The sequence below is a fragment of the Hemitrygon akajei genome, chromosome 10, assembly GCF_048418815.1.
Source record: "Hemitrygon akajei chromosome 10, sHemAka1.3, whole genome shotgun sequence".
Lineage (NCBI taxonomy): Eukaryota > Metazoa > Chordata > Chondrichthyes > Myliobatiformes > Dasyatidae > Hemitrygon > Hemitrygon akajei.
Genome location: NC_133133.1, coordinates 169658887 through 169723059, shown reverse-complemented (window position 1 = coordinate 169723059; position 64173 = coordinate 169658887). Strand labels below are relative to the sequence as shown.

Sequence of the window (64173 nt, the reverse complement as noted above, 5' to 3'; positions counted from 1 at the left end):
TCAAAGGGTAGAGACCAGTCTAAAGTTGGTCCACTGGGCCACCGGTCCTCCAGCTTCAGGGGTTCAGCTCAGGGCTAACAACCCTGAATGGTAAATCAAAATTGTTACGGAAACAGTAATGAAGAATCCTTCTACATCTGAGTGTGGCAGTATTGCTGAGTCCGGTAGCACTCACATCGACAGTGATGAAATGCTTCAAGAGGTTGGTCATGACTAGACTGAACTCCTGCCTCAGCAAGGACCTGGATCCACGCAATTTGCCTATCGTCACAATAGGTCAACAACAGACGCAATCTCAATGGCTACTCATATGGCTTTAGACCACCTGGACAATACAAACACCTATGTCAGGATGCTGTTCATTGACTATAGCTCAGTATTTAATACCATCATTCCCACAATCCTGATTGAGATGTTGCAGAACCTGGGCCTCAGTACCTCCCTCTGCAATTGGATCCTCGACTTCCTAACTGGAAGACCACAATCTGTGCGGATCGGTGATAATATCTCCTCCGCGCTGACGATCAACGCTGGCGCACCTCAGGGGTGTGTGCCTAGCCCACTGCTCTACTCCCTATATACACATGACTGTGTGACTAGGCATAGCTCAAATACCATCTATAAATTTGCTGATGATACAACCATTGTTGGTAGAATCTCAGGTGGTGACAAGAGGGCGTACAGGAGTGAGATATGCCAACTAGTGAAGTGTTGTTGCAGCAACAACCTGGCACTCAACATCAGTAAGATGAAACAACTGATTGTGGACATCAGGAAGGGTAAAACGAAGGAACACATACCAATCCTCATAGAGGGATCAGAAGTGGAGAGAGTAAGCAGCTTCAAGTTCCTGGGAGTCAAGTTCTCTGAGGATCTAATCTGGTCCAAACATATCAATGCAGTTATAACAAAGGCAAGGCAGTAGCTATTTTTATTAGGAGTTTGAAGAGATTTGGCATGTCAACAAATACACTCAAAAACTTCTGTAGATGTACTGTGGAGAGCATTCTGACAGGCTGCATCACTGTCTGGTATGGGGGGGGGGCTACTACACAGGACTGAAAGAAGCTGCAGAGGGTTGTAAATTTAGTCAGCTCCATCTTGGGTACTAGCCTACAAAGTACTGGGGACATCTTAAAGGAGGGGTGTCTCAGAAAGGCAGCATCCATTATTAAGGACTTCCAGCACCCAGGGCATGCCCTTTTCTCACTGTTACCATCAGGTAGGGGGTACAGAAGCCTGAAGACACACACTCAGTGATTCAGGAACAGCTTCTTCCCCTCTGCCATACAATTCCTAAATGGACATTGAACCCATGAACACTACCTCACTTTGTAACATGTGTTATTTGTTTTTGCACAATTTTTAATCTTTTCAATATACATATACTGTAACTGATTAACTTATTTGGTTATTTATTTATTTTTGTTTCTCCTATGTTATGTATTGCATTGAACTACTGCTAAGTTAACAAATTTCATGACACATGCCAGTGATAGTAAATCTGATTCTGATAAGGTTGGGATGAAAATGACACAGTCTCCTCCAGAGGGCGTCAGAGATCTGAATTAACAGTAACAAACTTTCATCTTTCCCAATCAGATTCATATGGTGAAATTAACAGCCAGCAATGAGAGGAAATAAATCAGTTGCCAAATCAGCAATGCAAAGAGAACTAACTGATGTTTTGGTTGCAACCCTGCATTAGGACTGAGTCTTCACGCTCCCAAGGGTAATAATCAGAACTGGAGAGTTAAATTGTAAAAAATATCTTAACAACATCTGTGAGAAGTTTAGACCAATTCCATTCAAACTTACAAGCTTTGAAGCACTTCTTGCAGTCCAAAGCCTATAGCAGGTATAATGTACCTGAATGGGGGGCTCTAACCTAGCACTGGGTTCAATCAACCCTAAACTGATCTGGGATCCAAAAGTTAATTTCCTCACGTTGTGCAAGAATGAATTCCACCAACCTGATTCCACGTGGGATGCCAGTAGATTTGGTATCTAATGATTCAACTCAGCTTTTATGAAAGTGCAGACCTGGGGAAGGGTCTCGGCCTGAAACGTCGACTGTTTATTCTTTTCCACTGATGCTGCCTGACTCTGTGTGTGTGTGTTGCTTTGGATTTCCAGCATTTGCACACTTCCAGGTTTGTGCTGGACTTTCATACTGGGTTAGGGGCTGGCCTCTCCAGTCTGTGCTGCCCTCCAATGGTCAATTGGTGGAATGGCAAGCTAGATTGCTTTCATTTGTGGACTGCCAGAAACCTCTTTCTGTGACTGTATGTGCGCACGCTATCTTGAATGTGCACTGTACATTTTGCACCTTGGCCCCAGAGGAACGCTGTTTCATTCAACTGTATTCATATATGGTTGAATGATAATTGAACTTGTCTTGCTTTTATTTTGAAGGATAAAAGCTGATTATTCAGTTTGGAACAAAAGACATTAAAGAACAAATCCAGGTCATAGGTTAACAGAAAATACATGGGCAATAATTTTAAAGAGTAACTTCTAAAGAAAACTTAAAGTCACAGTATAAAAATTCAGCATTATTCAGCTTGATTTCTGACTGACAGTCTCAAGCAAAATTGCGTACTATCCTGCCATTTTTGTACTAATTCCTTCTTCATCTAATAATTTAATTAACTTCAAACTTCAAATTATCAGTTAACATACAGGGTGTCTCCTATTCTTAGAACCGCATTCCCCAGACATTGCAGCGTTTCGAACTTCTAAATCCATCATCATCATTATGTGCCATGTCGTAGGGCACAAGTGATCATTGATGACTGTACACAAGCAAGAGTAAGTCTACAGATGCTGGATATTCAAAGCAACACACAGAAAATACTGAAGGAACTCAATGGGCCAGGCAGCATCTACGGAGAAAAGTACAGTTGACATTTCAGGCTGAAATCCTGGTTCTTGGCAGAATTTCTACAGAAGTGGTTTGCCATTGCCTTCTTCTGGGCAGTGTCTTTACAAGATGGGTGACCCCAGCCATTACCAATACTCTTCAGAGATTGTATGCTGGTGACAGTGGTCACATAACCAGGACTTGTGATCGGCACCAGTTGCTCATACGACCATCCACCACCTGCTCTCATGGCTTCACATGACCCTGATTAGGGGTGGGGGCTAAACAGGTGTCACACCTTGCCCAGGTGTTGGCCAGAAATATGCAAGTAGTGGATCTGATGAATCAGGGACAGGGGAGGCAGACAAACCAGTTGTCTTTGTTTCCCCTCATTTTGTAGACTCTGAACTGACTCTTGCCCTAGGACAATCTAATCAGAGTAATTGAATGTGGACACAAGGAACTTCAGGCTAAAACTGAGACCATTCTCAGAGGAGTAGCTACTTATTATGTGAAATGCCAGACCCACCAGAGAAGCAATCTGTGATCTTGTTAGGCTCTGTCTGGGCTGCCTCATTTAACTGGCTTGGACCAGTCAGAGTGTAAAGGCACAAATACAAATACACAAGGCTGGGGTGGGCAGAACCATGGAACAATGTACAGTGACCAGTAGGAAGGTGACCCAGGTAGATCAGGTGACCTTCACCCAATGGGATGGAGATCCACTAGTTCAATTGATGAGGAACAGTATAAGACTCAGGAGCCCCAATACGCAGGGGAAATAACCCTCCAGCAACCAGAGACCAACCATCGCGGATAAGGAGGACCCCACGGACACGTGGAGATCGGGACCATGAGGAACGCCCGGCCAGCATTCCCGGGTAATACCTTTTCTCTTCATTGAATGTTCATGGAGGGTCAGGGATTCTAGTTGGGTGCACACGGGTAGATGGCTTCTGAACCCATTTGCTTTTTAATTGAAACAATAGAAGCCACTTGTCGGTAAATACAGATTCTCTGCGCCTCACTGAGCGTTGTTACAAGGGTGATTCTTATAACACAAGGGCGACCTGCCGGCTAGAAGAGGGAAGGAGCATCTTACACTACACTGGTAGAGGGATACCTCCACCCCACCATCCATCATCCTAGATTAAGTGCCTCAAAAATCTGCGGAAATGTTTAAAATATCTAAATATAATCTCATATACTCTCAACCAAGGCTAACAGCCAAATCAAATCCATTGCAATAATGGATTTTAATGGAGGGGAATAATTCACAGAAGATCCTGATCAAATTAAATCCTTCAAATGATAACTCACTGATCCTGATTCGTAATGTCTATAAACAGACTGCTGTATCTCAGAAATAATTCATTAGCTGCGAATCACATGGAATCAGGGAGGATTTTATACAATGTTTCAATGTGACTTATCCATTCCTGCAACGAAAATATAATCCTCCAACCTGATGGTATGAATATCGATTTCTCCTTCCGTTGAACAAAATTTCTTCACCATCCCCCCCCCCAACTTCCTCTCTTCCCCACTCTGACTTTTCACCTCTCCTCACCTGCCGATTACCTCCACCTGGGTCCCCTCCTCCTTCCCTTTCTCCTATGGTCCACTCTTCTCTCCTATCAGATTCCTTCCTCTCCAGCTTTTGACCTTTCCCACCCACCTGGCTTCACCTATCACCTTCCAGCTAGCCTTCTTCCCCGTCCCCACCTTTTTATTCTGGGGGTTTTCCTTTTCTTTTCCCGTCCTGAAGAAGGCTCTTAGCAGCTGTTGACTCTTTTCCATAGATGCTGCCTGACTTGCTGATTTCCTCTACCATTTTCCACGTGTTACAAAAATATAATTTCCTTAAAAGGGCACAGCGAGTGCAGAATAAGCCAATGATGATTCCTATCTTTACACTGTGGCCTGCTCTTTGGGTGATTTATTCTGCATCAAATTTCTCTACAAAACCACTCCTGATGCTGTGGGTGGCATGTATCCTGAAGCTGATAGCATCTCTTGTGAGTGCTTTTTTAATTCATTGCACAACATCCTGTCTGATCCTGTGTCACCATCACCCTAAAATAACAAGTTATAAATATCCAAAGTGAAAAACAGCAAGACTCCTGGAACATATGTTATCCTGATGAATATCAAACACAGGATGTAAGAATTCAGACAAATTATTAACCTCATTCTGGTCTATTCCCTTTCCAATGAACATCAGAAATTGCAAAGTCTATGGTTCAATTTAATATCAAAAAGTATATACGGTATACAACCTGAATTTCTTACTCTTTGCAGACATCCACAAAACAGAAAGAACCCAAAGAATGAAAGATAGAAACATCAAACAACATAAATTATACAACCTTGAGATTCATCTCCTTACAGGCAGTCACAAAATAAGGAACCTGAAAGAACCCAATTAAAATAAAGACCAGCACCTAATGTGTAGAGAAAGAGGGAAAAGAACACAAATCATGCAAACAGTAAAAGCCAACAGCGGCATTCTGAACCAAACTGAGTCTGTAGACCCGAATCCTGGAGCAGCTGGAGCAGGCCTATAACCTCAGTCTCAGTTCATTATATTGTGGGGCAAATCTTCACGAAGGTTGCAGGCACAAACTGCATAGCAGCAGGAGCAGTCTCACAGTCTTGGTGCCAAGGAGACAGGAGTGAACATCACGGAAAAGCGAGTGGAATCGGCCCAGCCCTTGCCTCCATACAAACCAGAATGATCTCCACGATATTTCTACAGGCATTTGCAAGAGTCTTGTTGACGTACCAAATCTCACTATTACCAGAGGGAAATGGTTCAAGGATCTTCATGGCTTCCTTGCGAAAGGGCAACATGCCACATGCTGTGGGAATTCATGACCCGAGATATCTCAGAATGGAGAGAGAGCAACCAGTTTGCACTAATGGAGACACAAGGGACCACACATTCAAACAACACACACACACAAAGTGCTGGTGGAACACAGCAGGCCAGGCAGCATCTATAGGGAGAAGCGCTGTCGACGTTTCGTCAGGACTAACCGAAAGGAAAGATACACATTAAAACTCGCAGCTTTTCGCAGGGAGTGAACCACTCTCATATTGACTGTACCTCATGCCTCACTTGTGCATCCGGCGTTGATGCACCATCAATAACTCACGCCGAGACTTAGGAAGCGAGATATCGGCTTTTATTGACTGAAGAACAACACTACATCCTGGGGAAAATGAGGGAGAGCAGCAGGCCACAGTCGCCTTTATACAGGGGTCTGTGGGAGGAGCCACTGGGGCAGTCAGCAGGGTCTTGGGAGGAGCCACAGGAGCAGTCAGACAGGTATATCTAGTTCACCACAGGCGTGAACCACAGTAGGCACCTCAGAATCTACCCTGAGCTCAAAATACCAATGTGGTTACAAAGAAGGCATGACAATGGCTATATTTCATTAGGAGTTTGAGGAGATTTAGTATGTCACCAAAAACACCTGAAAATTTCAGAGCATTCCATCTGGCATGGGGGGCGCTATTGCGCAGAATCGGAAAAATCTACACGGAGTTGTAAAATTAGTCAGCTCCATCATGGGTATGTGCCTCCGTCGTATCCAGGACACCTTCAAGGAGCGTGCCTCAAAAGGTGAACATCAGACAATAAAATGAAATTGAAATGAAATGAAAACGCATCATCCATTACTAAGGATCCCCACCACCCAGGTCATGCCCTCTTCTCACTGTTACCACCAGGAAGGAGGTACAGGAGCCTGAAGACACACACTCAATGATTCAGGAACAGCTTCTTCCCCTCTGTCACCTGACTACTGAAAGGACATTGAACCCATGAACACTACCTCACTATTTCTATTTTTGCACTACTTATTTCATTTAACTATTAGATATTTTTACCGTAATTCATTTTTATTATGATGTATTGCAATGCCCTGCTGCCGCAAGGACAACAAATTTCACAACATATGCCGGTGATATTAAACCCGAATCTGATTCGGATCCGGCGTGCAAACGAACTGAGACTGAAGGAATTGCCTGCGTTGCCCTGCCCAGCCTGGGGAGGGCGCCCTGTCGGTTCTCCCAGGAGCGCCGGCTGGAGTGGCGGAAGTTGCCAGTGCTGGTTCCGGGGACGGAGGGAGATGAAATCAACGCTGTTGAGTGGAGGCTGGACCTAATCCCGCACATCACAACCCGTTCGACCACTGACGGTGAGGGGGAAATGGTAATGTTTCCGCGGAGTGGCACACGCAGAGGTATCGTGAGTAGGGTACCGATGGGTCATCCTGATCTCAGTCGTTAACACGTACCCTTGCCCTCTGCTCCCTGGCCGATTGCATCCCCGCTCTTGCTCGCTGTATTTCCTGTAATGTGTTGTATCCCTTTCTGGTTTCAGGCACTGCGCGCAGGCACAACAATCGTCCGGTGGTTTCATGCGAAGAATTAGTCAACATGATGGCAAACATTGTTATTCTGATTGCGATATTGTCCATATCGCTATTATTTTGGGTTGTGTCCATGACAGCAAGTACTTATTATGGTCAGTGGATTGTTCACCTTGTGCGTCAGTGTGTTTAGTCACATAAATCCTGGAGTTTGATAACACTGCCGTACCCGGTTTAGAAGTGCTTTCTTATTATCAGTATTTTGTACAATATAGACAACAATAAAACGCCTTTTCGTTCTAAAATGCATTTAATAAATGCAATCGTTAATGACCGAATGTGATTAAACCTGACTATGCGTGAAGGTTGTTATAGTTTATACACTGAAACAGTTGCCTTTTCCTTTCACAGATAATCTCCGACCAGTATCGCCCTGGAGATGGATGTTTTCTGTGATAGTTCCGCTAATTATTACTTCGCATGCAGTGAAGAGGAAAAGTCTTGATCGTAGCGGAGCTATTGGAGGTGAAGTTTCACAGAATGTTTGCTGAAATATTAATAATCTAAAATGGTACATTGTCGCTGTTTCTTGACAATATGATACTGATTTTGAATCCATAATGCGGTCTATGGCATTAGGATATTACATTTAGTTCCAAGCTATAATTTTATATTGAGCTACAGCACTAGCAGATCCTTCCCATCCACGGAGCCCGCGCCGGCCGATTACGCCCATGTGACCCTTACGTCTTTGGACGGTGGAAGAAGCCGTGGGTCACGGGGAGACGCTGCGAACTCTACAGACAGCAACACACACAGAAAGCTGCAGGCCAGGCTGCTTTTATGGAAAGAGTACAGTCGACGTGTCGGGCCGAGACCCTTCAGCAGGACTGCTGGCGACTGCACTCTTTTCCATGGCTGCTGCCTTGACTTTTGTGAGTGTTGCTGTGGATTTCCAGCATCTGCTGACTTTCTCGTTTTTTTTATATAGACTGCTGAGGAATTGAACCCGTGTCGACGCCGCTTTAATAGTGTTACTCTCACCGCTGCGCCACCGTCATCCTATTTACCGTTATGTTAACAGCAACGATCCTATCAACAAAACTGGAGAGGTACACGAAATAAGTGGAGGCAGAGGAAAAAAGTCACAGGAAACATTTCAATATACTTCCTGGTTCAAATACTTTACTTAGTTTTCTCACACCGTATATAGAAACAATTCGTGGGGCTATCGGGGGAATTCAAGGGATCTGTAGAACCAACAAAGTAGCAGTCTTAAAAACTCGGTGGAATGTTTGGTATAACATGCCATGCTAGTCAATTCTTCAAAATTGAAAGTAAATTGTGTTATCAGAATACATATATGTCACCATATACAACCCAGAGATTCATTTTCCTGCAGGCATACCAGCAAATCTATAGAATAGTAACTATAACAGCATCAATAAAAGACACCTACGCTGTCCGCCAGAGAAAGCAGGATCTCCCATTTTAATTACACGTCCCATTCCCATTCTGACATGTCTATCCATGGCCTCCTCTACTGTCAAGATGAAGCCACACTCAGGTTGGAGGAACAACACCTTATATACCGGCTGGGTAGCCTCCAACCTGATGACATGAACATTGACTTCTCTAACTTCTGTTAATGCCCCTCCTCCCCTTCTTACCCCATCGCTAATATATTTTACCCCCTTTTTTTCCACTCTCTCTGCCCCTCTCACAATCACTCTTTGCCTGCTCTCCATCTCCCTCTGTTGCTCCCCTCCTGCTTTCTTTCTCCCTAGGCCTCCTGTCCCATGATCCTTTCCCTTCTCCAGCTCTGTATCCCTTTTGCCAATCACCTTTCCAGCTCTCAGCTTCACCCCACCCCCTCCGGTCTTCTATCATTTTGGATTTCCCCCTCCCCCTCCTACTTTCAAATCTCTTACTGTCTCTCCTTTCAGTTAGTCCTGACGAAGGGTCTCGGCCCGAAACGTCGACAGTGCTTCTCCTTATAGATGCTGCCTGGCTTGCTGCGTTCCACCAGCATTTTGTGTGTGTTGCTTGAATTTCCAGCATCTGCAGATTTCCTCATGTTTGCTCAATAAAAGATCATCTAGAGTGCAAAAGACAATAAACTGCAAATACAAATATAAATGAGAACATTTAAGGACTCATTGTCTTACTAAATGAGATCATTGGTTGTGAGAACATCTCAATGGATGAGGAAGTGGGTGTAGTTATCCATTAACCTCTATGCAACCAATAGTTCTGATATTTGCTAAGTCTACTAACATGCATCAAGAAAATCTTGAATATTGTTTTCTCTTTGACAGTAAACCATACATTTATTGTATTGAGTGTAGAAAAAAATCCAACATTGAACACTGAGGTATTTTTCAATCTAATACAAGTATGGGTGGATGTAGACCATATGAACTCGTCTGGCCTGCTCTGCCTTTCAATAGTATTTGACTTTAGCCACAGCTCCTCTTTCTTGTACGCTCCCAAAAATGTTGACTTCTTTATAGAACAAAAGTGGATTTTATTCTTGAATGTACTCAGTGATTCAGGCTCGAAAATGTCCTTGGGCAGAGGCGGACTAAGAATTATTATGGCCCTGAGGAAAGAAATTGCACCTCATTTGTATCTTAAAAGGGTGACATATTTCTATTTAATTGCACTATTTTGTATTTTTTTACCTATTTCTCACTCACTCTCTCTCACACGCACGCACACACACACACACTCTGCTGGAGAAGCTTAACAGGTCGGGCAGCATCCATGGAAATGAATAAACAGTCCTGATGATCTAGAGTCCATCAGCAACACTGTCCAGGGTTCAGGGTGGTGCAGCAAGTAAAGCTGCTGCCTCCCAGGTTCAGTAACACCAGGTTTAACCTTGACTCCTGATGCTGTCTGTGTGGAGTGATTCACTTTGGTAGGTCAAATATGATGGCAGAATATAGCATTAATGGTAAGACTCCTGGCAGTGTGGAGGATCAGAGGGATCTCGGTGTCTGAGTCCATAGGACACTGAAAGCAGCTGTGCAGGTTGACTCTGTGGTTAAGAAGGCATACGGTGTATTGGCCTTCATCAATCGTGGAATTGAGTTTAGGAGCCGAGAGGTAATGTTGCAGCTATATAGGACCCTGGTCAGACACCACTTGAAGTACTGTGCTCAGTTCTGGTCGCCTCACCACAGGAAGGATGTGGAAGCCATAGAAAGGGTGCAGAGGAGATTCACAAGGATCTGGCCTGGATTGGGGAGCATGCCTTATGAGAATAGGTTGAGTGAACTCGGCCTTTTCTCCTTGGAGTGACGGAGGATGAGAGGTGACCTGATAGAGGTGTACAAGATGATGAGAGGCATTGATCGTGTGGATAGTCAAAGGCTTTTTCCCAGGGCTGAAATAGTTGCCACAAGAGGGCACAGGTTTAAGGTGCTGGGGAGTAGGTACAGAGGAGATGTCGGGTGAGTTTTTTACACAGAGAGTGGTGAGTGTGTGGAATGGGCTGCCGGCGATGGTGGTAGAGGCGGATATGATAGGGTCTTTTAAGAGGCTTTTAGATAGGTACATAGAGCTTAGTAAAATAGAGGGCTGTAGGTAAGCCTAGTAATTTCTAAGGTAGAGACATGTTCGGCACAACTTTGTGGGCCGGAGGGCCTGTATTGTGCTGTAGGTTTTCTATGAGTCTTTGTTTTCCCTGGAAACACATGGGTTGTTCTTGGATACTACCCATAGAGTCATAGCCAAAACAAAAAAAAACATATGAAACTCACTGAATCTGGAGCATAAACAACCTGCTGATGAAACACAGCTGGACAGGTCGCATCTGTGGAGGGAAATGGATGGCTGATGTTTTGGGCTGAGACCCTTCATCTTGATCGAAGGATAGAGGGGAGATGGTCAGTCTAAAGAGATGAAGGGGAGCAAGAACTGGCAGGCGATAGATGGATCTAGGTGAGTAATAGGAATGGTAGAAGTAGTGGCAGACACTGGGAGGTGATAGGTGCAGATGATAAAGGGCTGTAGAAGGTGTAATGTGTTTGGAAAGAAAGGGCATGGAATCAAATAAGGGAGGTTAGGTGGGCATATGGGAACAGTGGGGGCCATCCTGCCCATCTATACTAAACCCACTTGCCTGTATTAAATTCTATATCCCTCTGCCTTACTCATTCAAATATCTGCCCTGTTGCTGCTTAAATATTGCTACCATTCCTGCTCCACTACCTCCTCTTGCAGCTCATTCAAGATACCAACTGTTCTTCGTCTGAAATGTTTACTCCTGAGACCTCCATTAAACTCCTTCCTCTCATCATACCCTCTGGTTTGAAACACACCTATGGTGGAAAACAGACACTGGACATACATACAGTGGCTGCCTTATTAGGTACCTCCTGGATCTGATAAAGTGGCCACTGAGTGTATGTTCACGATCTTCTGCTGCTGTAGCCCAGCTGCTTCAAGGTTCGACATTTTGTGCATTTAGGGATGCTCTTCTGCACACCGATGTAACGCGTGGTTATCTCAGTTACTGTCAGCTTGAACCAGTCTGGCCATTCTCTTCTGACTGCTCTCATTAACAAAGTAGTTTCACCCACAGAACTGCCACTCACTGGATGTTTTTTGCTCTTCACACTATTCTCTGTAAACTCTGTAGAGACTGTTGTGCGTGAAAATCCCAGGCAATCTACAATTTCTGAGAGACTGAAACTACTCCGTCTGGCTCCAAAAATCATTAGGTAAATTTTATTATCAGACGACATGTATGTCTGTATGTCAACACATACATAAAAGCTTGTCTACATGCCTTTACACATTGAGATGTTGGCACACGATTGGCTGATAATATTTGCATTAACAAGCAGGTGTACCTAATAAAGTGGCCACGAGTGTATTTATGTCTTCACAGTTTTGTATGCCTCTTTCATGTCACCTCTAAGCTCTCGTTGCTCCAGAGAAACCTATTCAATCTAACCTCATAACACAGGCCCACTGATATAAGCAACATCCTTGTGAATCTCTCAGACCTTCTCTAGCATCCACACGTCTTTCCTATTGTGTGGAGACTAGAAATGCACACAAGACATCCAGTGCTCCATAAAACTGAAAATAATGTCCTAACTCTTACTCAATGCCCTAGCTGTTGAAGGTAAACATGCTATATGCTCTCTTCACCACCATTTACCACTATTGCTGCTTTCAGTGTTCTATGTATTTGTACCCCTTTTTCGAATTTCCTTGCACATCCCAAAGCTGGGCAGGTTGGGAGGTTAATTGGCCCCTGTAAATTGTCCAAGTGTGTAGTGAGTGTGAGAAATAGGGGAGTTGATTGGAATGTTTAGAAAATAAAAAAGGCTTTGTGTAGGATTAATATTAAATAGGTGGTTCTTGCTGACAGGGTGGGCTGTATGACTATGGTTATTATGGCTTTAGTGTATCATTCTGTAATCTTTCCATCTGATTAGTAAATTTGATCATTCGTTATGTGCCATGTCGTATGATGTAGATGATCATGATCTTTCCATGACCATGATTGTTCTTCGCAAATTTTTCTATAGAAGTGGTTTATCATTGGCTTCTAGGCAGAGTCTTTAGAAGATAGGTGATCCCAGCCATTAACAATACTCTCCAGAGACTGTCTGCCTGGCGTCAGTGCTGGCATACTGACATGGGAGGCAGGGTTTGAGGGTCGGCACAACATTGTGGGCCGAAGGGCCTGTAATGTGCTGTACTATTCTATGTTCTATAATCAGGACTTGTGATATGCACCAGATGCTCATACAACCATCAACCACCTGCTTCCATGTCTTCATGTGACCCTGATTGGGGACTAAACAAGTGCTACACCGTGCACAAGGGTGACTTGCAGGCTAGTGGAGAGAAGGAGCGCCTGACACCTCCTTTGGTAAGGGCGTATCTCCACCTCACCGTCCTATTAGCAAATTGACTTCTGCTGTTTGACATGATGCTTACTTTAAAAGTTAATGGCTTTGAAGCAGTTTAAGATATCCTGAAATTGTAAAAGTTCCAACATTAATAGATCCATCTGTCTATCAATGTCCTATTTTTCTTACAGTGTCTCCCATGATCTCATTAGCGCCTGAGGAAATGAATGCTCAGTTTCTGTTGCCTCATCTGAGAAACTGAAGACCGAGGCAATTGTGTAAAATGGAACAAAATGTCCTTTCATTTTGTATGCTGAATTGTTTTTGCTCAGTATTTTATAGACTTGCCCTATTTCATTAATGCTACTTCTTTTCAATAACTTGAGTATATTGGAAAAGTAGTTCCTGATAGTTCATTCTTTCAAGTTCAAGTCGAGTTTATTGTCATTTAACTATTTACATGTATGTCTCCAAATGAGAACGTTTCTCCAGGGTGTAAAACACAGTAGTGCACATCACACACAATAACTTAGGAAAGTAATAATTAAATCTGCAAATGTATAATGCATAGATAATATAAAGTGCATAAATTAAATACTGTCGGGTACAGTACAAATTATCTGGTGACACTTTTGATATTAATCTTAAATATGACTTCAAAAAATTCAGTAATCTGTGATCATTTTTCTTTGCTATTTCCCCAGAGCAATGATTTCAGCACATTTTCTTTAAACTTTCAAAATAAATGTATCTGAGGGTCTCATGGTGCAAATTCTGTCCAAGTCCTTTCAATACTAGGGAACTGACAATGCATCTCTATTCTTGCAGTGTACATCTGTGAAAATCAAATGTTCTGGAGGCACAGGCAGTGAGGTAAAAGGATACAGAGAGGTGTCACATATCTGTTTGGATGTTTCATATGACTGTATTTGACAGTGGTGTATTGTGTGTCATTTAGGGAGAAAGAAAATTGAAATTGACATCTTCAGTAGAGCAGTTTGTTTGCAGTGATGGTGCATCAATGGATCCTAACAAGATTCCTGTTTTCCATGGTTATTTTTTTAGCTATAACCTTTCTTGGTAATTATGGACCTGTCAAGCTTCATCACTGAGATTTACTGCAGCATTTCCTTGATGAACATAAACTTCTCTGCATGGGAATAATACTGTTTCTTTAAACATTTTGTTGCAGCTTTGATTGTCGGAATCATCCTTACAGTTGCCAACTTCAGTTTCTTTTCTGCGCTGCTAACGTTTTTCGTTAGCTCATCTAAACTCACAAAATGGAAGGCTGAGGCAAAGAAGCGTTTGGATGCAGAATATAAGGAAGGTAACGCATCTAAATCGTAATCTGTTATGTTCAAAATGTGACGATGAAACGATTGTAAATAAAGCAAAAACCTTTCAAACCTGAGATACTGTCTGTAAAACTTTGAGTTAAGAAAATAAAGAGTTCATAGCCAGTAATATTAACAACCACCCAGAGAATGCCAGCATGATTGACTGCATACTTCCAATATCTTCCATATCAAATTGCCAGCATCTGCAGAACTTCTCTGTCTATGTTGGGAATAAATTATCTTGAACTCTTCTTAAACATACACATTTCACTTTCTTCCATAATTACAGCTGTACAAAGCTATTTGTAGAAATTGCTAGACCAGTGTTTTTAAATCAGTGAAATGATAAAAAAAAAATACAGCTCTGGCAAATAACAGAAAGTGAAATGTGTGATCATTTTTACCTGTTTACCTTTCATCAGTGGGAAAAGTCGGCAGTCCCCTCATTAGCCATTTCAGAACACACCAAGCTGTAGTGGAACTAGGACATTTACCTCAATGACTGTCAAAGATGATTGCACCAACTACATTCTTAGATTAAATCTTCATTCACAACTTGCTTAATTTTTTTTATAAAGATGAGAAAATCTACAGATGTTGGAAATCTAAAGCAACACACACAGAATGCTGGAGGAACTCAGCAGGTCAGGCAGCATCTATGGAAAGGAGTAAACAGTGGACGTTTTGGGCTGAGACCCTTCTTCAGGACTGAGAGAGAAGTGGGGAGATGCCTGAATAAAAAGGTGGGGGGAGGAGAAAGAATCTAGTTGGAAGGCGATAGGTGAAGCCAGGTGGGTGGGAAAAGTCAAGGGCTGGAGAGAATGTGTGTGAGAAAGAGAAGGAGAAACTATATCAATGAAGATTCAGGAGAGATCTTCTCAAAGCTCTTAGCACATAGAATAGTATTGCACAGGAACAGGCCTTCTGGCCCACAATGTTATGCAAACTAATTAAATTGGTAATCAAATGCCCAACTAAACTTAACCCTTCTGCTCACAAAATGTCCATACCCTTCCATCTCTTGCACATTTATGTGCCTGCCTATGAGACTTTTGAATGCCCTTATCGTGGGGCATTCAAATGCCTCTACCACCACACCACACATCTCCTTTGAACTTGCACCATCTCACCTTAAATGCATTAAGACCATACGACATCGGAGCAGAATCAGGCCATTCAAGTCCACTCAGCGATTTCATTATGGCCAATCTGGATCCCATTCAGCCCCAAAAAAACTGCCCTCTCACCATATCCCTTGATGCCCCAACCAAACAGGAATCTAACGCTTTCTGGTATTAGACATTTGAAACTTGGGGAAAAGATACTGGCTGTCTACTCAATCTATACTTCTCTCATATCTTATAATCTTCCATCAGGTCTCCCCTCTGCCTTAGCCGCTCCAGAGAAAACAGCACAAGTTTGTCCAACTTCTCAGAGCACATGCCCTCTAATCCAGGCGACATCCTGGTCAATCACTTCTGCACCCTCTCCAAAATCTCAACATCCTTCCCGTAAAGGGGCGACCAGAACCAAACGCAATACAGGTGTCCCCCACTTTACGAATGTTCGCTTTATGCCACTTCGCTTTTACAAAAGACCTACATTAGTAACCTGTTTTCGCATTACAAAGAGGATTTTCACTTTTACGAACATTTTTCCCATATAAATTAATGATGCTTCACTTTACGCCATTTTGGCTTACGAAAGGTTTCATAGGAACTCTCTACCTTTGTAAAGGCGGGGGGGGGGTGGGGGGGGAAGATACCTATACTCCAGATGAGTTTTATGAAGCTGCAGCATAACTTCTCAGCTCTTGAACTCAGTTCCTCGACTATTAAAGGCAAGTGCACCATGTGCCTTTTTTAGCACCCTATCTAACTTGTTAGCCATTTTCCGAGAGCTACAAACTTGGACCTCAAGATCCTTTTGCTCATCAATACTGTTAGGGTCTTGCCATTCTCAGTGTACTGCCTCTTTACGTTTGATCACTTAAGGGAAACACTTTTCATTTGGCCAGGTGAAACCCTACCTGCCATTTCTCTGCCCACATATGCAATTAATCTCTATCTTGCTGTATCCTTTGCCAGTCTGCTATTGCTGTCCACAACACGTATAACTAAATTGCTTGTATATCTTGCATAACTGATTTTGTGCATTTTGTTTACAGGTGGCCAGAGGAATTGGCTACAAGTATTCTGCAATGGAAGTATTCCTACAGAAATTGCCTTGCTTTATATGATTGAAAATGGGCCAGGAGAAATTGCAATTAATTTTACAAAGCAATACACTGCCTCTTGGATGTGTCTGTCCCTCCTGGGTGCTCTGGCTTGCAGCTCAGGGGATACATGGGCATCAGAGATAGGAAGTGTTGCAAGTAAGAAGCAACCAAGGCTGATAACCACCTGGGAAAAGGTACCCATTGGTAAGAATATACAATTGCTTTCCATAATGGTCGGGTCAAGATTGTTCCTGAGTAAATAAACCAAATATTTGAAAGAGTATAAATTTGTGAAAGCAGAAAGAAATAAAAAATGATCCCTAGTGCCCTACCTGAACTGTAATTTTTGCAGAAATACAGACTCTACAATATTAGGCCTTTATCACAATATTTTGACATGAGCGATCAGTGCCTCATTTAGGCAATTCTTTCTAACTAACCCAGTCACTTTTGACCTCTGTCTCATGTACATGGGGCCCCTCCTCAGTTTTCCTCCTGCATACAGAAGCACCTTCTCCTCCTGTACGTGCATGTGTACTTTATCACTCAAGTATGCAGTCACACCCATCGTGCCTTCTCTTGAGCATAACCTTATCATGTAATCTGTTGTCAATCCACCCCCTTCCCAGCTAACCACTGGTAATCGCAACCTTCACAACCTCACCCACAGAGAACATGCAAGCACACCTTTCCAAACAGCACCCACCAGTGGATGCAAACTTATTCAGAGAATGCCTGTTCCCATCAATGCACGTCCCTTTTCAGGCCCCCCAGCCCTGTGAGTGAGCCACTTCTGGAACCCACCTCCAAACAGCACCCACCAGTGGATGCAAACTTATTCAGAGAATGCCTGTTCCCATCAATGCACGTCCCTTTTCAGGCCCCCCAGCCCTGTGAGTGAGCCACTTCTGGAACCCACCTCCAAACAGCACCCACCAGTGGATGCAAACTTATTCAGAGAATGCCTGTTCCCATCAATGCACGTCCCTTTTCAGGCCCCCCAGCCCTGTGAGTGAGCCACTTCTGGAACCCACCTCCAAACAGCACCCACCAGTGGGTGCAAACTTATTCAGAGAATGCCTGTTCCCATCAATGCACGTCCCTTCTCAGGCCCCCCAGCCCTGTGAGTGAGCCACTTCTGGAACCCACCTCCAAGTGCCCATTCTTTCCCATGGCCGGGGAGGTTCTGCTGCTTCTGAGAACGTATGTTTGAATGGCTCCCTGCCCCTTGCCAGGCCCACCACCTTCCCACGTACTAGTTCCTTGTCGTGACCCACATCCACATGTGTGAGCTCTAGCACCCCCAGACCTGCAATATGCACCCCTTCCCTTAGTCTGCCAAATGCCACCCGACCCATTCCTTCCCCTCTGGCTAGACCTGCCTGCCCACCCATGTAGCCCTTCTGAGACAGCATGCCTGCCTCTGTCACTTGCCAGTCTTCTGCCCCCATATATACCTATCTCTCCTTATAACACACACAAAATGCTGGAGGAACTCAGCAGGTCAGGCACCATTTATGGAAAAAAGTAAACAGTTGATATTTCAGGCTGAGGTCCTTCATCAGAGTCCAGGACTCACCCTACACCTGTGGTATTCCTTCCTGGAACTAACGTGAGTGCCAGACTCCTACCTGTCTGTCCCCAGATCACATGCCATCCCAGGACAACCGCCAACATGTTCTCAGCCTTTTCTTAACCAAACCTGCCTCTATTTACACACCCTTAATGAGTGACAGCCCATCCCTTCCCAGCGACCTGCCCACACACCACCAGCACAAGAACCCACTTGCCCGTCCCCTTTCGAGATCGCAGCTTCTGATGTCCTTGCCCGCTCCCTTCTCCGACCCCTTGTCTGCATGCCGCTCATCCAATACCCCCATCTATGTTTACACCAGTTACAAGGCCCCATTTCTTACTCTCCTACTTTCATATTGCACCCTCACTCTGACTTGCTAAATTTTACCAGTGTTTTTGGTTTTATTTCATATAGTTGTGTAAGATTGCTTTCAAAATTAAAGCTCAAAATGCTGGAGGAATTCAACAATCTATGTACACAACAAACGGTTTCCTGACAGCCCTCCGTTAAAAGCCACCAGTTAAGAGGAAGGAAATGGAGCAGCAGTATAAAAGGCAAAGAGATTAAAAATTAAAGTATTAACAATGTGGGATTTCAATTATCCCATCTATGGCGATGGGGCAGCAGAATCTTAATATATATGTGAATTTTTAAAAAAATCATACACTGTGTTCAGTTTCATTCAAAATTAACACACACAAAATGTCAGAGGAACTCAGCAGACCAAGCAGCATCCGTGGAAATTAATAGACAACCAATATTTCAGGTCAAGAATCCTGAGAAAGGGTCTCGGCCAGAAATGGCGATTATCTATTTTTTTCTATCGATGCTGCTGAGTTCCTCCCCCAGCATTTTGTGTGGATTTTATGTGCTCTGGATTTCCAGCGTCTGCAGACTTTCTCATGTTTCTATTGAATATTATATCGGATACGAGTTCATTTTTGTATGTTAGTGATAACAAAATTTCAAAAAACACATCCCAATTTTAATATATTTACACCATTTTCTCTAAATATAAGCCTCTTTTGATATCCAATTATTTTGCTTAATGTGCCTTACAAAATAGTTTTTTAAGACGAATCAATTATACCAGTGGTCCCCAACCACCAGGCCGCAAAGCATGTGCTACCGGGCCGCGAGGAAACGATATGAGTCAGCTGCACCTTTCCTCATTCCCTGTCATGCCCACTGTTGAACTTGAACTCACGCAAGGTCATCAGTCACCTAAACGCAGTGATACCCTCGCGCCAGGGATCACTGGTTGGCCTTCAGTGGCTGGCAAGAAGTGCCGTTGCTACTGTCTGGAGCGCGGACAGATGGGCACTGCCTCTGAACCTGTTTACCACACCGAATGTTCGTGGGGAACCCGGTGCTAAAATATTTGCAGACGACCTAATTGGGGCTCAGGGCTTCGTAAGTAGCAGAGCAGCTACCTCGCTGCGATCTACTGAAAGTCATCACTCGAGCCAAACTTTTGTCAGCTGATAGATCCTACAGGGGTGGGAGGGGGGTGGGCGCGCACCTTGTCGCACTCCTTGCTTGGTCAGTCGCTTTCTCCAGACTGTGACTGCTGCGGTTCCAGCACGGGGGACCTCCAGCCCTGACCTTGTCCTCTCACCCCACCCACGACCAGCCGCACCTGGCCAAGGTGTCTGGTGGCGGGCAGGTGGGAAGCTGGAGTTCGGGCCTGGAGGCTGTCTAATGAGGCAATGAAGCCCTCAAAACTGCTTCGGTACTTTGAGTCCAAGCACCCTGCACTTAAAGATAAACCCGTTGAGTTTTTTGACCGGAAAAAATGTGAGCAAGCAGGACAGAAGCTAGTGCTGATAGCCACGTAAACTAAATTGTGGAATAGACTGGACATAAGGAACCTCCTTTGAGTATCGCTGTACTCTGGTTGGTGACCCCTGAATTATACAGCCTTATTTCACAAGCACAAGAAGTCCTTCATGAATTTGAAACAGTCAAGAATTGCGGATTTGTAAAAATTTCAGTAAAGAACATTCAGTGTGTTGTATAAAAACACAAAATGCTGGCAGAACTCAGCAGGCCAGACAGCATCTATGAGAGGAGGTAGTGACGACGTTTCAGGCTGAAACCCTTCATCAGTGTGTTGTATCATGGACAGATATGATAGTTTATCAACTGAAGTGATTTTTCCCCCTCAACTTGAATTTTACTATTTACTTCCTTTAATAATTGCCCAACTTTTATTTGTTTTATAAAATATACCTCCTTCATTGCTTTGAAAATAAACTATAAGTTTTATAGTTGTAATTAGGTAGGCTTCTAGTTGAAATTATCTGTAAGATTACGATCTAAAGAATGGAGACAAAGCTGAAATCTGGAATAATAACTCCTTGAGCCTGTTCATCCACTCAGTAAGTTAATACTTGCTGCTTATCATATGATCAAGTAGCAATAATCTGGAACAGAATGACCCAACATTTCTGACTCAGCGACTCTGGAATAGAGAAAATCCAGTTGCCGCAGCATACCCAACCAAGTTAATTTCAGTTATTTCACAATGTTTATCCGTAGGTAAAATTGCTAATGTTAATGTCCAAGGAAAGGAAATGAAAAATTCTTAGTTTCTTAAAATACTTAATAAAATGCGTTACTCTCTTTCAGGTACTAATGGAGGAGTAACTCTTGTGGGTCTTGTTGCAAGTTTGCTTGGTGGAACTGTTGTTGGATTGGCCTATCTGCTGACTCAGTTGATATTTGTGGACGATTTGGATAGCTCACCACCCCAGTGGCCAGTTGTCTTATATGGAGCTGCGGCAGGTTTCTTCGGTTCCATTTTGGATTCCTGTCTAGGTGCCACAATGCAGTATTCAGGTTTGTGCTTGAATTCTGAAATAATTAAACATCATTTTATTTGTTTCCCCCCCATCATGGGTGGGAAAATGGAGAAATCATTCTTGTGTGCAATGTGCCTACTGCCCGTTACGCTGCTGATGTTTAGGACAATAATGAAGGTCCTCCATCTCTGGCGATGTTCCTTCATCTTGTCGGTAGCTTCTTTTCAGTTTTCACTACTGTCAGTCACGCAAATCCCAGGTGGAGACTCAGGAATGCCATTGCACTCAGATGCAGAAGGATTCTTCATGGCTGTTTCCATAACAGTTTTGTTTAACCAGTCAGGGTTGTTTGCCCTGAGCTGAACCCCTGAATCTGGGGGTCCAGTGAACCTCTCATGTGCAAAGGCAGACTAACAAGAGTTTAGAGTTGATCAATAAATGATGCTATTGATAAAGTGGAAGCTCAATTCTTTAGTGACTACACTATTCACTATTTGGGAGAAATTTACACCAATTAACTTGTCTTTTACCATTACATGCACATTAATAAACTGTAGCTGTGGGAAAAGGAGTCATTCTATTGAGACTGATGAAACTTTCTAACCAGTGCTGTGAATTCATAGCACACCTACATCAATACATTAATCTTCTTCTTGGGCCCTTAGCTCCGAGTGGAGCATAGGCCATCGATAGCCTTCCATCTCCATTGTCCGAAGTAGATGGTATAGTTGGGATTTATCAATGTTTCTGTAATTCATTGCATCCACTGTACCTGGGATTGGCCTCTACAGCTTCACCAGAGCCCTGTTGGCTGGCCTTGTCCATTTCCACCTCTCACAACAGGGATGTGGGATTGGACTTTGAGAGGGTTAAATGCAATCAGATCTGCCACAAGTTAATACCTAAATTTTCAAATTGTTGAAATTTAAAGTATATATTTTGATACTTTGATAGATGTAAAGGTTAAATACTAAATAGAAACATAGCTTATTTGTAATCATCATAGCTTGTCGCACCAGACAGCTTATTTGTAATAGTCACTGATTACAAAACTAGAGCAGAAGTGTTTGCTTTGTACATGATTGCATTACAACCTATTAACGATTACTGTACAATTCTTGTCAACTTGCAGGTTTTGATGAAGATAATGGAATGGTTGTTCATCACATCACTCCAAATGGAAGGCATATATCAGGAAAGCCTATCCTGGATAACAATGCAGTGAACCTCTTCTCTGCCATCATTATTGCTTTGTTATTGCCAGGAATAACCTGGCCTTTCTGGCCAAGGCAACTAACAATTTAGAAAGATAGACTTTGAGCATCTATTCATATATAACAGTACAGGCAAGCCGAAATAGAAGAGAAGATTCAAATGAACTTGCACTGATAGATTTCCAAGTGTTCAACTTTGTTGAATTAAATTCTTGGGACCTTAATTTGAAGGTTTAGTTATTGCAGGTTTGGACAAATGACTTGGGATTTCTCTATTCAAAAATTTTATATGCATCACATCTCAGTGAATTATGATCATTACCTCCCTATCTATGACCTTATAGAGGTTTAAAATAGGGTTAGATGGTTAGTCTATTTGCAGGATATGAAGGTCTGAAAACTGGAGGGCGGAGGTTGAGGATGAGAGGAGAGAACTTTAATGGAGATCTGTGCAGCAAGTTCTTCGCACAGAAGGCATGCAGTTATAAAACAAGTTGCCAATTGAGATGGCAGAACAGATACATTTCCAATGTTCAGAAGGTATTTGGAATGGTACTGGGATATGAAAAGAGTAGAGGGATATGGGTAAATGAGATTTGTTGAGACGGATGTCATGATTGGCATAGATAAGTGAGACCAAAGGGTCCATTTCTTTGCTGTACAGTCTATAACTTATTGGATTCTGTTTTCATTATTCTTGATGGATCATTCTAGAAGATGTGCAGATGGGTTAGCAGGTTCTTTGACCACATGGGTGTAATTGGACAGCATCAGCTTGTTGGCTGGAAGGGCCCGTTACCCTCTAAATAAATAAGATCACTGAATTTCCACAAATTCACTAAGGTCCTTTGGTAAAAGCATTGACATGTATTAACATGAGTGGCCTCCTGTTTCTAACTCAATTAAGGAAGCTTTAAATATGCTTTGGTAAAGGCAGTGGGAGAGAGGTGCCTTATTGAGATTATCTTTCCAATTTAGTGATCTTTGTCACTTGAAGGAGCACCGAAATCCCACATACCCAACTTGTACATATCATAAATTGCCACTGCTCCTTTGATTTTGGAACCAAGCTGTTGTCTGAAGCCAGAGAGACATGGACATTTTTTTTGTGTTTTACACCTGTCATCAAAAGTTCAGCTCTCTCCTACTCAAAGTAATTAAGACCATCCTAGTTAGGAAACCTGTATATGGACCTGTTTCCTGGGAAGCTGCAGGCGGGAGTTCCCTTCACACACACAGGGCCTAGAGGAAGGCACATTGGTGATCAACGCTCCTGGTGACTGGCCTTATGGGTACATGGATCTTCAGTGTGCATGTCAATGGAGAATGAGGAATGAGTATGTATTGTGTAACAGATGTATATTAATCCTTCAGAAAATGCATTTGTTAAAGCAAAATTATTTGCATTTTGTAACAATTTAATTTTATATTATTTTGTTTTGACAGAATATTTTGGTCAATGTAGCCCATTCTGTTAATTTCCTTACATTGATTCTGAAAGTAATTAAATTGCATATCCCAATGCAAATATATCTACCGTAATCTTTTTACAACGATTCTGTTCAACCAGCCTTGCCATTAACTTATTTCTGATTCTAATACTCTGTCACTAAAACAAATGCCATCTGAACATCATTACTTTGTACTGTGTCATCTGGTGCATGAATATAGTGCTTAATCAAGGATTTTCATAGATAGAGAGTCCTTACTACTGAGTCAATTTACATAAATTGCATGTTTTGGTGACAATATTTAAATATTAATTTATTTTAAGCATAACTTTGTAGGTTCCACCCATATCCCAAATGTGTGATTTGAGGTCATTTGTTCCTTGAGTTTTTGGCTTCCAAAAGAACACATGTGAAATGAACAGAGTAATGAGATGGATAGCAATACTCTGAAAATGGGCATAGATTTGAATGGTGAATGGCTTCATGTCACGAGAAAATATGACTATGATGGATACACAAATTGTGTAACCGATATAAATTAAATATTTTATTTGTAAAACAAGTCCACGATTCTGTGAAAATATCAGCGGCCACAAAGTATTGTTTAATGTTTTTGTACAAATTGACTTTGTATGAATCACAAATGATGCTTGTGAAACTTGCAGTGTGTTTAAGTGCTAACATCACCGCTGGTGAATTAATCCTAAATGTTATTTAAAATAGAAATTAGTATCAGATTTATTATTAGTGGCATATGTCATGAACTTTGTTATTTTGTAGCAGTACAGTACAATACATAAAATATTACTGTTAAAAAATAAATAAGTCATCATCATCATTATTACGTGCCGTGTAGTATGACATAGGCAGACAGGGCCTTTTGACCATGATTATTCTTGGCAAATTTTTCTACAGAAGTGGTTTGCTATTGCCACTTCTGGGCAGTGTCTTTGCAAGATGGCTGACCCCAACCATTATCAATATAATCAAAGACTGTCGGCTTGACATCAGTGGTCACATAACCAGGACTGGCAATGTGCCCCAGCTGTTGATACAAGCATTCATCCACCTTTGGTGACATAATAAAATCTCAATACCTGAATAAAGTAGAGCCACAATCATGCCTTCTTTGTGCTTGCATCATTGCACTGGGTCTAAGATATACCCTCCGAACTGTTGACACTCAGGAATTTGAAGCTGCTCACTCCTTCACCTGCTGACCCCTCAATGAGGACTGGTGTGTGTTCCCACAACATCCCCTTTTTGACCTCCACAATCAATTACTTACTCTTGCTGATGTTGAGTACAAGGTTGTCATTATGACACCAATCACACTCCTGTATGCCTCCTTGTCGCCATCTGAGATTCTGCCAACAACAGCGGTGTCACCTGTAAATTCACAGATGGTGTTTGAGCTGTGTCTAGCCACACAGTCATGAGAGTTGAGAGAGTAGAGCAGTGGGCTAAGCATATATCCTTGAGGTGTGCCTGTGTTGACCGTCAATAACAGTGAATGTTTTTACCAATCTGCATTCACTGTGATCTCCAATAAGTAAGTTGAGGATCCAGTTGCAGAGACCCAGGATTTGAAACTTGTTGATTTGTACTGAGGGGATATGGCACCATATACTACACTGAGATTCTTTTCTTTTGCAGGCATTCATATAAAACAAAGAAATACAATAGAACTAATGAAAACCCACACACAAAAACCAATGTGCAAATAGAAACATATATTTAACAATAAATAAATAATACTGAGAACATGAATTGTAGAACCCTTGAAAAATGAACCAATAGATTGTGGGATCAGCTCATTGTTGAGGTGAGTGAAGTTATCCACACTGGTTCAGGAGCCTGGTGGATAAAAAGTAAAAACTGTCCCAGAATAGCTGTTGTGTTATTTTCTAGGTGCTCCAAAGCCAAATGGAGAGCCAGTAAAATTTTGCATCCACTGTAGAACTGTTGTGATGGGCAAGTTGCAGTGGGTTCAGCAGCAGTGAGTTCTTGCCACGACTAACCACTCCAAGCACTCAGCACTCATCGCACCAGATGTGATTGCGATCAGGGCAATAGCACTGAGGCTGCTCGCCTGGCTTTGTGGCACTTTACTGCCCTTCAGAAGCAGGTAGGATCCTCCAAGTGCAAGCTGTGAGGTTAAAGATGTCTTTGAACACTCCAACCAGTTTGGAGATTTTCAGTACCCTGCCAGCCCCTTGGAAGGGTTCACCCTCTTCAAGGATATTTTGACATCTATCTCTGAGACAGAGATCACACGTTGCCAGATGCAATGGGGGCTCATTCAGGCATAATGTTATTCTCCCACTCAAAATGTGCATGACAGGCATTGAAAAGCCTCTTTGCCAATTAGACTTAGTTTTTGCTGTTTAGGAGGCGATGGCGTGAAAACCCTGCCACTGTTATCACACATCTGCTGAGTTTCTAATTCCATACAGAATTGCCGTTTTACTCAAACGGTGGCCTTCATAGGTGGTACTTGAACTTGTAGGGATCTGAACTGCCAGTCTTGGATGTCCCATATCTAGCCCTCAGCACACTACAGATTTCCTGGTCCGTCCACGGCTTCTGGTTTGGGAAAACTCAGTATGTTCTCAAGGCACACACTCATCCACGCAGCTCTTGAAGTCGGTGATGGCCATGGTGTGTTCAAAGTAAATCTATTATCAAAGTACCTATATACAACCCTGAGATTCATTTTCTTGTGGGCATACTCAATAAATCCATAATAGAAAAAGAACCACAATAAAATCAATGAAAGACCACATTAATATGGGCATTCAACAAGTGTGCAAAGGACAACAAACTGGACAAATACAAAAGGAAAGAAATAGCAATAATAAATAATAGAGAACATGTTATGAAGAGTCCCTGAAAGTGAGTCCATAGAATGTGGGAACAGTTCAATGGTGGGGCAAGTGAAGTTGAATGAAGTTACACACACAAAATGCTGGAGGAACTCAGCAGGCCAGGCAGCATCAATGGAAATAAGTACAGTTGACGTTTCTGGCCAAAACCCTTCAGCAGGACTCTGAGTGAAGTTATCCTTTTTTGTTCAGGGTCATTGAGATCTGAAGATGTATCCCTGAATATGGCTCAGTCCATCATTTTGTAAGGGCTCCTCTGCCTCCCCTGACCATACCTATGAGGTCCTCATCGCTGGTGCTGCAGTCCTCTGTTTCTGTCAAATGCCAGAAGTACACTCTGAATCATCAAGATCCTAAAACTTAACTAATCAGCCTAGCAAATAAGAACTAAAATGGCTGGACCACACGTGGAACATGGCCTGTAGTTTAAGTAACATTCACATTTGACTTAGCAGGAACTGCACTTGTGATTGCCTACCACCTTATTTCCATATCCCACTCCGATCGCTGGCCTCCTGCATTATTAGAATGAAACCCAATACAAGCTCAAATTTTGTCTGGGTGTGTTACAGCCTGCAGGGCTCCATATCAAATTATCCAATTTTAGTGAATTCTTTCTTTCTGTTTGTTTCAGAAATTACTGTTTTTGCCTGCCACCTCTCCCTTTTCCTTTCATTAGTTTTGTTTGGCCTTCTGGGCATGTTGCAGTTAAGAGGCTGTACAATATTGCACAGATTTTAAGACCATTTCACAATACACAACATTTTACAACAGATTACATAAAGGAAGCTTAACTGTCCCTTAACAGATTATTTTACCCTATCAGAAAAAACTTACTTTGTTCCACCCCCTGCCCCATTTTCTCTGCTACCTCAATTAATTTATTTCCTCAAGACACACACACACACACACACACACACACACACACACACACACACACACACACACACACACACACACACACACACACACACACACACACACACACACACACACACACACACACACACACACACACACACCCCCCCCCAAATGCTATTTATTCCCCTCCATAGATGCTGCCTGACTTGTTGAGTTCATCCAGCATTTTGTGTATGTTACTGAAGATTTCAAGCATCTGCAGAATATTTTGTACTTATACAGTAATTTGTTTTCTCTTTATCGATATATGGTCTCCGCTGAAATATAAACACTTCTTCCTCCCCACCCCCTTCTTTATTTCCATTCCCCATTGTGGCTCCCCTCTTCTCATCATCTAACCATCAACCCCCCCCCCATTCTTTCCTTTCTCCCTCTATCCTATTAGATTCCTTCTTTTTCAACCTATCATCTTCCAGCTTCTTACTTCATCCTCCCCTTCCCCACCTACCTTCTCCCTCACCAGCTATCATCTGCCATCTTCTTATTCTGGTTTCTTCCTCCTTCCTTTCCAGACCTGATAAAGGGTCTCAGCCTGAAACTGACTGGGAGGAAACCAGAGCACCTGGAGGAAACCCACATGGTCACGGGAAGAACGTGCAAAGTCCGTACAGGCTGCAGTGGGAATTGAACCTGGGTCAGTGGTACTGTAAAGTGATGCGCTAACCACTACACTACCATGACACTCCATATATTGTATTCCCCTCAATAGATGCTGTCCTGCTTGCTGAATTCCTCTAGCATTTTATGTGTTGCTCAAGTCTCCAGCATTTGCAGAATCTCTTAGGTTTATAGTTGAGATATTTGCATCATTGTTAGGAATGGGTGATTACCAGAAGACTGGAGGACAGCGAACTGTGCAACTAAACTGCAAAGTCCCCTGTTCTATTACACTCCCAAGTTTATTGTGAAACTGCTACCTTGATTTTACTTTCCAAAATGCAAAACCTTCCGTTTATCTGAATTAATTTCCATTAACAATTCCTCAGTTAACTTACCTAGCTGATCAAAATCCCACTCTAATTTTTCATAACCTTCTTCACTGTCTTGGACACCATCTATTTTAATGCCACCTACAAACTTACTGATCGTGCCTTGTTGTTCCACATTGTCCCATCCATGAAAAGATATGATGGGCCCAACAACAACCCCTGGGCACACCGCTAGACTCAAGCTTCCAGTCCAAGAAACAGCCAAACACCATCTTCCCACAATCAAGCCAATGGTGTACCCAGCCCTTCGTCAAATTATGCTGTTAATTCTGCTGTAGGGTTATTGACAGAAAACCTCTGCACAGATGCTGCTCAACCTGATATGGAGGGGCCACTGCACAGGAGCAGAAAAAGCTGCATAAAATTGTGAAAGTCATCAAGTTGCGTATGTTACTAAAGTTGTAACCTTGGCCAGCTCCATCATGGGCACTAGCCTCCCCAGTATTGAGACACCTTCAAAAGGTGAAGCCTCAAAAAGGACCTCCATCATTAAGGACCCCATCACCAAGGACACGCCCTCTTCTCATTGCTACCATCAAGGAGGAGGTACAGAAGCTCAAAGGCACATTCGGTGATTCAGGAACAGCTTCTTCCCCTCTGCCATCAGATTTCTGAATGGACACTGAGCCCGTGAACACTACCCTCAGTATTTCCCCTCTCTTTTTGCGCTACTTACTTAATTTTTATATATGCCTTTTGTAATACAGGTATGCGTTGCTTAAAGTCCACAATATGTTCTGTGAAATTGGACGTTATGTGATTTGGACATTGCGTGACCACCATATTATACACTTAGCAAACCTATATGGAGTACTGTAGTGCACCTGTATTGACTAAATAGCCAAGAACTTACACTAGAACTGTATACTGTACACTATAGTACATACATATAATTTTTAATTTCATTTTAAACTTTTTCCATTTTTTAAACTTTTATGTAAACACTTTCTTAGCCTATATCACACACAATTTATCAGAGAGGATCAGGATCATCTACATCACTGTTCTGAACTTCCTCATATGTTCCACTTCTTCAGGCTTCTTCAGGAATATGTCCAGTGTTGTTTGCCTAGTTTGCTTTTTTTCTTCATAAATTTCTCTATATGCAGCACACACTGCATTAGCATTCCTCTCTATCAGTGAAAAGCGTTCAGTGTTTTGGTCCATCTCTTCAGCAAGCTGTTAAGGCCTGCAAAAAATTTGGCTAACCCCTTAACAATGAACCTCTTCTGCACCTGTTCTTCTTCTCCTTCTGCAGCTTCCTTTTCCCTTGCTTCTTCCTCAGCTATTTGCTCTTGCTCTAGCTCCAGAAACGCTTCATTTGTTAGTTCCACAGGAACCACTTCTAGGAGTTCTTCAATGTCCTCATCATCTATGTCCAAGTTCAGGTTGTTGTTTGTCATGTTGACAACAGCTTTACTAATCTTTGCAATCGCCTTATCCTTTTCAAATCCCTTAAAGTCATGCACATACTGCTTCAATATTTTCTTCCATATGCCATTCATGCATTCTTTGGTTACTTCATCCCAGGCCCAAGCAAGGTCCTTTATGCAGTGGTAGATGTTGTATTCTTTCCAAAACTGCTTCAGTATCTTGCTAATGTCATCTGCTGCAGCAATAGCCCGAGTAAAAGTCTCCTCAGCTAGTAGGCCTTAAATGCAGAAATAACCCCTTGGTCCATTGGCTGTATTAAAAAGATGGTATTTGGTGGGAGGAACACCACTTTGATGTTGGGGTGGAAGTCACCAACAAAAGGGGTTTGTCCTGGAGTATTATCGACAATTAGAAAAATATTGAAAGGTATGCCTTCTTCTAAGCAGTTTTTCTCCACTTCACTGCCGTAACAGTTTAGAAGGGCATCCTGAAACAGCATTTGTGTCATCCAGGACTTTTTATTGCTCCTATAGTACACAGGTAGTGTGTGTTTATTGATGTTCTTGAAAACCCTGGGGTTTTCACTATGCCAGATAACAAATGACTTTAACTTGTAGCTAGCAACATTGCCTCCTAACAACACTGTCACTCTGTTCTTAAAAGCCTTAAAGCCTGGCATTGACTTGATCTCCTTATGGATGAAGGTCCTTTCAAGGCATTCACTTCCAGAATAAGTAGATTTTGTCCATATTAAAAATTTACCGGGGCAAATAACCTCCCTCTACAATTAGCTTATCTAGGCTTTCAACAAATTCTTCTGCTGTCTTCGCATCGGCACTCGCAGACTCACCACAAACTTTCACATCATGCAGCGAAAAAAGTTGCTTGAAGTGCTTGAACCACCCAGAGCTCGCACTGAACTTGGTATCGTAGTCTGGTCCTGCTTTTTCTTTAAGCATTTCGTACAAGCTCTGTGCCTTAGCAGTGATCGTCAATGTGCTGAGAAAGATTCTCTTTTGTTTGGTCCTCAATCCATGTCATTAGCAATTTCTCCATACCCAATATAGGCCCCTCTCGCATTTTCGTGAGCCTTGTAGTTTTCAGTGAAGCCGATCCTTTAACAGCTTAGAGAATTTTTTCTTTGTTTTTCAGGATCGTCGCGATTGTCGATTGCAACATGCCTAAATCCCGAGCAATAGGATTCACTGGCTTTCCACTTTCATATTGTTTAATAACCTTTTGTTTCACTTCCAAATCAATATTTTTCCTTTGCCTCTTGCTGCTGCTATCGCTGGGAGTGGTTTTGCTGCGTTTGGAAGCCATGATGCACTTTACGGTAATATTTTCGAAAGAAAATTAAACAGAAAGATAACGCTACTACAATCAAGAGACACGCAATACACAAGATTGGTTACGGGCGCACACCTGTATATTATATTATTATGTATTGCACTGCACTGCTGCCGCAAAGACAACATATTTCATGACAACACGGGGAAATCTGCAGATGCTGGAAATTCAAGCAACACACACAAAACGCTGGTGGAACGCAGCAGGCCAGGCAGCATCTATAGGAAGAAGCACTGTCGACGTTCCGGGCCGAGACCCTTCGTCAGGTCTAACATATTTCACGACATGTGCCGGTGATATTAAGCCTAATTCTGATTCTGTGTTTCCAGTTTTCTAGTTTTACTTCCACCACCTCCGCCTTCCCCACACACGCCTTACTGTACAGATGCACGCTGTGAGTTAACGACGTCCATCGTGTCAGGGCTGCAGAAATGAAGAGGCAGAAGTCATCTGAACCGGCGACGCATGCGTACTCAGCGACAGAGGTGGTCACCATGGAAACGGGAGGCGGGCGGGGGAGGGGGAAGGCGCAGGGGTCGACGCCCCATTGGCAGTTAGCTTTTTCCCGCGCGCCGTTCGGACTGTTTGTTGTCTTTTGAAGAGAGCACGGCAGTGGCCAATGGGACGCGGCGGAGCCTGTGACGAAAGGAGCGCAAAAGGGGACGGCCGCATAATTGGCAGCTGCAGTGGCCAATGGGACGCGGCGGAGCCTGTGACGAAGGGAGCGCAAAGGAAACGGCCGCAGAATTGGCGGTGGTACCGGTGAGAGCGGAGTGAAGGGTTTGCTTAGGTAAGTGAGAATACCGTGAATGTGAAGCAGCTTAAATACTGCTGGTGTGCGGGTAATTGTAATTTCACAAAAAAAGGGCTCTACTTTGGTTCTGATGTTTGGAAGGTGATATGTTGTTCTGCGACTTGCTGCTCTCGCTGTAAAGGTTCTTGGTGCAGACATTACTCTATTTTATTTAAAAATCTTGCAAGAGAATAAATCTCAAGGTACCATATGGTGACATATACGTTATGCATTTACTTTGACTTCCGCTGCTAAAACAGGTGCAAAGTAAAAGCCCTACAATCCTCTCGTACACCTGCAGCCAATTCCAGAGTTTATGCATTCTACCTTCATTTACATAGCAACTAAAATAGTTTTCCCTGCTCTGTGGTGTGTCAAGTGTTAATGATTTATGTATAAGTGAGATGCTTGTATAATCATTTACAATACTATTGATAATTTAATTTGAAATTAACTGATTTACTCTAAAACCTGAAGATGGATCCAGTGCACAAAAAAACTAAGGGATGACTGGAAAGAGTAGAGCCAATTTGGTGATTTTTTTTGTTGACTGGAACTAAAACAGAATACTGGAAACACTCAAGGTCAGGCAGCTTTGCTTTGTTAGACTTAACATTTCAGGTCATAGGTCCTTTATCAGATCTGAACTGTCATTTTATTTTGCTTTCGAAAGATATTGCTTGACACACTGTGTTTCCAGCAGTTGTCTGTTAATTCTGTTTTGGATGTTCGTTGTTGACCGTTTTCCATCAAGGACGTGGATAGGGCAGTGTGGAGACTGCTGCCTCGATAGTCAAGTTCAATCCTAACCACTGGTGTTGTGACGATACGTGATCTCATGAATGCGTGGGCTTCCTCTGGGTGTGGTTTCTGCTTACATTCTGAAGACATGGGTTGTTAGATAAATTAGGGCCAATGTAAATTACCCTTGGTGCGTAAGAGTGTAGTAGAATCTGGGGAGAGTTGATTAAAACCTTAAACTCAAAAGATTTTAAGCCTTACCTGATATAGATATCTATGGGCACCGTATCCACCTACTCTCCGGGTACTAGCTTTCTTCCCTGTCTAGTCACTGCAGGGAAAGCTGCCTCTAAGTACCCACTGCTTGAGTGGAGGGTCGCCCCTCCCTACAAAGTCAATATTTCCAGCTAACAGAAGTATTTTCAACACAGTTTATATTATTTTTATTGATATGTGTAAATTTAGACATAGTTCTTAACAGATTTAACACTCAGTATTTCTGCTTTATAAAAGATTTGAGTTCCATAGGATTTACAAACCGGTATAATTATCACCAATTAAAAGAACATACCAATGAGTTGCAGTTGAGTGAGTCATCTGTTGCAGACACTGAAGGTTGAGGAATGAATTCTGGTCTTTCTGTCATTCCCCTTGTCATTCTGAATAGTCCCCAATGTTTTCTACTGTTTAGACTGTTTTGCTACTAGATTACATCATCTGCATGTGATGTTTTCCAGATACTTTTTCTGGGACCAAGTAATGCTCATATAGTCTAAAAGCTTCTAGGGTCAATGGAACTGTAATTGTTCCCTGGTTTAATGTAGGCCAATTAACATAGGCCCATTGTCTTGTGTTTGGCTAAGGCAGACAAGAAACCCACTTTGGAAACTTACTGGAATTAATTCTTAAAATATTTATTTAGAAAGGCAATGATGAATTGGGGATAATTGTGTCGACTTGCTAAGGAACTGCTGTGCTTAACTAACTTTGTTGTTCCCAGCTGATGACAAATTCAATGGGGACAGATATGCTAGCTATAGTCTATATTAAATTTGTCAAGGTTCCATATAGCAGACTGTTCTATTTTTTGTAAAATTGAACACATCATTAACAGTTAAACGCTCAGCAATCTCTCAGAGAGGACAGAGATGAAGGAGGTGGTGGGCTGACTCCTCAACCTCAGGAGGGAGGACAATCTCGTGTGGGCCGAAGTACTTCACACTGGATGACTGTGAGCCCTTTGGTCTCTCTGTTTAAGGTGCCATTTGGCCTCCCTAATTGTCTGCTGCCGCATTCCTCGATCTGGCAGGTAGTGAATGAACGAAGAGCCCATAATGATGGCAAGGGAGACACCACAGAAGAGAACACCAGCTTTGTGTTCCACGTCCACCACGGGGTCTGCAGTTGTCGAACAAGTTGACCTTGCTCAAGTGCCAGACACGGAGGCCGGGCTCCTGGACTAGTGAAGTGGCCTTCCTTGTGGAGGGAGTGTCCCAGGGATGGGAAGTGAGTGGGATCCAAGGGAAAATAATGGAGAGGCGCTGTGTGAGGGGAAGGAAACTAAAGAAGCTAAAATGTGGTTCTTTTTCTTTAGCTGGTGTAGAGAGATTGTTTTGTATTGTTACATACCCCGTGGGTATCTTGTGACTGTCTTATGACCATGATGTAATTGAGTATCTGGTGAGCATGATGTAATGGTTTTGTGATGGTGGGGTGATGTAATTTTCCGCCAGTGAGAGGTCATGTGATGTAATTTTCCCGGCAGTGAGAGGTCAGTTCATGATGGCCTGTTTCAACAGGTATAAAAAGGGAAAGCCTTGCTGTGTCGCAGGGCAGTTCGTGGTTTAATTCATCAGTGACTCCATTAGGCTGCGTATTCGTCTCATGACGCAGTTTTGTTTTAAAGTGGAGTTTTACTTTCTGCCTTAAGTCTCAAAAGTTATTGCCGGCAGTTTCGCAACACTGCCAGTTTTAGTCCAGTTAGAGAGGGAAGAATTTATCGAAGTACGGAAAACCCGAAGGATCAAGTAAAGTTGGTGTTGTCAGTGGTAATACAGGATCGACCTTATTGAATCCTCGGTCAGAAGGTAGTAACCTGCATCTGAGATAGCCCCTGCATTGTGAAAGCAGAAAGGGTTGACGCAATGTTTCGTCAAGGAGAAGGTCAGTGCCTTTAAGCGGTTTTTATTTCCTTCGTCATAAATCCTTTGGGCAAGGCATATTTTGGCTGGGATCAGCAGTAATGTCACGTCGTCGAGGAATTCATTACTTCAGGAAAGTCTCTCCTAATTGACTGTGTAAATCATTTGGACTTTCGCGTATATTGCTTTAAGAACTGTGTTCGCATATATCGCTTTAAGAACTGTTGGAGTTGCCTTATAGCAGTTAACTTCCGGTTCAGTTAGTCGTTTGTTTACTTTTCATTTTTATTGAGCAGTGTTTAATAAATGTTTTATTTGTTTATTAAAAAACCTGTCTCAATTCTATATTCATTGTTGCCGTATCATAACAGTATCATTGTTTTTTATATTTATTGATATCTTCAAAGTTGTATTTGTAGATGCTTGTATCTAACAGTCAACCTTGAACAGATTTTTCTTTTTTTTTCTCCTTTTCCTCAGATTTTTGAGATGAATACAAACAAGGCCTTGACTAAACATAGTGACCCAAACCAGCAGCCACCAACTCCAAGTCTAACAAAGAGAAAACAAGCACAAGAAAAGTAAGTACTTGGGAAAAGAAGATAACTTGAATCGCCATGCTTGGTGTTGTTTTGGTGTACTTAAATTGTTTTTCATGTCTAGGAAACTTTTCAGAAGCCCAACGGACAGCATGTTGTCACCATGCTCACAGAGATTGATGAAACCAAAGCATGTCAATCCTACAGAGTAAGTTTTATTATCTGCAGTTTTAATGCACCACCATTGTAAATCAGTCACTTAGTTACCTTTCCACATGTTAACTCAATACAATAAAAATGTTTTTCTAATAAACCTGCTTTCATCACGCCCCCTAAAATGGAGCTCGAGCATAATACTTGAAGGAACTGGTGGGGGTAGTGCTTCTTTTTTTTTATATATATATATAAAAATAAATAAATAAATAAATAAATTTTCTTCAATACAGCAATGTCACTTTGGTACAGATTTTCAGACAGTACATGACACATTTCCAACTCTCAGTATTTGATATACATGACTTTGTATTTTGTGTTGGATCTTGGAATTAAATTAGCAATGCATAATTAGCACTTCCATAAATGATATAAGAGGAATTTCAAATCTGTTTGCAAGTTCATACTTTTTTAAGAACAGGGAAAATGTAGCTTCGTTGCTAATGCTTGGGCTCTCCCTGAAGTTTTAAAATTTCTTCTACCCACACCATGGTGCCTGCTCCAAAGGAGAATTTCTTTTTATTAAACAAATAGCTGCAAGTGTAAATGACTTTCTGGAAAAGCAAAACACTACCGATACAAAGAAATGCTAGAATTAATGTTAGTTTTGGAAAGAAATAGCATTGGTGTCTAGTTCTGTAACCTTTCAGAGCTGTGGAAATATTAAAGTTCTTAATGGATGCTGCTAGCATTTTTAAGTATTTCTAAAATTCCACCTCGAGGATTTGCTGGGTCTCTTGTAGCCTTCTGTTACCAGAAATGGGACACTCCGTGCAGGCAATATTTATTTGTCGAGGTATCCTGTTTCTATATTATCTGTTAATGGTATCGGTTGATGAAACTGAGCTACAATTTGCACTGTTCCCTAAACGCATCCTCTCTCTTGCATGTTAGTCTTGGGTTCTCACTACTCAGTTTTATACATCTGTTTTAGTACTTTGTTCAGTCATATGTCCAGGCTCTGATCGTGTAACATCTGTGGTGTTACTCAGGCCCATACCCACCATTATCAATCTTTACTTTTTGCATGAAGATCTCAGACCTCTTCCAAAATGATCTGAATTGTGGAACAGGATGCTGTGGTGCTTATCCATATTCTTATTGTTTACTAATTTGAATGAATTGCCCGTCTAACCAGAGCTTGGGTTTCTAATGATACTGAATTTCTTGTCAGAAATATGAGAAAATCTGCAGGCGATGGAAATCCAAAGCAACTTTCAAAAAATGCTGGAGGAACTCAGGCCAGGCAGCATCTATAGAAAAGAGTAAACAGTCAGCAGGTCCTGATGAAGGGTCTCAGACTGAAATGTTGACTGATTATTCTTTTCCATAGATGCCTGAGTTTGGTGTGTTGGCCTTCATCAACCATGGGATTGAGTTCAAGAGCCGTGAGCTAATGTTACAGCTATATAAGACCTTGGTTAGACCCCACTTGGACTACTGTGTTCAGTTCTGGTCACCTCATTACAGGAAGGATGTGGATACTACAGAGAGAGTGCAGAGGAGATTTACAAGGATATTGCCTGGATCGGAGAGTGTGCCTTATGAGATAGGTTGAGTGAACATAGCCTTTTCTCTGCAGAGGATGAGAGGTGACCTGATAGAGGTGTATAAGATGATGAGAGGCATTGCTCGTGTGGGTAGCCAGAGGCTTTTCCCCAGGGTTGAAATGGCTAACACAAGGGGACATAATTTAAAGGTGCTTGGAAATAGGTACGGGGGGGTGGGGGGGGGATATCAGAGGTAAGTTTTTCCACACAGAGTGGTGGGTGCATGGAATGCACTGCCAGCAAAGGTAATAGAGGCCTATACAGTAGGGTCTTTTAAGAGACTCTTGGATAAGTATGTGGAGCTTCGAAAAATAAAGGGCTATGTGGTAGGGTAATTCTAGGCAGTTTGTAGAGTAGGTTACTGATCAGCATACATTGTGGGCCAGAGGGCCTGTAGTGTGCTGTAGATTTCTATGTTCTCCAGAATTTTGAGTTTGACTTTCTTGTCTGTCATTTCTTTGTGATTTTGGCCTTGAAATAATTCCCATTGTCCTCATCTCACTTAAGCATTTGCTGTTATTTGCAGCTATCTGTTCAAACAATCGTCTGTTCCTCCCTTATCTGTATTTCATTCATCTACGTGTACCAGTCTGACATTCGTACTTTATTTTGCTCTCTCCAACATCTTTTGTTGCTGTATGTAATTAGAAATAACATGTTTAAGATAAAATTCTTCATTTTTGGCTGCTTGATTAACAAAGTTTGCATATAGTTTAAAAAAAGATACATTCTCATGGATTTGATTTCCTAAAGACCCACTTGCTTTTGCCAGAAATTATCATCTTTGTTTTAAGAAAATATCTTGGTAAAACTGTTTTGCCTCATTTTTTAGCAAGGTGCGGGAAGCAAACTTAGTTGGCAAGCAACAATGTACAATGTCTTGTGTGCTATTAGCTCAAAAATGAGCAGAAACAATACCTGAAGAATTCTTCAATCTGGTTAAGGACTTTCTCAGTATGATGGACTCTGGTTAGTTGGGACACATTGGGACCATTACATTTTAGCCCAATTAACTGAAGTTTCATGGAAATAGTTAAAAAGGAATAAAAAAATGAACTATTTAACTGAGTAATAAATTATGTTTTTAAATGAAATACAAATTAGAAAGAACAAATTAGAACACCACCAATACTATTAAGGTACTATAAAACTTAAATTAGTTGCTAATAGTTATCGACGGAGGAATTCGTCCAGTGTTCGCTGCTATTTTCTTTTGCAGACACCTAGTTCAGATAATGGACTGTCTTCATACAAGCTATCGACAATTGTATCCTCCAAATCTTTAATTTCATTTTAACTTCAAAGAAGATTGTCTATAACTTCAATTAATCGTAGGTCCTAACTTGTTGCATTAGCGAAATCATTTTCACTCCTGGCCGTTTCTGGCATCTTGAAATCGTAGTGAGCAAAACATTACTGAATTGTCTTAATTGCTTATCTCTTGCCAACTATCGGTGACAAAAATCATTGTTTTGAACACAAATACACACAGTTGATGCTATTTACAAACTGTTCATTTGAAGTGCGGTGTATTGTCTAACAGCCATACAAGTGCATGCGATTGCTGCTAGTTAGAAATTATTTGGCAACAGTCTCCTGTCCCAAATAGGTGGCACAGGGTCCCAACTGAACAAAGGAAATCCCCCCTATTTTCTCCATTGTTTTTTATGAGTTGTCCCAATTAAACAAAATCTACTGAATGTTTTAAATGTGGTTGATTTCTTGGGAAGTTCTAGTTCTATCAGCTTAGAAATCTTGTGGTTCATAGAGGAATTTTAGATCTTATTCCTATCTTCAGCAGTTTGGTAGGAAATGTGTCATTTCTGACGGTGGTCTAGACAGTAGAAGCCTACTGAAAAATTTATTCATAAATATGCAGTTGGAATAGACACTTTGCCAATGTTAATTTTTTGCTATTAAAACTGTCTAATTAGACTATCATGCGGCAATGTGTTGCTTGACAATGTATATCTGGGTACACAAGTTGCAACCTAATGTTTAATTGTCTACAGGTTTCAAAATGGCAAGATTACTGCACAACACGAATCAACTCTCGACGACAAAGAGAATAACTTCAGTACTCGGGAGCAGAGACTTTCTTTTGGAAGAAATGACAATTGATTTTTTTTTGCGTGGTGGTGGGGAAGTGGAATATAACGTACAGTGACTTTAAGTGCTCTGTACAGAGGAAGAATATATAAGCTCTAGTTCCTTAATTTAAATTTCATGTGTGCATCTCTTTGGGCCTATATACACTACTGATGTTTTTATTAGGTAAAAATTATTAGAAGATTATGGGATATAAACAAATGTTGCACTTTCACTTTGTCATATCATGTACAGGTGTTTTTTGGATCATTTAAAAATAAAGGTCACTCTATCTGGTTTCTTCCTGTTTAAGAGCCAGAATAAAAGAAATACATACTTGCTTTTGTCCTACAATGGCAAGTGAAAAATATTTCAATATGAAACTTGTATTTAATTCTTAAAAGAAGTGAAGGGTGTATGGGTGCTAAGTCAATTGATATGGGAGGGGAGGGGCACTTCATTTACCATAAGAACTTTGTGGAGTCTTATTGACAGATTAAGACATTAGGATTTAGTATAATGGGTGAGGTTTCTTTAGTTAAACTGTTGGACTTTGTCACACTAACCTGACCTTTTGATGTTTAGTGTGGAGTACAAGTAGCTGAGTTTTGTGTAACCGAGTCTATAGAAGGTGACATGGAATCATAAGAACATACGATCTTAATAAGGTGCAGGTCCTACTGTCCGTGATGTTGTGCCGACCTTTTAACATACTCCAAGATGAATCTAATGCTTCCTTCCCAAATAGCTACCCATTTTTCTTTCTTTCTGGAAGTAATGAAGATCCTGACGATTTTAACAACTGTAATGCTGTAATAACTGTAAAGATTTTCACATCTTTACTGTTATGCTGTGGGTGTTTCACTGGGCAGCTCTGTGGGAGTGGTCTGTTTTGCTTTCAGCCTTTTTGGGTCATTGTCGAAGATCAGGGATGACGTTGAATGTGTGCCATCCAATTAGCGGGAGGTTTTCTTGGTGAGGGACATTAAGATTGATCTCGTTTCTTTTCGTTCGGGGGGGGGAGATGAAGGGAGAAGACGCTAGGGAGAATGGGTCGTAGCATTCAATCCGGTGGGAGACCGGTTTGTTTGAGATGGGTTGCGAGCGAAGTTCAGAAGGTGCTGTGGACATTCACACTGACCGAGGGGCCAGTGCGTGAGTGACAGAAGTTCAAGATGGGTTTCAACTTGTGCGCACTTGACTGTTTAACTCGAAAGGGCCCTTTTCTTTTTGTTATTCTTAAGTTAAGATTCATAAATATTCCTTTTAATCATGTGCAGTGTACTGTCTGTTATTTTGTGGCACTAGTGTGAAACAGGGTAGCAAATTACACAGCATCCACACAGACGGGTTTGGTGGGAGAGTGCATCAATCTCACGAGTTAGGTGGGGTTGGAAGTCATCTTCCCTAAACAACCGGGGGTTTCCCAACTGACGATCTAAAGTAGGACATTGAAGAAGAGTTACCTCCCAAGAGAACCTCAGATCAAGAACAAGGTGGTTTGTGGCAATGGATGTTGATGGTAATAGACAAGTAAATAGGAGGAAATATCTCCCACTGTGGATATTGAAGAAGCAACAGATCCTAGTGGGTACAGAGATCATGTAAGATGGACCAGGATGATAGTAGCATCTACAGATGTGTGTTTTTGATTAAGCTATCAAGAATGCAATAGATTTAATAAATACTGTAATTCAGAGTAATAATCAAAATGCCAGAGAAAGTTGGCAGGGCAGGCAGCATCTATGGAGGAGAATAAACAGTCGATGCTTCGGACCGAGACCCTGTGTCAGGATTGGAAAGGAAGAGGTAAGAAGCCAGAATAAAATGTCACAAGACAAAGGAGCAGAAGTAGGCCATTCGGCCCATCGAGTCTGCTCCACCATGAGCTAAACTATTCTCCTGTCTAGTTCCAATTTCCGGCTTTTTTCCTATATCCCTTGATACCCCTGACTAATCAGATACCTGTCAATCTCCTTAAAAACCTTCAATGATTTGGCTTCTACAGCTGTATGTCATCTCATCTCATCTTAGTAAGGTGGAAGGAGTACAAGCTAGCAGGTGAGAGGGAAGGAGGGGTGATGAAATGATAGGTGGAAAACGAATCTAATAGGAAAGAGGAGGGGCACAGCAGTGGGTGATGAGCAGCAGTCAGGAGAAGGGAGCTAGAATGGGAAATTTAAGGAGAAGAGGGAAAAATTACCAGAAGTTGGAGAAGTCAATGTTAATGCTGTCGGGTTGGAGTCTAGCCAGAAGTTGTTGCTCCTTCAACCTGAAAGTAGTCTCAGCCTAGCAATAGAGGAGACCATGGACCAACATGTGGGAATTAGAATTTAAAGGGGTGGCCACTGGGAATTCCTGCCTGTTGCAGACAGAGTAAAGATGCTTGATGAAGTGGCCCCATCTACATCAGGTTTCAGATGTAGAGGAGGCTGCAACTTGAGGGCGTAGATACAGATTTTGTGGGGGTCTGAGGAGAAACTGGAATGTGCTGCCTGACTGGGTGATGGAGGCAGGTACTCTCAATATCTAGTCAAGGGCTTGAATTGCCAAGGCAGTGAAGCTTGAGAGTAAATGGGATTTGTTTAAACGAGTAAATAGCTGATATGGTAAAGTACCTGTTTTTGCGCTTTATAGCCTGATGACTCAACTATTGCCGATCAAGGGTGACAGTACACGAAAGTGGTACTGAAGCAAATGATGGACAGGGTCTTATTACATTGTGGAGTGAGTGCAAGGTACCAAAGCGTTATCCGTATTGATAATAGAGAGTGGTGCTGATGATAAACAGGTTAAAAACACAGTAATGCAATACACAGTTAACTCAACGCCTTACAGTACGCCTGTCTGTAAGTTTGTACGTTCTTCCCGAGACCGCATGGGTTTCCCCTCACAATCCACAGTTGGTAGGTTATTTGGTCATTGTAAATTGTCCCATGTTTAGGCTAGGGTTAAAGCGAGATGTACTGGGCGGCGCGGCTGGACGGGCTGCTCCGCGCTATATCGTAATAAATAAAAAAAACTAACATTTGACTCAATTATTATCCTCTATTAATAACTTGTATGAATGGACGGGAGTAAGGCTTCAAAGGGAATTGAAAAATCAAAATGTGCTTCCATTGCGGGTTAATCAAATCGAGTTGGAATAAAAGTTTTCTTTGGGGTCAACCCACTGCCCGTTGCGCTGCTGGCATTTACGGCAGCAATGAAGATTCCCCCATCTCTGGCGGCTGTCTGAGCTTTCTTCATCATGTAGATGTAGAACAATTTTTCTTTGGTGTTTCCGTAACAATTTTGTTGTACCAGTCATGTATGTTGTCCTGAGCTGAGCCCCTGAACCAGGAGGACCGGTGAATCACTCTTCCTCCGGCCTCCGCCCTTTAACCTGTTTGGAATGGGTGACCCTACCAACAGCCAGGTATCTCTCCAGGTTACTGAGGTACGCAACCTCCAAACCACAACAAGGTTGAGGTTTTCTTGGAGGTTTCTTTGGGGTGGTGGGGGCGGGGGGAGAAAATTAATTATTGCTAATTTTCCCTTCTAATTATAAGATCGGGAAAAACATTTGTTTACAGTCAAAATCAACCTAATTTTTACTTTTTACCGGCGGAAGTTCTAAGTCTGAAAACTGCACATGAATTTGTAGCTTGTTTGTAATGTATCAGGTGCGAGATTAAAATGCTGCACATTCCGCACCTCCATTCAGTGACCCCGGGGAGACTCCGCCTCGTGCCTGTCAATCAATTGACGTACGCCAATGGACTGACGCAGGAGGAAGGCGCGGCCCCGGAGAGACTCCGCCTCCTGCCTGTCAATCAATTGACGTACGCCACAGGACTGACGCAGGAGGAAGGAGACGCCATTAGAGAAGGAGGGCGGCTTGTTTACTGTTACTGTTCGACTGGGTGAGCCGGCGACTTTCCCCCCAGTTGGTCTGCACTTTCCCTCCCCCTCCCTCACCGCCACATCCCGCCCTGGTCCCATGTGATTGTATCCGAAGCTTGCTTGGATTCATTTTCCTCCCGATAATGGCGAGTGGCGGTAAAACCTACTCTTTTAAAGTTGTCCTGCTCGGGGAAGGCTGCGTGGGGAAGACATCACTGGTTCTGAGATACTGTGAGAACAAATTCAACGACAAGCACATCACTACGCTTCAGGTTCGTCCTTTGGTGTATAGTTCCTTTCCATCCCAACTCCATTGCCAGCTTTGGATCACTGCCTGCCTAAAGGGGAACTGACGATTAAGGCGCCTGCCAATCGAAGGCCTTTTGCTAAATGTCGCCCAGGAAAATGATCCTCTGCTACCCTACAGTCTGAGATAGATTTAAATGTGATAAGTATGTTAGTTGTGTATTCGCCATTAAAATCTATCAATACTGAGAAATACCAGAGCCAGGAAACGATAACCGCCGACTTGGATTACGGTTGATGTTTTGTGAGGAAGAATCCTCCCAAGAAGCATGTTTATCCCAAATGATATGTTGTCAAACTGGACTTTGGGATAGACGTCGTAATATATTTTGGCCCTATATATTTGCCCCCAAAATTGTTCAATCCTGTATCAGTTACGAATAATTGAACGTTTATTGTAGCTGAATTTATGATTCGTTGTTTCGTTGTACATTAACCTTTCAGCGAGGCTTAAAATTCAGTAAATCACTCAAACGGAGGCTTCCATATTTAATCCTTAGTAAATGAGGGTGAGGCGACAAGTTCCGCAGGGAAGGTTTACATTTCATTTCCAAATGTCTCTTGTCATTGGTGTTAATCGCCGCTTGAAAACAGTTAAGATATCTTGCATCATTTTAGGTGATGAAGTGTATTTCACATGACTTTGGGTTGTGTGATTTTGTAATCGTGTACTCGTGTCTGAATTGTTTAACAGTAACGTAAAATATATGAATAATATTAAAATATTGAGGTGGAAACTTTACTAGGTTTTACAAATGAACCCATTGTTGTACTTCCAAAATACTGGTTATTGTTTACACCTTTGCACACTTAATATTGCAAATCATTGTTTTGAAACAACCATCTGCAAACATTGATTGTTTCAAAACAGATGCAAGCTAGAATAACTGCCAGTGCATCAGAATCAGGTTTAATATCACTAGCATATGTCGTGAAATTTGTCAACTTTTGTGGTAGCACTACAAAAAGAGAAAAAGAAAACTGGATTACAATAAAATATATAGTATAATAAGCTAAATAAGTAATGCAAAAATGATAGGAAATAATTAGTGAGGTAGTGTTCATGTGATGAATATCCATTCAGAAATTGGATGAAAGTTAGAAAGTTCTGATAAAGGGTCTTAGCCTAAAATGTCACTGTTTACTTCCCTTCAAAGATGCTAAATTGCTCCAAAATTTTGTGTGTTGTAAAAGTTAGTCATAGAGATGTACATCACAGAAACAGGCCCTTTGGCCCATCTAGTCAGAATCAGAATCAGACTTTAATCGCCAAGTACCTATGCACATACAAGGAATTTACTTCCGGCAGATGTTGTCTCTCTGCTCATAACAATAATAATGATAAATATAAATGAAAATATAGATTATACATACAGGTAGTGCAATCCAAATAATAGTTAGCCGACAGTTAACTGGCAGTTAACTGTTCAGCAAAGTGACCGCAGTAGGGAAAAAACTTCTCCAGTGCCTATTAGTCTTAGTCTGGAGGGATCTGAAGCGCCTACCAGACGGAAGCAGATCAAACAGTCCGTGCGCAGGATGGGAGGAGTCCTTTATGATGTTCCCCGCCCTCTTCTTCAACCTGGAAGAGTACAGGTCCACAATAGAGGGCAGGGAGGCTCCAATGATGCGCTCGGCAGTCCTCACTGTGCGCTGTAGTCTGGTTCTATCCTGCTTGGTGGCGGCTCCAAACCACACAATGATGGAGGTGCACAGGACAGACTCAATGACTGTAGTGTAGAACTGCAGCAGCAATTCCTGAGGTAGACCGTATTTCCTCAAGAGCCGCAGGAAATACATCCGCTGCTGGGCTTTCTTCAGGATGGAGCTGATGTTCTGCTCCCACTTCAGATCCTGAGAGATGGTGGTTCCCAGGAACCTGAAGTTCTCCACGGTGGACACAGGGCTGCTGAGGACTGTGAGGGGAGACATAGCGGGGGGATGTCTCCTGAAATCCACTATCATCTCCTTTGTCTTGAGCGTGTTCAGCTCCAGATTGTTCCGACTGCACCAGAGTGCCAGTTGGTCCACCTGCTGTCGATATGCAGACTCATCACTATTCTGGATGAGTCCGATGACGGTAGTGTTGTCTGCAAACTTCAAAAGCTTCACATAGGGGTTGGAGGAGGTGCAGTCATTGGTGTAGAGGGAGAACAGCAGTGGAGAGAGGACACACCCCTGGGGGGCGCCGGTGTTGGTGATTCGAATATCCAAGGTGACCTGTCCCATCCTTACCTGCTGACTTCTGTTGGTCAGGAAGCTGTAAATCCAATCGCAGAGGTCAGGTGGCACAGCAAGGTGAGACAACTTGGAGCAGAGGGTATGAGGGACGACGGTGTTAAACGCCGAACTGAAATTCACAAACAGCATCCGAGCATAGGTCCCAGGATGATCCAGATGTTGCAGGATATAGTGCAGTCCCAGGTTGACTGCATCGTCTACTGACCTATTTGCCCGGTAGGCAAACTGCAGGGGATCCAGCAGGCTGCTGGTGAGGGTCTTCAGGTGGTTCAACACCAAGCGTTCAAAGGATTTCATGACTACAGATGTCAGTGCGACAGGTCTGTAGTCGTTCAGTCCTGTGATGGTGGGTTTCTTGGGGACTGGGATGATGGTAGAGCGCTTGAAGCAAGTCGGAACCTCACTCAGCTCCAGAGATCTGTTAAAGAGCTGAGTGAAGATGGGAGCCAGCTGATCAGCACAGGCTCATAGACAGGAGGGGGAGACCCCATATGGGCCTGGAGATTTTCGGGTCTTAAGTCGCTGGAACAGTTGACATACTTCTCCTTCGCTGATTCTAAGCTGTGATCCAGGGGGGCTGGGCAGAGATGGTGGGGAGGTGATTGCAGTGATCGGGGGATGAGAGCCAGTGAGTGATGGTCGAGGGAAGGCAGGAAGAGAGACTGAAGAGGGGGGAGGGACAGGTGTAAGATGGACCCTCTCAAATCTACAGTAAAAGGTATTAAGGTCGTCAGCCAAAGCTTTGTTAACCTCAGCGGGGGGATACCATGCTGAAAGCATTTAAATTGCCTACTCCCATCAACCTGCACTGGGACCATGGCCTTCCATACCCCTCCCATCCATGTACCTATCCAAACCTATCTTAAATGATAAAATCGAGCTTGCATGCACCACTTGTGCTGGCAGCTCATTCCACACACTTACAGTAGTGAAACTGAGTTACAAATTGAGCTTTTTAACACCCTTTTGGCATCGGTCAAGTTCACTTCAGACACTGTTGACATAGAATAAAATTAAAATATTAATGAGTCTTAAATGTCACTTCTAGGTTAGTATTTGTTCTTCATCCCAAATAGTCAAATGAATGGATAGACTATTGTAAAGATGGTGAACAATCACCTATATCAGCATTGTAGGAAGAGAAACAGATGTTTTGTTTTCCAGCATCGATCTGACATCAGATCTTTGACCTGAAGCATTCTCTTTCCTTGGTTGCTGCTTAACCTTCTGAGTGTTTCCAACATTATCTGCTTTTATTTTGGATTTCCAGCATCTGTAGTTTCATATGATTTTGATTAAGAAACAACCATATGGAAGGAATAGGAATGTATAATAGGCTATGCTGTACAAGGATGGTGGAATTTCTTAATGAAGCAGGTTAGTTTTTATAATAATCCATTCATTTTGGAGTCATTGTTATTAACACAAGGTGATGAATTTTAATTACTTGTATTTGAATTCCCAGTTGCTACAGTAGGATTCTAACTTTGTCTTGAGGAGCAACAGTCCAGGTGAATGCTGATCCAATAGTTTAACTGCAGTGTTACGATGTTTTCTTGTAAATTGAAATGAATAGCATATTTCAGCGGCCAATATTTGGTTAATCATTCAATTGTGATACTTACTTTAGCCCAATCACCCCTACTGAGGTATAGGCCATCAACAGCAGCTTGCCAGAGTCCTCTGTCCTGGGCCAGGCTTTCAGGTTGTCCCCAGGTGTGGCCCATTCAGTATCCTTCCTCTCCCAGGGATGAGGTGTTTGGAACTTCTGTTGGCGTTTCTGTAGCACCGGGGTTTTATGGGATGGAGTTGCTCGCCCCATGCCCGACTCCATTGCAGCTGGGCTTAGGACCATCAGTGGCAGTTATTCAATTGTGATGCTAAGGCTAAAAGTTTCTGTTCTCTTTTGGTGATAGCTTTGTACAATGACTCGTTGGCAAATTAATTTCGGTTCTGCAGGTGTAGATTATAACCTTTTAAAATACCGCATCTTAATAGTTTTGTATAGAACAAGTAAATGTACAGAAATTAAGTTGATATAAATGCCATACTTGTATGCAACCAGTTAATGTTTGCTTATCGTTTTTCAAAGTCAATTTATTTTTCAAAGTACGTACTGTTGCAAGAAGTTTGTGAACCTTTTGCTTTTACTTGGTTTTCTGCATTACATATAAAGTGTGGTCTGATCTTCATCCAAGCCACAATAATAATACAAGCTGCCTAAACTAATAACACACGGACAATTGTTCTTTTCATGTCTTTATTGAACTCATTGTTTAATTATCCATGGTCCAGGCTGGAAAATGTATGTGAACCCTTGTATTTAGTAACTGGTAGAACCTCCTTTAACAGCAACTAACCTCCAACAAAACATTTCCTCAAGCTGCTGATCAGACATGCACAATGGCGAGGAGAAATTTTAGACCATCCTCCACATAAAACTGTTTCAGTTCATCACTATTTCTGGAATACCTTGCTTGAACAGCTCTCTTGAGGTTATGCCACAGCATCTCAATTGGGTTAAGGTCTGAACTCTTAACTTGGCCATTCTAAAACACACACATTCTTCATTTTAAACGTTTCCATTGTTAATTTACTCTTGTGTTTTAGATCATTGTCTTGTTGCATCATCCAATTTCTATTAAGTTTCAGGTGACAAACCGTTACCCTGACATTCTCCTGTAAAATGTCTTGATGCAATTTTTAATTCATTGTTCCCTCAACGATAGCAAGCTCTCCAGGCCCCGAGGCAGCAAAGCAGCCCTGAACCATGATGCTCCTTCCACCATGCTTCACAGTTGGGATAAGGTTTTGGTGTTGGTGTGCTGTGCCCTTTTCCCTCCAAACTTAGCCATGTGAATTTCTGCCAAAAAGTTCAACTTTTGTTTCATCTGTCCACAGAACATTGTCCCAGAAGCGATGTGGAACATCCAGGTGGTCTTTTACAAACTTGAGATGTGCAGCAATGTTTTTTTTGGAGAGCAGTGGTTTCCTCCATGGTATCTTTCCATGAACACCATTGTTGTTCGGTGTTTTTCTTGTAGTGGACACATGAACAGACATTTTAGCAAGTTCTAGAGATCTCTGCAGGTCTTTTGCTGTTACTCTTGGGTTCTTTTTCACCTCCTTCGGCATTGCACATTGTGCTCTTGGTGTGATCTTTGCAGGAAGTGTATTCCGAGGGAGAGTAGCAACAGCACTGAATTTCCTCCATTGTAGACAATTTCTCTTAATGTGCACTGATGAACACTCAGGTCTTTTCCAGCTTGAAAAGACTCCAAGGTCTTAGAAGATCTTATTCTAAGGTCCTCTGAAAAATGTTTTGATGGAGGCAGGGTGCACATAAACAGATCTTTCTTGAGAAGAGCAGGCTCTGTCAGTAACCTGACTTTGTCTTTTTTATTGGGCAGGGTACCTCTACAACCCATACCTCTAATCTCATCTCATTGATTGGAACACCTGACTCCAAATGGCTTTTGTAGAAGGTATTACCCCAGAGGTTCACATACTTTTTTAAACCTGGACTTTGATTAAACAATATGTACATTAAGAACATAAAAAGTACAATTGTTTGTTATTTGTTTAGGCAGATTGTGTTTGTCTATTATTGTGACAGATGAAGATCAGACCACATTTTATGAGTAACTAATGCAGAAAACCAGGCAATTACAAAGGGTTCTTCCACCTGTATGTGTCACCACACACAACCCTGAGGTACTTTGTTTTGCGGGCATATTCAAATCCGTAGAGTAATAACCACAACAAAATCAATGAATTACCGCACCAATGTGAATGTTCAGCCAGAGTGCAAGAGACAAGAAACTGTGCAAATACAAAAGTAAAGAAATAATAATAAATAAGCAATAAATATCAAGAACATGAAATGAAGTCAGTTCATAGGTCCTGGAAACATTTCAATTATGGGGCAAGTGAAGTTATTTCTTTTGATTCAAGAGCCTAATGGTTATGGGGTAATAACCGTTCTTGAACATGATGATCTGAGTCTTGAGGTTCCTGTACCACCTTCCTGATGGCAGCAATGAGAAGAGAGCATGACCTGAGTGCTGGGGGCCCCTGCTGATGGATGTTGTTTTGCTGCGACAGTGTTTCACATAGATGTGCTCAATGGTGGGGAGGGCTTTATCCGTGATGGACTGGGCCATAGCCGCTACTTTCTGTAGGATTTTCCATTCAAGGGACTCCTGGTTTTCATACCAGCCTCTGATGCATTCAGTCAATATACTCTCCGTTACACATCTACACAAGTTCATCAAAGTTTTAGATGTAATGTTGAATCTTTGCAAACACCTAAGGAAGTAGAGGTGCTGTCACGCTTCCTTCATAATTGCATTTGTTCACTGGATCCATGACAGGTCCTCCAAAATAACAACATTTAGAAAAGGATGGAGTAATTATTTAGCATCATTGCACATTTACATTCAGTAGGTACAAAGAGTCTTTTGAAAATGACTGTTGTCTTAACTACATGTTTCTGAAGCCAAGAAGTTTGACTACACCTCCAAATTGGATGATCACAAGTGTACTTTCATTTCTATTGTGCTTTTTATATAGTACAATACCCCAAATTATTTCATAGGATTCCGAACAGAAGTACTGATTCTGATGTTCAGTCAGTTCATCAAATTATGATCAAGGATTCTTAAATGACAAATTTAGAAGGGTAGGCAAGGAGGAGTTTTCCCAGGCATGAGAAGATATGGGTGACAATGACAAAATGATGGAAATTCGGAATGAATGTACATTCAGAATTGGAAGAATGCAGAAATTTCTGAATGCTATTTGCTTGTTTTTCTTGTTTGCACATTTATTTTCCTTTTTCCTCTCTGCAAGCTGGGTGTTTAGTCTTTTGTTTTAATAGATTCTTCTGGATTTCTTTCTTTTGTAGCTGCCTGTAAGAAGATGAATCTCAAGGTTATGTAATGCATACATATTTAGATAATAAGTATACTTTGACTTTGATCTTAGAAGTCTGTCAAGAAGCTCGTGATTGGTCTGCCATGGAATAATTTAAAAACGAGGCTTGGCTGTACTGGGTACCTGTGAAGTCAGTTTACACAGCTAATAATGCAGAATTTTACATCATACATTGAAGATCAGAACAAAACTAATTGATCCCAGTATTAAAATTTAAATTTTGGGCTGGGCTACAATAATCTAAATGCGCAATGCATATAATGCACTTAGCATTCCCTGGTTTAGTAGCTGAGGATGTAGTAGTTGTAATGATGGAAATATTTTGACAAGTATTCAGACCTTTGAACAGATAGTGTCAGCATCCCAACTGGATCAGTTAAAATGCCTTGAAGTGAATTGTTATTTCTCTTCGTGAGCCGAGTTGTTTTGTTGTCAATGGATAAACTTCCCTTATTCAATTTAATTAAGTTTGTTGTTAAAGGCAACAACATCAGATATACTCCATTTTTTTTTTAAGTTAGAAAAGGTGTGCTGTCATTGGAGAGGGTCCAGAGAAGGTTTACAAGAATGATTCCAGTAACAAAAAGGCTAATGTATGAGGAGCAATTGATGGCTTTGGGTCTGTACTCAGGGGAGTTTAGAAGAATGAGGGCTGTCTCTTTGAAACCAGTCGAGGATTGAAAGGCCTAGATAGAGTGGATGTGGAGAGTATGATTCGTATAGTGGGGGAGTCTAGGACCAGAGAGAACAACTTCAGATAAGAGGGAAGTCCCTCTAGAATATAGAAATTCCACATCTCTAGGCAGAGGGTGGTCAATCTATGGAATACATTGACAGTCATCAGGTATATTTAAAGTGGAGATTGATAGATAATTAGTAATGGTATGAAAGGATATGGGGTGAAAATGGGTTGAGAGGGATAATAAATCAGCCATGATTGTGGAACGGGTTCAATGGGTCAAATGGCCTAGCTCTGGTTCTATGTCTTGTATCGTTTTACTCTACCAGTAAAATTTCTAACTTGTAATTTCATGAGCTTTCTTCTTATTCTTAGGCATCATTCTTAACAAAAAAACTGAATATTGGAGGCAAAAGAGTAAATATTGCAATTTGGGTAAGTAACCAAGTTTCATACAAAGTGTCTGTAACCAAATTCCCTTGAAATGCATTGACCAGGTGTCTGAAACTTGATGCACAATGAATTTGCTTTGTACTAAGGTATATTTAGTTAGTGATTAATCAGATGTGAAGCATGAATTAATTCCACTGAAGAGTAACATAACTGCCTGTAATGAATTTTGTTTATCTTATCCCTGGTGTCATGTTTAAATTTTATGAAGTTCCGACTGTTAATGTTCAGTGCAAATCAGAAGTGTTCTATGATGCTGCAATTACAGCTTAAACCCTGGAAAAGTTGCATTGTTCATTTAGGAACATTCTTAGTTTTCTAACAACAGAGTCTAATGTGTTGATTAACTGTTTTCTTCATCTGATTGTATATCCAATTTTTTGAGCTGTTTTAGAAAACTTAATTAGGTCATTATTTAGAATATGATGAGTTTTTATGATTCCATTATGTGACTGCAACCTTGGAACCTTAACTGACTCCTGCTTTTTCTTTCCTAAAACATTTATTGCCGGGGTTCTAGAGACCTCATCTTTGTCATTCTTATTTTTGCTTATCCAAGAAAATTTCAGCTTTACACAGTGCATTTCTTTTGATCCTTTGGCTTACAAAGTCTTAGACGTTGACTTGAGAAAGTGATCTAAGAGCTCTCTCAAAAATCAATGTTGTGACATTTTTTCCAATAGCTATTGTACTGTCTACACTTACCCCAGGTCATATTCTCTGCATGAACTTGTTCAGAATTATGGATTTTTTTTTTAAAAGTTCATCAGCATCATATTTCAAGATAGTCATTTCTCTACCTTCAGACTTATTAAGAATAACATTTCCCTGGGTGTGCTCCGAACCTTTACCATCTATATCCTTTGACATTTTGTTTCATTAAATGTCTTTCTCCACTGTCCATTGGTAATAGTTCTGTTGATTGGTTTTAATCTCTCAGTTAGAACTTTGCATCACTTCAAACATTATTAAAGGCCTCCTAAAAAAAATCATTAAGTACGCCACATTGCCGTCATCAGTAATGCGGCTGTTTCACTGCTTCATCAGCCGTGGTTTGATTCTGATGCTGTCTGTGCGATGTTTGCACTTTCTCCCACTGACTGTGTGAAATTTTCCTTGGTTCTCTAGTTTATTGGCATATCTGAAAGGCATGGTGTTGTTATTTAAATTGATTACTGTAAATTGCCCTGGTCTAGATAGGTGGTAGTGGAATTGCTGGAGAGGGCTGTTATTGGGCATGTATGAACAAAAGAGAGAGGGGAGGTGGGGTAAGGAATGGTGCTCTGGGAGCTGAAATAGACTTGATGGATGATCTCATTGGAAGGTATTATTGTTCCTTTTTGCACCTTGTGGCACACCAGGTAGCATTTTTGCCATTTCCATAGCATTTGCCGTTTTTTTTATGGGGCCAAGTTGCTAGCTCGACACTCAAGCCAGCACAGATGGAAAATGTGCAAGAAGCTAGTCGGATTCAAACTCAGGGCCATTTGCCTTGAAATCCGGTGTGGATGCCACTACACCACCGGCTGGCTTGTCATAGGAAAGTTGGAATATAAAAAATACCTTGACTTCACATGACTAAAGCATTTATTTTTTAACGTCCACCTTTTGAGTAACTAATGACATCTTTAACTTGTATACTAAAACTTATTGCTCTGTTTTGGAATTAATATTTACTGTATAAACACTCTCTTTTGAAACAAGGACACTGCAGGCCAAGAGAGGTTCCATGCCTTGGGTCCGATTTATTATAGAGATTCCAATGGAGCCATATTAGTCTATGATATCACAGATGAAGACTCATTTCAAAAGGTGATCTCTTGGCTTAAAGTTGTACAGTGGCCTATATTTATACAAATTACTGTGAAGTGAAATGCAATAATTTTGAAGTTTTACCCATTTGAGTTTTACTGTAATGTGTTTAAGGGTTTAGAGTTCTTGAATTATCTTCTCTCTACCATACTTCACTTTCCAGGATCTGAGGAGACCTCAATGATAAATGTTTGCTTTGCATACTAATTAAAAGTAACAAGTGTTTTTTCAATCTGAGATAATTTTGATAAAACCCTTATTTTTTTTATTAAGATATGGGTAGAAATGTTATGTAAAAAATACATGCTGAGATTTTGAATAGCAATTTAAACTATATACTAATGTATACAACATTTAATACTTCATTCTCAGGTGAAAAGTTGGGTGAAAGAATTAAGGAAAATGTTAGGAAATGACATTTCTTTATGTATTGTAGGTAAGTATGCAGAATTCTTGAAGTAAATCTTTGTCATTGAAATAATTTTATTAGGTATTCTTGAATTATTACTGTAAATCATCAAATTTAAATACTCTTGGCTCTGCGCTGATAAAGCAGGTTATTTCAAAGGTTAATTAGTGTTTGTATGTTTATAGCACAGTAAACAGATTAATCTCAGTTAAGATTTGAATTTAGTTCTTGAATCACTCCACACCCAAACCAAAAATACAGAGATGATTGGATCTTATTCTGAAGATTTATGCCAAATTTATACCTTCTGTATTTATCATTTTCCATAAAAATGGATATTCTTTAATGGAATTATAAAATTGCCATATGCCATTAATCTTTCAGTTAATCCTTTACCTCAAAGGAGTATTTGAGGATCATATTATGTAAGTATTTAAATTAAGGAAAAACTAAAATATTTGATCCTTTGTAAAAGACTAAACATTAACTTTCTGTACTCTCTTAACCATGAGGTACCCGATTAAGCAGTGTGTCCTTTTTAAAAATCCCCAAGTTTATTTTAAAATTCCATGATAGCTGTAGTACCACTCCTACTACACACACATCCAATGGTGTAATTTTTCCTACCTGTGTAAAATCCTCCAGGCCTACAGCTTTCCCAAGGTATTTTCACTACTCTTGATTATGGGTTCTTGCACAATCCTGATTTTAATTGCCTTGGCATTTGCAATAATGTTGAAGCCCAAAGCTTTGAAATTCCTTACCTAAATTTTTGTATGTACTTTTTAAAGACACTTTTAAAAACCCTACTATATTTTTGTGTCATTCAGCATAAGAATATTAGTTACAAACTCCTTAAGGTTTACTTTGAGACAGATGCTTTAAAAATATTTTTGAATTACTCAAAGACTTTTTTGCTTGATATTACATGAGAGTTGATTTCTTTGTTACTATTATAAGTTCCAGATTACATAATAAATCATGAGGTCAATTAAATGACTATATTCAGTAGTTAATTTCCAAAGAGAATACACATTCACATGGATCAACGTTAAATAGTTTTAACTTTCCATCTCCTGTATGTTGTCATATTTGAACAAAGTTAGAGTAAATATCCCATTTCCTAATTTGTTTTAGAAATGTGACTTTTTTAAATACATATTTCATCTCAGAAAATAAATACTGATTAGTTGCAAAGGGATGTAATTATTTAAGTTCTGAAGTAAGATTGATAGGAAAAGGTAAAATAATAAAAAAAGCATCTGTTTAAAAAGTGTCACTTAAAGAGTGAAGACTGTTCAGCAGAAATCCCTTCCTTTCTGTCCATGCTTTAACATTTGAAGGGAGGCGGGTGTGAAATAATTGAATCAAGAGAAAATGCAATGAAGGAATCTGTTAGAAATTCTTGTTTAAAAGATTCATCGCAGCACAAGTTGAAGAAATGTGAACATCAATCCGTTTTAAATAGGATGGCTATATTGTCTAAAATACCTTGTTCATTATATTGGAGCCGCTAATCACTGTTCTCTGTTGTGAAGCCAGAATTATAATTGGCACAATTAATCAAAATTGATATTGTTGAACTTCCTAAATATCTATTATTATCCAAAGTTTACTTTAAAGTTATTTAATTATATGTATAGGTGCAATGTTGAAAATGATTGGTTAGTAATATTGTTTGATTTTTATTTCCATTGAGGAGATGGATAGAATTATGGAATGACATAAATCCTGCATATTATTTGTTTAACAGGACTGGATTGATTTAAGATCATTAGCTATAATAATCCAGAATACTCAGTGTTTCAATTATTCCATTTAGTAGCAAAGACTGTATACAGTATACAACCTGAATTTTTTTCCCTTTGCAAACATCCATGAAAACAGAAGAGTACCCCAAAGAGTGAATGACAGAAAAACATTAGAACCCAAAGCCCCTCACCCCCTCCCACAAACTAGCAGTAGCAAAGCATCAACCCCCTCCCCATTTAATTTCAGCAGGAAGCATCAGCACCCACCACCCACCAAGCAAGCAATAGCAAAGCCCCCAAAGAGAGAATATGATTTACAGTTTAACAAAAACTATTGTTCGCTTGACAATTCAATATGAAAATATTAGCATCGATGGTAAAAAATATATAACTTGTTAAGTTTGCAATGAAACAGAAAATGCTGTAAATACTTGGCAGTTTAGCAGCATCTGTAGAGAGGGAAGCTTTGAAGATTTAGCATGACCACACCTCAGAAATAGTGTTTTGATCTGTCTTCTACAGCTCTAATGGAACGTTATTTCTCTCATAACAAGTGCTACTAAGCTGAATATTTCTAGCATTTTCTTCAGGAATGCACTGTCAGAAGTGATGGTAGAGGCAAATACAGTAGGGACACTTAAGGGCCTCTTAGATAGGCACATGAATGGAGGACTATGTGGGTGCAAAGGGTTAGATTTGTCTTAGAGGAGGTTAAAAAGTTGTCACAACATCGTGGGTCGAAGGGCCTGTACTGTGCTGTACTGCTATGTTCTGTTTTATTTCAGGTCTTTTATAAAGTATTGTTATCTATGCTAAGTGGACATGAGGCTAGGTTTAGATCAGCCATGTGATCTCCTGGACCAGTTTTCGATAGCCTGGATGGGTCGGAGAGGAATTTTCCAGATTTTTTCTCCTCAGTTGGCAACTCGGTTTTTTTCCCCCGGGTGATCACATGGGTTTGGGCGGGATGAATAATAAAATGAAATGGGCGGCATAAATGGTTGGCACTGTTGCCTTGTGGGATTCAGTGAAAACTAGAGTTAAGATTGGATCAGCCATGATCTTGTTGAATGGCGGAGCAGGCTTGAGGGGCCGATTGGCCTACTCCTGCTCCTATCTCTTATGTTCTTATGTTCTGATTGTGCTTTTATGATTCTTTTTAAAACAGGTAATAAATTAGATCTTGAAAAGGATCGGCATGTATCTGTTGAAGAGGCAGAAGTGTAAGTGCATGGCCTTCTATTATTCTCATAATTACACTGATCATATTTTCAGTAATTAGTTTGCAAGAATCATTGGGTGATTTCATCTCTCTTGTATTTGTACAGGTATGCAGAATCCGTTGGAGCAAAACACTTTCATACATCAGCAAAGCTGAACAAAGGAATTGAAGAACTATTTCTTGATCTTTGTAAAAGTAGGTGAAATGTTTGTCATTTAATACAATTTAATAGTTGTTAAAAGCCTTTTAAAGAGTTGTTATTCCATTTCTCTTGTGTGAATTTTCTTTCAAATGTTAGTTTTTGTGCGTATTATTGCCAAGAAGCACAATGGCTTTTCACTTTGTAATTTAAGTTGGCTTTGGTGTTAAGATGTCATAAAAGAACTTTTAAGTGAAGGGAATGCTGTTTTATGAATCACCATTCCCTGCCCATAAAAGCGTTGAAGATTATTTGAATACTTGATTTCATTAGTTACAATGTGTTGAGAAGAATAGGGAGCTCCATAGGGCTGCTGGTCATTCTGTGTACTGTAGGTGTATTCAAGTCCATGTTTCTGATTCAAGTACAAAATCACCAAACTTGTTGGCCATTCTTTACAGCCATCCCTCAACTGCCCCTTAATATTGATGTTTGGGATTTAATCCACCAAATGTGTTGGGTTAGGTTTGCTGCAAGGAAAGTGTCTGTTCCTTTGAATGGAGAAAAATAGTTATGAGGCATCTTGGTGAGATTTAGTTGATCTATAGTTCTTGTGTTAATGTTTTTGTTTTAAATTGTAACCTTTAAAATTGCTTTAATTCTTGAATCTTTTGACAATATTTTGGAATTTCAAACAAAATCTGCCAGATATTTTATGGGCATGTCTTATTTTTATTCTTCCATGATAATCCCCCTTCCCCCATTTCCCTGAATATACCCATGTGTTTGACAAGGCCCTGCAACTGGATAACAGCTTGTCAGTTAGACTCAGAATGGTTAGGGAGAACAAGTTTTAAACAGCAAGTCACAGCTTGTTGGCAAGTTGTGATAAGTTTTAAATGTTTGCAATCCATTCCAATGTCTGATGTGTGATTTCAGAATTTAAGCGTCTTAATTCAGTTTGCTTTTAGACTGTGACTTCGACCTTATTTGTACTTCATGTTCATCTACTTCCCTTCTGGAAGCCAGTGTTCCACCACCTTAGTGGAACATTTGAAATGGTAAATATGCAAAAATAGAAATTTCTAACTCCAAGACAGGAGGACACTGGAATCTGAAGCAAAAAAAAAAATCTGCTGGAAGAACTCAGCTGTGGGCAGGCCTTGTCCAGACAAGACCCACTGAGATCCTCCAGCAGCTTGAGCAAGCCTTGTCCAGACAAGACCCATTGAGCTCCTCCAGCAGCTTGAGAAGGCCTTGTCCAGACAAGACCCATTGAGCTCCTCCAGCAGCTTGAGAAGGCCTTGTCCAGACAAGACCCACTGAGATCCTCCAGCAGCTTGAGAAGGCCTTGTCCAGACAAGACCCACTGAGATCCTCCAGCAGCTTGAGAAGGCCTTGTCCAGACAAGACCCACTGAGATCCTCCAGCAGCTTGAGAAGGCCTTGTCCAGACAAGACCCACTGAGATCCTCCAGCAGCTTGAGAAGGCCTTGTCCAGACAAGACCCACTGAGATCCTCCAGCAGCTTGAGAAGGCCTTGTCCAGACAAGACCCACTGAGATCCTCCAGCAGCTTGAGAAGGCCTTGTCCAGACAAGACCCACTGAGATCCTCCAGCAGCTTGAGAAGGCCTTGTCCAGACAAGACCCATTGAGCTCCTCCAGCAGCTTGAGAAGGCCTTGTCCAGACAAGACCCACTGAGATCCTCCAGCAGCTTGAGAAGGCCTTGTCCAGACAAGACCCACTGAGATCCTCCAGCAGCTTGAGAAGGCCTTGTCCAGACAAGACCCACTGAGATCCTCCAGCAGCTTGAGAAGGCCTTGTCCAGACAAGACCCACTGAGATCCTCCAGCAGCTTGAGAAGGTCTTGTCCAGACAAGACCCACTGAGATCCTCCAGCAGCTTGAGAAGGCCTTGTCCAGACAAGACCCACTGAGATCCTCCAGCAGCTTGAGAAGGCCTTGTCCAGACAAGACCCACTGAGATCCTCCAGCAGCTTGAGAAGGCCTTGTCCAGACAAGACCCACTGAGATCCTCCAGCAGCTTGAGAAGGCCTTGTCCAGACAAGACCCACTGAGATCCTCCAGCAGCTTGAGAAGGCCTTGTCCAGACAAGACCCACTGAGATCCTCCAGCAGCTTGAGAAGGTCTTGTCCAGACAAGACCCACTGAGATCCTCCAGCAGCTTGAGAAGGCCTTGTCCAGACAAGACCCACTGAGATCCTCCAGCAACTTGAGAAGGCCTTGTCCAGACAAGACCCATTGAGATCCAGCAGCTTGTTCTTTACTCCAGTTTGCTAACATTATTCTCTTTAAGATAAACCTATGATTATTGATTTTTCTTCATCAAAATCTCTCATTTTAAAAGTCTTAAGTGATGCTGTTCATGGTACTCATCAAAGCCTAGTCTTTCCCCTTAATAAAGATATCGTAGGCCAGGTAGCATTATCATAATGAATTGCTTTCACATATCCCCCTTTATATTTGCATTTGTCAATCAAGCTGTCAAAATTAGAAGCCTGATCCATCTATCACTGTTGCTGTACTAAAATGATCTCTATTTTTTGTTCCATATTTAGGAATGATAGAAACAGCTCAAGCAGATGAAAGGGCAAAAGGAAATGGCAATGGTCAATCTGCAAGCACACGGCGGGGTGTACAGATAGTTGATGATGAACCCCAGCAACAGAGTAGTGGAGGTTGTTGCTCTTAACTGACTAAAACTTTGTTTTTGAAATGAAGACTGTAATGTACCACTTCACATTTATCAGCAGAATGTTCAATGTTTTAAAATAACTCTTCTTTAAAAGGACTAAGTGCTAAACAAGTGGAATGTACTGGAAGGTTTGGTTTTGCCTGTTTTACACTTGTCTGGACAGAAAAGATCAATGGCCTTTGTCATGAATCTTATTTCAAATTGTCCTTTTTAATGAAAAGCTGTATGATTTGCATGAAGCATCATAGTTATGTAGAAGTTCCAGTTATATTGTCCCTTTAAAATCAAATCTTTATTATTTAATAACTTATGTGTTGGAACAATATGCATTTGGCTATTTTGAACACCTAATGTGCAGATTCAGTCAGATTTATAGTTTGAGTATAGGGTATTGCACAGCATCCCTCTCATTATGTGTTAATTCTTTTTCTTAATATGGTGAAAATATGCATAGAATATTTTGTATTGAATATTTTATCCAGTATTCAAAATCTGTATATGTCAAAGATTGTTTTTTCAAAAACCTGGATGGAAAGGAGTGATATACACTTAAATAATGGTTTTGATTCTATTTATGTGGCACATCTTGGATTTTAAGTTTTTGCAGAACCAGTTGATGGAAATGTGCTTTATTAGTTCAGAGAGGAAAACCTTAGCAACTGGGACCTGAGGGAGGAAGGCAACCAACATGTCAAAGGAATGCTAAATAACTAGCAATGGTAGTTATGAGAAAGAATAGTAAAATTGAATGGTTGAAATCCAGCTTGTTTCTCAATTTGAGCAAGAAATAGAAAATATTGAATTTGGGGAGGGAAATAACTGTTACTTTTTTAGTTTGGAAGTTTAAATTGAATTTTAGAGAGATTGATTGACATTGGGAATTCAGGTATGTCCAGCTTGATCTAAAAGTCATTATTCCATAAAAACAGTAAAACTATCACCAGATCAAAGATCTCATTATGTCTTAAACAATATTCTCAGCTGTTCACTGATAAACACCTGCCAGAAATGTGACCCAGTGTTTCCTTAGTTTGCCTGCATCTTCTACATCTCTTCTCCATGCAGGGCCTTGCAAAAGCCATAGCGCTTTTCACAGGATAGATGTTGATTTGAGTGAGACTGAAGTGATGTAATCCGATTGTTTCAACCATGTATATCCTTTAATCCAACTATAGGATTGGAGATCATTATTGTAATAAATTGCTTCAATCCCCTAGTGACACTGCCAGGATCACACTTCGAAATCTACATCGTGCCAGTTGCTCGGTGAAATTTTAATTTTCCTTCTGCTTTAAAAAAAACCCTGATAGAATCACAATAATCTGTGGCTTTAATACAATTAAGATTCTTATACTTATATAAAATTGTGCCTGCATCAGTCCCAGGAAATTGAAACTCAGACCCAATAATTCATCACCTGCTGTTAAAAGCCTGTATGTTTCTTAATAGAGTGGGATCTGAGTTTCCAACTTGGGCATCGAAGTTATCACGTAGTTAAATTTGTGCTTATGCCTATAATGATGCAGTTAACGTTTTGACAAGATTAGTTTGTAGATGGTGTGCAAGGCAGTAAATTCATCCATTCATACCTCTTCAAAGGTATTGCAGATATGGTCATTAATGAAGCTATAAACACAAAATCATGACATTTTAGTTATGGGATTTGGGGAGAGGGGCTTGTATTGGTAATCCTGTAATCATTCAGTGACCTCCAGGTAGTGGCTGAAATGCTTCTTCCCTGATGTTGCTGAAAAGAAGTGTACATTAGGTATGTGTGCCATTAGTTTTGCTGTTAATTTTGATGGAAGAATGTGGACATTTATTTTTGTCAAAGTATACACAGCTACTGTAATAAATTTGACATAGTACATAAAATTGTTCTTGGAGCAGAACAGGAAGTGCATTTAATTTTGTTCACCATCTGAACAGCAGTTTCAGCCCCTAATGATTTTTGGTTGTCAAATTAGGCTTTGAAAATAACCACAATTTGAAGACTATGTTAATTGTTTCATGTGTGCAGTATCTGTGGAGAAAAACCTTAATTGTATTATTTGAATATAGTTTTAAAGTGTACATGCAAATTTTCTTATTTGTAAATCTAAAGCAATGTAATAAATGCACTAATGAATCATCTTATAAAATACTGCTCTGTTTTCATAAGTTTTCAAGTTAAAATAGTGATGTGACTAAGCAGAAATAGAATGTAACATACCTAAAATGGGTAAAAAGTTAGTTTTAATTGATCCAATTATTATGATATTCAGAATCGGGTTTATTATCACTGGTATCCGTTGTGAAATTTGTTGTTTTGCAGCAGCAGTTCACTGCAAAGTACAAAAAGCTATTATAAGTTACAGAGATAAGGAACTGGTTCGAGGTAATGTTCATGGATCAGATAGAGGAGAAGCTGTTGCCAAAACATTGAGTGTTGGTTTTCACACTTCTGTACCTTCTGAATTGTGTATTATGTTGTGGGGCAGATGCAAATAAAGACTTTCTCAGTAGATGAGTTTTACAAACAATCGTGACAAAGGTCAGAACCAGGTTTATTATCACCAGCATGTGTCATGAAATTTGTTAACTTTGCAGCAGCAGTTCAATGCAATACATAATATAGAAGAAAAATAAATAAATTACAGTATACATATATCAAATTAATTAAAAATCATGCAAAAACAAATAATATGTATATAAAAAGTGAGGTAGTGTTCACGGGTTCAATGTCCATTCAGAAATCTGATAGAGGGGAAGAAGCTGTTCCTGAATTGCTGAGTGTGTGTCTTCAGGCTACTGTATCTCCTACCTGATGGTAAAAATGAGAAAAGGGCCTGCCCTGGGATTTAGGGTTCCTTAATAATGGACGCTGTTTTTCTGAGACACTGCCCCTTGAATATGTCCTGGTTACTTTGTAGGCTAGTACCCAAGATGGAGCTGACTATTTTATGACCATCTTCAACTTCTTTCAATCCTGTATAGTAGCCCCCCCTGCCCCCCCATGCCAGACAGTGATGCAGCCTGTCAGAATGCTCTCCACAGTACATGTATGGAAGTTTTTGAGTGTTTTTTGTTGACATACTGCATTTCTTCAAACTCCTAATGAGGTATAGTTGCTGTCTTGTCTTCTTTATAACTGCATCGATATGTTGGGACCAGGTTAGGTCCTCGGATATCTTGACACCCAGGAACTTGAAACTGCTCACTCTCTCCACTTCTGAACCCTCAATGAGCATTGGTATGTGTTCCTTCGTCTTACCCTTCCTGAAGTCCACAATCACCTCTTTTGTCTTACTGATGTTGAGTGCAAGGTGTTGATCATCAGGGAGGGGGATATATTATCACCAATCCGCACAGATTGTGGTCTTCCAGTTAGGAAGTCGAGGATCCAATTGCAGAGGGAAGTACTGAGGCCCAGGTTCTGCGGTTTGTGGGAATGATGGTGCTAAATGCTAAGCTATAGTTGATGAACAGTATCCTGACATAGGTGTTAGTATTGACCAGGTGGTCTAAGGCCATGTGAAGAGCCATTGATATTGCGTCTGGCATTGACCTGTGGCAATAGGCAAATTGTAGTGAGTCCAGGTCTTTGCTGAGGCAGGAGTTCAGTCTAGTCATGACCAACCTCAAAGCATTTCATCACTGTCGATGTGATTGCTACTGGGCGCTAGTCATTAAGGCAGCTCACATTTTTCTTCTTAGGCACTTATAATTGTTGGCTTTTTGAAGCAAGGTGGAACTTCTGCTCATAGCAGTGAGAGGTTAAAAATGTCTTTGAATACTCCCACCAATTGGTTGGCACAAGTTTTCAGAGCTGTACCAGGTACTCCATCAGGGCCTTCCGCCTTGTGAGGATTCACCCTCTTTAAAGAAAGCCTCCCAAGACAGAGATCACAGGGTCACCAGGTGCTTTTGGTTTGGGAATGTACGAGTCTTTGTAGTCACACACTCATCCACACAGGTTTTAATGAAGTTGGTGACAACTGCAGCATACTCATCCAGATTCGAAGATGAATCCCTGAATACAGTCCAGACCACCAATTCAAAGCAGTCCTGTAGGCACTCCTGTGCTTCCCTTGTCCATACCTTCTTGGACCTCACTACTGGTGCTGCAATCTTCAGTCTCTGCCTGTACTCCAGGAGTAGAAGTGCAACCAGGTGATCAAACTTCCCGAAGTGAGGGCGTGGAATAGCACGGTAGGCTTCTTGATGGTGGTGTAATAATGGTCCAGGGTGTTTCCACTGTTATTGCAAATGATCTGTTGATGGTAATTGTTTAGTGATTTGTTTTTTCTAGTCTGGCCTGGTTAAAAACTCCAAAATGATGGT

General features: G+C 41.2%; 2 protein-coding genes across 4 annotated transcripts; both read left to right on the top strand.

The window, feature by feature from the left end:
• Window positions 1–6963: 6963 nt before the first annotated feature.
• tmem19 (transmembrane protein 19) lies at window positions 6964–24546 on the top strand. Of its 3 annotated transcripts, none has more exons than XM_073059658.1 (7): window positions 6964–7068; window positions 7254–7397; window positions 7654–7767; window positions 14311–14448; window positions 16626–16880; window positions 20884–21093; window positions 22189–24546. In XM_073059658.1, exons 2-7 carry the CDS (start codon window positions 7310–7312, stop codon window positions 22359–22361), a joined length of 978 nt encoding a protein of 325 aa, XP_072915759.1. In that variant the 5' UTR covers window positions 6964–7068; window positions 7254–7309; the 3' UTR covers window positions 22362–24546. The 3 variants fall into 3 exon arrangements, with proteins under 3 accessions (XP_072915759.1, XP_072915760.1, XP_072915758.1); XM_073059659.1 differs by having other exon boundaries at window positions 6981–7082; XM_073059657.1 differs by having other exon boundaries at window positions 7027–7113.
• Window positions 24547–43128: 18582 nt separating this feature from the next.
• Window positions 43129–61991, top strand: rab21 (RAB21, member RAS oncogene family). Its single transcript, XM_073059656.1, has 7 exons — window positions 43129–43462; window positions 51727–51786; window positions 53506–53613; window positions 53986–54049; window positions 56942–56996; window positions 57102–57190; window positions 59714–61991. The coding sequence occupies exons 1-7, from the start codon at window positions 43334–43336 to the stop codon at window positions 59845–59847; spliced, it is 639 nt and encodes a 212-aa protein (XP_072915757.1). The 5' UTR covers window positions 43129–43333; the 3' UTR covers window positions 59848–61991.
• The last annotated feature ends 2182 nt before the right edge of the window (window positions 61992–64173 follow it).

What these genes read in the sequence shown, in the direction of transcription:
- rab21 (XM_073059656.1), top strand. Translation starts at nt 43,334, where the DNA reads ATGGCGAGTGGCGGTAAAACCTACTCTTTTAAAGTTGTCCTGCTCGGG. An exon ending in CATTTCTTTATGTATTGTAG is followed by an intron (nt 54,050 to 56,941) that starts GTAAGTATGCAG and finishes TTTTTAAAACAG; the next exon opens with GTAATAAATTAGATCTTGAA. An exon ending in ATTTCTTGATCTTTGTAAAA is followed by an intron (nt 57,191 to 59,713) that starts GTAGGTGAAATG and finishes TTCCATATTTAG; the next exon opens with GAATGATAGAAACAGCTCAA.
- tmem19 (XM_073059657.1), top strand. Translation starts at nt 7,080, where the DNA reads ATGGTAATGTTTCCGCGGAGTGGCACACGCAGAG. An exon ending in GCGGAGTGGCACACGCAGAG is followed by an intron (nt 7,114 to 7,253) that starts GTATCGTGAGTA and finishes TTCTGGTTTCAG; the next exon opens with GCACTGCGCGCAGGCACAAC. An exon ending in CTGGGAAAAGGTACCCATTG is followed by an intron (nt 16,881 to 20,883) that starts GTAAGAATATAC and finishes ACTCTCTTTCAG; the next exon opens with GTACTAATGGAGGAGTAACT.